Source organism: Macaca mulatta, chromosome 17 (assembly GCF_049350105.2).
Source record: "Macaca mulatta isolate MMU2019108-1 chromosome 17, T2T-MMU8v2.0, whole genome shotgun sequence".
NCBI classification, from domain to species: Eukaryota; Metazoa; Chordata; class Mammalia; order Primates; family Cercopithecidae; genus Macaca; species Macaca mulatta.
The window spans coordinates 31797312-31869013 of NC_133422.1; the positions used below are offsets into that span (position 1 = coordinate 31797312).

At 41.4% G+C, this 71702-nt stretch overlaps 2 protein-coding genes, 1 long non-coding RNA gene and 1 pseudogene across 4 annotated transcripts in view; 3 read left to right on the plus strand and 1 right to left on the minus strand.

Moving 5' to 3' along the window:
- LOC144336148 (uncharacterized) overlaps nt 1-1230 on the plus strand; it is a 2553-nt gene extending 1323 nt beyond the window's left edge. The window contains exons 2-3 of the long non-coding RNA XR_013407657.1: nt 917-1016; nt 1163-1230. This is a non-coding gene — a long non-coding RNA (uncharacterized LOC144336148). The remainder of the gene's footprint in view (nt 1-916; nt 1017-1162) is intronic.
- A 16593-nt stretch (nt 1231-17823) lies between these two features.
- On the plus strand, nt 17824-41569 carry LOC144329443 (phosphatidylinositol 3,4,5-trisphosphate 3-phosphatase TPTE2-like). Its single transcript, XM_077973978.1, has 9 exons — nt 17824-17883; nt 18696-18777; nt 18881-18969; nt 28955-29016; nt 31113-31193; nt 35150-35255; nt 37332-37423; nt 40725-40817; nt 41435-41569. The coding sequence occupies exons 2-9, from the start codon at nt 18746-18748 to the stop codon at nt 41567-41569; spliced, it is 690 nt and encodes a 229-aa protein (XP_077830104.1). The 5' UTR covers nt 17824-17883; nt 18696-18745.
- Nucleotides 41570-56181: 14612 nt separating this feature from the next.
- On the plus strand, nt 56182-59488 carry LOC144336184 (uncharacterized). Its single transcript, XM_077973979.1, has 3 exons — nt 56182-56228; nt 58390-59136; nt 59325-59488. Exons 1-2 carry the CDS (start codon nt 56182-56184, stop codon nt 59093-59095), a joined length of 753 nt encoding a protein of 250 aa, XP_077830105.1. The 3' UTR covers nt 59096-59136; nt 59325-59488.
- Nucleotides 59489-67175: 7687 nt separating this feature from the next.
- Nucleotides 67176-71702, minus strand: part of LOC144336296 (endogenous retrovirus group K member 113 Env polyprotein-like) — a 5703-nt pseudogene continuing 1176 nt past the window's right edge. Inside the window, exons 1-2 of the transcript XR_013407928.1 lie at nt 69120-71702; nt 67176-68118 (exon numbers count right to left, since the gene is read on the minus strand). The exon at nt 69120-71702 is cut by the window's right edge and continues 1176 nt beyond it. The product of XR_013407928.1 is annotated as an endogenous retrovirus group K member 113 Env polyprotein-like (transcript). The remainder of the gene's footprint in view (nt 68119-69119) is intronic.

A 71702-nucleotide genomic window follows, 5' to 3' on the forward strand; every position in this document is an offset into this window, starting at 1 on the left:
GGTGGCTTCCTAAGCTTGTTCATGGGTCAAATACCTGGTTTCTTTCTGTACCCCTAGCTTCCCTGGACTACAACTCAGGCACCAACTAAGCATGTTAAGTGATAGGCTTTTGGAGTTGTTTGAAAATCACCTCAGCCAGTGTGGTCCTCGGACTAGAAACCTCAGCATCACTTGAGAGCTTGCTAGAAATACAAGAAAAATACCTTAGGCCCCACCCCAGACCCACTGAATCAATATCTCTGGGACTCAGCAATCTGTAGCTTAACAGGTTTTTCCAGATGACTCTGATTTATGCATGCCCAAACCAGAGAAGCACTAGTCCAAACCATCAGTTCTCTGCTTTGATATTTCTCATGGTAGGAGAGACACCAGCTAGCACACTTGGGAAGTATCTCAATCTGTTGCCTGCCTGATGTGCATTAGTAGCTGTAGTGAACCTCTGTTACAGATGGGGGTAACAAAGGTGAACAAGAATCCTCAATTTGTTTTGATGTGGAAAAATTGAAAATGCTAGTTTCAAATCCCAAAGTTAAATTTACAAATTCTAAGACTCTATTGTTTCACTATTTCTCTAGACCAGAATTTTTCAATCTCAGCATTACTAACATTTTGGGCCAGATCATTATTGTCACAGGAGGGTGGTGAGCAGTTATATTCATTGCAGGATGTTTAGCAGAATTCCTGGCTTCTATTCATTAGATGGAAGTAGCACGTGCACGCGCGTGAACACACACACACATACACCAGTTGTGAAAACCAAAAGTGCCTCAAGACACTGTCAAATATCCCCCATGTAGGTGATTGAGGAGAGGAGGGAAAATTGTCCCTGGTTAACAACTGCCACTCTAAACTGAATTTATATTCATAAAATTCTCTGTTTCTGAAGCAAAAATTGATCTTTTAAATTTATTTTTAGATGGACACGTTTATTTCGACTTCTACGACTTATCATTCTGATAAGAGTTTTTCATCTGGCTCATCTAAAAAGACAACTTGGAAAGCTGATAAGAAGGCTGGTAAGTGGGTAAAACATGCTTATGATTCAGAAAAATATTTTGTGTTTCGGGACCCATTGGCAAGGGTTGATTTCTATACTGTATAATGTCCTTTATTTTTATGTTAGTTTATGTTTCACAAACTAATAATGGTTTTAAACTTTCAGGTTTCAGGAAACAAAAGGCGATACAAAAGGGATGGATTTGACCTAGACCTCACTTATATTACTGGTTTGTGACACTTAACTGTTGATTTACTTAGATTAACTTCACTTTTTCTTGTAATTATATTTTTATTTTGTTTTTGCCTTGTCTAAGCCACATTCATTCAAAGTATTCTTTATTCATGAGGCTATATGCTATGCCACTGTGATAGTGTGACATATTTGTGCTTTAACTCTGGCAAAGAAGATTTCCATGTCATCTCAATTCAGGACTACTCGATTGCAGCACAGGAACTTGAACGGATTTTCAGCTGACTCCAGCTGAGTTTCAATTTATTAAGTTCTAGTAGTTATGCTGAATCCCAAGGATCCCAGAGAGACTGCTTCTCTTCCTAGAACCCCAGAGAATGAGGTCCCAGCTTTGTAGATCTCAGGTTTTCTGAGTCAGAGGGCTACAAAGCACTTTGGGAGTTCCCACCATTACTGGTGCCCACAATTCTTGGATTTTCTTTGGTATTTAAGAAATAAATTCCAAGAACAGGGAGAACTTCAGACTGAGGCCAACATAAGTACATGGCATATGGTTTGAACCGGTGGAGACTTACGAACACTGTGCCAGCTTAGTGGTCATTATGTTGGATAATTTAACATGTTATCTTGATTATCCTGAGTATTAGCTCTTTTCTGTCAACCTCAATCTTAAAATTTATTTTTCTGTGAAAATGGAGTCTGATCATATAAAATTAATTTTTGTATGTTATTTTAAATCTATAATGATGTTTGTAATAGTGATGATTTTGACTTCCAGAACGTATTATTGCTATGTCGTTTCCATCTTCTGGAGGCCAGTCCTTCTATCGGAATCCAATTAAGGTAAGCGTGTTTATCTTAAAAATACTCATTTCTCAGTGAATGTAGACTGTGTAGTCAAAAGTTTAATATTGACCCAGAAATGTCAATATTCTTTCCAGAAGGTACTCTTTCAAGTAAAACAATCATCATGGATTGATACCAGTTACAATTGTACCAGTGGTTACAAACCACCCCCAAACTTACTGGCTTATACCAGCAACTATTTATTTGGCTTATGATCCTATGGTTTGTGAATTTGAGATGGGCTTAACTGTTCAATTCTGTGCTCACAGGGAGGATTGCCTCTCTCAACTGAGCTCATTCACGCATCTGTGGGCAGCTACTGAGTCATCTGAGCACTGGCTAGTCTAAAATGACTTGGCTGCCCTCAGCGGACAGAGCCACTGCATGCTCCATGCACCCCTCAAGGCCCATCCCATCTGGCACCCACTGCTGCCAACAGCCCCCTCCCCCTGACCAACAGAGATGCCATATGCTACATGCACTTCTAAGACCCTGAGGACTGGCCTGCCTGGTGCTCACCCTGCTGGTGGCACCACCCTACCACTAGCAAAGCCACTGCACCTAGCACGCATACCTCTAGGGCCTTAGAACTAATCCGACTGATGGCGCCCACCCCAAGAAAAGCCATACCACTGTCTCCACAAACACTCACCATCTAGGCCTCTGAGGCACTCAGAGACACCTCTAAATGCTGATTACAGCCAAAGAAGTCACATGAAGACTATATTACTGCAGCCACCTAGAACCAAAGTCAAATCACCCTACTCAGTGAACACTAGGAGACAACTATTGGAAACAATATTTCTCTATGAAAGCTCCGTAACATTGGAAAAGGCACCTGTTCCACCAGATGTGCAAAAATCAATTTAGGACCACAAGAAACATAAAAGCAAGGAAACATTACACCTCCAAAGAAACACAATAATTCCCCATTAACAGACCCTAAATGTTGAGTATATCAAATGACTAAGAAGCAATTTGAAATAATTATCTTAAGGAAACTTTATGAGGTACAAGAGAATACAGATAGACAAATTGATGAAATTAGAAAAACAATTTACGGTCTTATGAGAAATTCAAGAAAGATATAGATGTCATTAAAAACCAAACAGAGATCTTGGAGCTGAAGAATTTAGGGAATAAAATAAAAAATAAGAGACCAGATGCAGTGGATCACTCCTGTTATCCCAGCAATTTGGGAGGTCAAGGCAGGTGGATCACTTGAGGCCAGGAGTTCAAGACAAGAGTGATTAACATGGCAAAATCCCATCTCTAAAAAAATACAAAATTTAGTCAGGTGTGTTGGTGCATGCCTATAATCCCAGTTACTTGGGAGGCTGAGGCACAAGAATCGCTTGAACCCAGGAGGTGGAGGTTGCAGTGAGCTGAGATGATGCCACTGCACCGCAACCTGGTAGACAGGGACCCTGTCTCAAAAAAAAAGTTTTATATATATATATATATATATAAAATCAAGAACTTTAAAAACAGACATGGGAGAGATATGGCTGAAATCTAGGAAGCTCGAAGGTTCTCAAATAGAATCAACCCCAAAATGGTCTTCTCTGAGTTGTATAACAGTCAAACTTTCAAAAGTCAAAAAGATGGAATATTGGTCAGGTGCAGTGGCTCACACCTGTAACCTCAGGACTTTGGGAGGCTGAGGCGGGTGGATCACAAAGCCAGGAGTTCAAGATGAGCCTGGCCAACTTAAAGAAACCCCATCTCTACTAATAATACAAAAAAACTTAGCTAGGTGTAGTGGCATGCACGTGTAGTTCTAGCTACTTGGGAGGCTGAATCATGAGAAATGCTTAAACCCAGGAGATGGAGGTTGCAGTGAGCTGAGATCACACCATTGCACTCCAACCTGGGTAACAGAGTGAGACTGTCCAAAAAAAAAAGGAAATATTAAAAACAGCAAGAAAAAAGCATCAAGTCACATGTAAGGGAAACTCCTTTAGGTTAACATTGGATTTCCCAGTGGAAACTTTACAGGTCAGTAGATAATGGGATGATATAATCAATGTACTGAAAGGAAAAAAAACAAAAACAAACTATAAACTAAGAATACTATACCCAGCAGAGCTATCCTCTAGAAATGAGGGAGAAATAAAGTATTTCCTAGGCAAGCAAAACCTGAGAGAATTCATCACCACTAGACTGGCCTTACAAGGAATGCTTAAGGGAGGTTCTACAAATGGAAGCAAGAGGATGATTACCATCATGAGAAACACAAAACTATGAAACTCACTGGTAGAGCAGATACATAAGAAAGAGAAAGAAATCAAACTTTATCACTACAGAAAACCACCAACCCACAAAGATTAAAAAAAAAATAGGGGAAGAAAAGAACACAGGATAAAAAAACAACCAAAAAAAAAGAATAAAATGACAGGATAAACCCTCATCTATTAATAGTAACCTTGAAAGTAAACAGATCAAATTCCCAATTAAAAGATATAGAGTTGGTTGCCAAGATAAAACAAACAAACAAAAAACCCAACTGCATACTGCCTACAAGAAACTAACTTCAGCTGTAAAGGTATACGCAGACTGAAAGTGAAGGGACAGAAAAAGATATTCCAGGCAAACAGAAACCAAAAGTGAGCAGGAGTAGCCATACTCATATGAGATAAAACAGACTTTAAGTCAAACTGTATAAGGAGACAAAGATAGACATTTTATAATGATGAAAGGATCAACTTAGCAATAGGATATAATAAGTGCAAATATATATGTACCCAACACTAGAGCACTCACATAAACAAGGCAAATATTAGATCTAAAGGGAAAGACAGACTCCAATCCAGTAACAGTTGGGGTCTTCAACACCCCATAACACCTCACTCATAGCACTGGACAGATCATCTAGACAGAAAATCAACAAAGAAATGTCAGATTTCAACTTATAGAGAGGAATAAGTTTTGATATTCTATAGCACTGTAGGATGACTACAGTTAATAATAATTCATTGTCTATTTTTAAATAGAGAGGCTCTTGAGTGTTCCCAGCACAAAGAATGATAAATATTTGAGGTGATGGATATGCTGATTATCCTGATTTGATCATTACACATTGTACACAGGTATTGAGATATCACTCTCTACCTTATAAATATGAACAAGTATTATGTGTCAATTAAAATTTTTTTAAAAAATGAAAAAAGCAAATTTTTTTTTGAGACTTTTTTTTTGAGACGAAGTGTCGCTGTGTCACTCAGGCTGGAGTGCAGTGGCACGATCTCGGCTCCCTGCAAACTCTGCCTCTCGGGTTCATGCCATTCTCCTGCCTCAGCCTCCCAAGTAGCTGGGACTACAGGTGCCCCGCCCCCATGCCTGGCTAATTTTTTGTATTTTTAGTAGAGACGGGGTTTCACCGTGTTAGCTAGGATGGTCTCGATCTCCTGACCTTGTGATCTGCCCGCCTCGGCCTCCCACAGTGCTGGGATCATAGGCGTGAGCCACTGTGCCCGGCTGTAAAAAGCAGATTTTTGAAAAGAAAGAAAAGAAAATAACATGACTTGGCTGAATGGTCCCATGTGGTCTCTCATTCTCTAGTAGGCTACTTCAGGCCAGTTCACATGATGGCAGTGGCAAGAGTACCAGGAGCAGCAAGCAAAACAATGTAAATCCTCTTAAGGTCCAGACTCAAAATTAGTATAATATTACTTCTATCCCATTTTATTGGACAGTGCAAATTATACTGCCAGTCTGGATTCAGAGTACAAAATAGACTCCAACTCCTGGTGGAAGGAATTGTAAAGAATCACGGCTGTTTTTTGTTTTTATTGTTTTTTTTGTTTTTTTTTTCTTTGAGATGAAGTCTCACTCTGTGGTCCAGGCTGGGGTGCAGTGGTGCAATCTTGGCTCCCTGCAAGCTCCACCTCCCAGGTTCACGCCATTCTCCTACCTCAGCCTCCCGAGCAGCTGGGACTACAGGTGCCCGCCACCACACCCAGCTAATTTTTTTGTATTTTTTTTGTTTAGTAGTGATGGAGTTTCATCGTGTTGGCCAGGGTGGTCTCAATCTCCTGACCTTGTGATCTGCCCGCCTCGGCCTCCCAAAGTGCTGGGATTACAGGCTTGAGCCACCGCATCCGGCCGAGATCCTAAATTATAGTGGCAGCATACTGCTTTAGGCTCCGTGGATGACTAAATTAATTTCAAACATATAATGCTGTTTACTGTAAAATGCCAAGTGAAAGTCACTGTTTAACTTTATGTAATTTACAATACTTATTATACCTCAATAAAACTATAATTATCAAGGGCTGGTATCGGTTGCCAAGAGGTGGAAGGAGTACCTCTCTGCAGCGTGTTGGCTCAGGTGTGAACAGGACAAGGCCGCAAGTTCAGCAACTTTTCAGAAAATGGCCTGGATCCCCGGCCTGAATCATCATCCCATGACTGGAGAATGTGGACAGGTTATTTTATTAAGAAACTAATGATAAACCAAGGGCTATAGGAATTAAGAACAAGGACTAAAAGAGAAATGTTTAGAGTGATCCAGTATGGCCAATTAAAAGCAGCTGCATTCCCCAGCACTCACGAAGAGGAATGAAAAGGGGCAGGTGAATTCAGCACCTTCAACTGAGATATCCAGGTTCTCACATTGGGACTGAGTGGAAGAACAGCTCGCCCCATGGAGAATGAAGAAAAGTGGCGAGAGGGTGAGATGGCCCAGCCGAGAGCAGCATTGAGCCAAAGGAACCCCCACTCCCAGCCAAGGGAAGCAGTGAGTGATTGTCCAATCCTGCTCAGGAGACAGTGCTTCTCCTATTGATCTTTGCAACCCATGGATCAGGGGATCCCCTTGTAAGCCCATGCCACCAGAGCTTTGTGTCTGATACACAGAGCTGTGTGGAGTCTCAGCAGATCAGCTGCTCGGGCACACACAGAAACCCAGGCGTTTTACGTAATCTGGCCCCGAGATCCACAGCAAGTTGGGAAATCTGTCCATACATATTTTGGAAAGGGGCTGAATCCAGGGAGCCAAGCAGCGTCATTCTGCCAGCTCCACTTCCACGATATCTCACAAGTTAAGACCCAGTGGCTTGGAATCCTAATCAGCCAACAGCAGCAGGTTGGATTCCACCTCACATGGGTCTGAGTTCCCCAGGTGGTGGAGAGGGGCAGCCGGCATCACTGCAGTTCATAGACTCAGCCACTCCTGCCTGCCAGCTATGGAAAATACAGGTAGTCAGGAGGAGGAAGGGTTCCCTACAACGCAGCACACCTGCTCTACCAAAAAGCAGCCAGACTGCTTCTTTGGATGGATCCCTGATCCCATGTCTCCTGACTGGGTATGAACTCCCAACAGGGGTCTCCAGCCACTTCCTACAGGTGTATGTAGACTTGCTACAGGTCAGTATCCCCCTGGGATGGAGCTTCCAAAGGAAGGAGCTGGCTGCCATCTTTGCTATTTCACAGCGTTCATCAGCAATACCTCCAGGTACACAGGAGAAAGTTAGGTGACTGGGGCCTGGAATGGACCCCCAGCAAACTGCAGAAGCACTATGGTAGAGTGGCCTGTTAAAAGAAATCAAACACAGAGAAAACAACAACAACTGCTCAAAGAAATCAGAGAAGACACACAAAAAAATGGAAAAATATCCCATGCTCACGGATGGGAAGAATCAGCATCATGAAAATGGCCATACTGCCCAAAGTAATTTATAGATTCAATGCTATTCCCATTAAATTACTACTGAAATTCTTCACAGAATTAAAAAAAATATATTTTAAAATTCATATGGAACAACAGAACAATAAAAGAGCCCAATACCCAAGACAGTCCCAAGCAATAAGAACAAAGCAGGTGGCTCCCACTACCCAACTTCAAACTGTACTATACTATAGGGCTACAGTAACCAAAACAGCATGGTACTAGTACAAGAACAGATGTATAGACCAATGGAACAGAATAGAAAACTCAGAAATAAGACTTCACACCTACAACGATTTGATCTTTAACAAACTTGACAAAAACAAGCAATGGGAAAAGGACTCCCTATTTATTAAATGGTACTGGAGTACTGGCTAGCCATATGTAGAAAATTGAAGCTGGACTTTTCTTTACACCATATCCAAAAATTAACTCCAGATGGATTAAAAACTTAAATGTAAAACCCCAAAATATAAAAACCCTAGAAGAAAATCTAGGCCATACCATTCAGGACATGGGCATGGGCAAAGATTTCATGATGAAAATGCCAAAAGCAATTACAACAAGTGTAAAAATTGACAAATGGGATCTAATTAAACTAAAGAGCTACAGAATGGGAGAAAATTTGTACAATCTATCTGTCTGACAAAGGTCTGATATTCAGATTCTACAAGGAACTTAAACAAATTTACAAGAAGAAAACACACAACCCCATTAAAAAGTGGGCAAAGGATATGAACAGACACTTCTCAAAAGAAGACATACATGCAGTCAACAAAAATATGAAAAAAAAAAAAAAAAAGCTCAACATCACTGACCACTAAAGAAATGCAAACAAAACCACAATGAGATACCACCTCGTGCCAGTCAGAATGGCTACTGTTAAAAAGTCTAAAAACAACAGATGCTGGCAAGGTTACAAAGAAAAAGAAATGCTTTTACACGGTTGGTGGGTGTGTAAATTAGTTCAACCATTGTAGAAGAGAGTGTGGTGATTCCTCAAAGACATAGAGGCAGAAATAGTATTTGACCCAGCAATCCCATTATTGAGTATAGACCCAAAGGAATATAAATCACTGTCTTGTAAAGATACATACACGTGTATGTTCACTGCAACAGTATTCACAATAGCAAAGACATGGAATCAACTTAAATGCCCATCAATGATAGATCGGATAAAGAAAATGTGGTACATAAACACCATGGTATACTGTACAGTCATAAAAAGGAACAACATTACATCCTTTGCAGAGACATGGATGGAACTGGAAGCTGTTATCCTCACCAAACTACAACAGGAGCTGAAAACCAAACACTGCACGTTCTCACACGTAAATGGGAGCTGAATAATGAGATCACATGGACACATGGTGGGGAACAATGCACAGTGGGGCCTGTCAGGAAGGAGGGGATGGGAGAGGGAGAGCCTCAGGAAGAAGAGCTAATGGGTGCTGGGCTTAATATGTAGGGATGAGATGATCTGTGTAGCAAACCACCATGGCACATGTTTACCTATATAACAAACCTGCATATCCTGCACATGTACCCCTGAACCTAAAATACATAATCACATTTTTATTGAGGTACAGCAAATATGGTAAGTTGCACTAATCAAGTGTATATCTTGATGATATTATATATAAGTATATATGCATGTAACCAATGCCTCTGTCAATGTATTGGTCTATGACTGATCTCCGATTAATTGTTGTAAAGATAGAAAATACCAAGATTCATGTTTTTCATATAGCTGTCAATCCCTCCTGTACCATTTACTGTGAAGAGCATAATTTCCCCAATCAATTGCAGAGGTGTGTTCATTGCTAATCAAGTGAACATACATGTATAGGTTTGTTTCTCAGCTTTTTCTCCTTTTATTATGACGTGTCTATTTTTTTTTTTTTTTTTTTTTTTTGAGACGGAGTCTCGCTCTGTTGCCCAGGCTGGAGTGCAGTGGCCGGATCTCAGCTCACTGCAAGCTCCGCCTCCCGAGTTCACGCCATTCTCCTGCCTCAGCCTCCCGAGTAGCTGGGACTATAGGCGCCCGCCACCTCGCCCAGCTAGTTTTTTGTATTTTTTAGTAGAGACGGGGTTTCACCGTGTTAGCCAGGATGGTCTTGGTCTTGTAAGACTTGTCTATTCTTAAGTCCAGATCACAGTTTTAAATATTATGGCTTTATAGTGAGTTTTGAAAACTTGTGTATAAGTCCCCTAACTTTGTACTTCTTAGTTGAAAAACTATTTTGGCTCTTCTAGATTTTTAAAATTTCTGTGTACATTTTAGAATCATCTTGGCAATTTACACACACACACACACACACACACACACACACATAGTATTTTGACTTGGGCATTGACTACATTGCTTAATTTGGGGATAATTGACGTCTAAAAATATTGAGATTTCCAACTTATGAACATAATATATCTCTCTACTTATGTCTTCTTTGACTTCTTTTTGCAATGTTTGCAGTGTACAGGTTTTACACATTTTTTTTTTAAGATGGAGTCTTGCTCTGTTGCCCAGGCTGGAGTGCAGTGGCGTGATGTCCACTCACTGCAAGCTCCGCCTCCCGGGTTTGCACCATTCTCTTGCCTCAGCCTCCCAAGTAGCTGGGACCATAGGAGCCCGGCACCACACCTGGCTAATTGTTTTTTCTTTCTTTCTTTCTTTCTTTTTTGTATTTTAAGTAGAGACAGGGTTTCACGTGTTAGCCAGGATGGTCTTGATCTCCTGACCTCGTGATCTGCCTGCCTTGGCCTCCCAAAGTGCTGGGATTACAGGCATGAGCCACCGCGCCTGGCCTATACATCTTTTGTTAGTTTTACTTCCAGGCATTTGATAAGTTTTTTTTTTTTTTTTTTTTTTTTTTTTTTTTTGAGACGGGGTCTCGCTCTGTCACCCAGGCTGGAGTGCAGTGGCCGGATCTCAGCTCACTGCAAGCTCCGCCTCCCGGGTTTACGCCATTCTCCTGCCTCAGCCTCCTGAGTAGCTGGGACCACAGGTGCCCGCCACCTCGCCCAGCCAGTTTTTTGTATTTTTTAGTAGAGACGGGGTTTCACCGTGTTAGCCAGGATGGTCTCGATCTCCTGACCTCGTGATCCGCCCGTCTAGGCCTCCCAAAGTGCTGGGATTACAGGCAATAAGTTTTTATGCTGTTTTAAATGATATTTGAATATCTTCATTTTCTAATTATTTGCTATTGGTATATGGGAACACACTTAATTTTTGTATATTGACTTTTGTTTTTAAATTTTAAGTTCTGGGATACATGTGCTGAATGTGCAGGTTTGTTACATAGGTATACATGTGCCATGGTGGTTTGTGGCAGCTATCAACCCATCATCTAGGTTTTAAGTTCTGCATGCATTAGGTATTTGTCCTAATGCTCTCTTTCCCCTTTCCCTCGACCCCCGACAGACCCTTTTCCCCTCCCTGTGTCCATTCTCGTTATTCAGCTCCCACTTCTGAGTGAGAACAGAATCTGGTTTTCTGTTCCTGTGTTAGTTTGCTGAGGATGATGGTTTCTAGCTTCATCCATGTCCCTGCAAAGGGCATGAACTCATTCCTTTTTATGGCTGCACAGTATTCCATGGTGTGTCTGTGTGCCACATTTTCTTTATCCAGTCTATCATGGATGGGCATTTGGGTTGGTTCCAAGGCTTTGCTATTGTAAATAGTGCTACAATAAACATATGTGTACATGTGTCTTTATAGTAGAATGATTTATAATCCTTTGGGTATATACCCAGTAATGAGATTGCTGGGTCAAATGGTATTTCTGGTTCTAGATCCTTGAGGAATCGCCACAGTGTCTTCCACAATGGTTAAACTAATTTACACTCCAGCCAGCAGTGTAACACGATAGTGTTCCTATTTCTCCACATCCTCTCCAGCATCTGTTGTCTCCAGACTTTTTAATGGTCGCCATTCTAACTGGTGTGAGATGGTATCTCACTGTGGTTTTGATTTGCATTTCTCTAATGACCAGTGATGTTGAGCCTTTTTTGTATGTTTGTTGGCCGCATAAATGTCTTCTTTTGAGAAGTGTCTGTCCATGTCCTTCACTCACTTTTTGATGAGGTTGTTTGTTTTCTTCTTGTAAATTTAAGTTCTTTGTAGATTTTGGATATTAGCCCTTTGTCAGATGGGTAGATTGCAAAAATTTTCTCCCATTCTGTAGGTTGCCTGTTCACTCTGATGATAGTTTCTTTTACTGAGCAGAAGCTCTTTAGTTTAATTATATCCCATTTGTCAATTTTGGCTGTTGTTGCAGTTGCTTTTGATGTTTCAGTCATGAAGTCTTTGCCCATGCCTGTGTCCTTAATGGTATTGCCCAGGTTTTCTTCTAGGATTTTTATAGTTTTATGTTTTATGTTTAAGTCTTTAATCCTTCTTGAGTTAATTTTTGCATAAGGTGTAAGGAAGTGGTCCAGTTTCTGTTTTCTGCATATGGCTAGTTTTCCCAGCACCACTGATTAAATAGGGAATCCTTTCCCCATTGTTTGTTTTTGTCGGGTTTGTTGATGATCAGATGGTTGTAGATGTGTTATTTCTGAGGTCTCTGTTCTGTTCCATTGGTCTATATATCTGTTTTGGCACTAGTACCATGCTGTTTTGGTTACTGTAGCCTTTTAGTGTAGTTTGAAGTCAGGCAGTGTGATGCCTCCAGCTTTGTTCTTTTTGCTTAGGATTGTCTTGGCTATATGAGCTCTTTTTTGGTTCCATATGAAATTTAAAGTAGTTTTTTCTAGTTCTGTGACAAAAGTCAATGGTAGCTTGATGGGAATGGTATTGAATCTATGAATTACTTTGGGCAGTATGGCCATTTTCACAATATTGATTCTTCCTATCCATGAGCATGGAATGTTTTTCTATTTGTTTGTTTAAGACAGGACCTTGCTCTGCCACCACAGGCTGGAGTGCAGTGGCATCTGGGCTCATGCAATTCACCCACCTCAGTCTCCCACGTAGCTGGGACTAAAAGCAGGCACCACCACACTTGGCTAATTTTTTTAAAATTAATTTTAGTAGACAGGGAGTCTCACTGGTCTCACTGGCCCAGGCTGGTCTCGAACTCCTGGTTTCAAGCAATCCTCCCACCTCAGCCTCCCAAAGTGCTGGAATTACAGATGTGAGCCACCACACTTGGCCTTGTATATTAACTTTATATCTAGCATCCCTCATAAATTCACACATTCATTTTAATAATTAATGTGTAGAGTCCCTGGGATTTTATGTATACAATCATAAAGTTACTACTTTCTTCCCACTTTTTATACTTTTTTCTTTCTTTATTGAATTATCTAAGACTTTCACTGTAATATTGAATAGAAATGGTAAGAGGAGGCAGCTTTGCCTTATTCCCAAACTCAGGTGTAAGGAATTTTATACCTCGCTATTTGAAATGATGTTTGCTATAGGCATTTGTAGTCATTCTTTACCAGATTAAGACAATCCATTTTATTTCTAGTTTGCTAAAAGTTTTGAATCATGAATTGTTGAGTAGATTCTATATTTTTTCTGGATCTATCAGGGTAATCAAAATGTTTTTGTGTTTTTCCCTTAATGATATTTTCAAATGTTAAACCAACCTTTTTTATTTTTGGAATAAACTCCCTTTGGTCTTAATATACTGTCTTTTTTATATACCACTAGATTCTGTTTGCTAATATTTTATTTAGAACTTTTCATCTATGTGCATGAGTGATATGAAATTTTCTTTCCTTGAAATGTCTTTGTCTCCTGGTCTACAATTACCTTAGCTTTGGTGACTTGGATAACTCCTATCTGCTGAACTCATCTTCATCCTCCATCAGGATGAATATGATGGATATGTTTCAGGGTAATGGCAAAAGGAAAGAGCTAGAGTGGAATCTTACAAGTGCTTTTGCAGGCCTCTCCTTTGTGACATCCCATTGACCAAGTCAACTCACATAATAGAACCAAAATTTAGAGTGAAAGGGCACTACAAGGTGAAATGTGAAGGCTGGGATTCAGGAAAAGATGAAGAATTGGGACCACTGATGGAATCATTCTACCTTTTTCTCAGGCAGGAAAGCATTTTTATACATGCAGATAGTTTACAAGAAATAACTACTATATAGTCAGAAACACAAGGCTTCAGCAGTTGTATAAAAATGCATTTGTAAATACCCAAAGACCTTGAAGAGAAGGATCTGACCCACATCTCACCCAGGTTATGCTATTCCCAGCTAAGACATGATTCTACCACACCCTTGGCCAATTTTGAAAATTGTTTCAAACTATTTATTTGAGGTGGAATTACTTTTCCTCTCCCATAATGGGAACAGTCATGGAGTAACGTGACCAGGGTCCGTTGGATGGGTCATGCCACTTGAGGGCAGCCATCCCCAAATTCCATCTTTATGGGTAAAGCATCTTTTGATTGCTAATATTGATTTTTAAAGCCGGTTGAGCTAATAACTGTGAGTTAATTATGGCATGTCTAAATTGAGTCAATTTTCTTTTAGTAGTTTTGGTGGTGCCTAATATCAATTTGGCAACACTTAATATTAGCTGGGGTATTTTTAAAAGCCAAAAACTTCACTTAGCATATAAGTCAAAACAAAGACATTACTATTTCCTTGTGGGGTGATCGCTAGACTATTGGTTTCTATCTGTTATTAAACTGTTATCTCCTTAGGGCATTGACAAAGTACTAATAGCTCACTGATTTCTTTACCATTTTTAATGAGAGTATCCAAAAAGGAGGTAATAAATCATGTGTTTCAATAAATGCCACAAATCATGAGCCACCCAAAAAGTAAATCTACTGTCCATGTTAATATTTAGTCTTTCATTTTGCCAGAGCGCAGCCCCAAATCTAAGCTACTAGTTCAGCTACCTGGACAGGCCGAGAATTAGGCCATGGAGCACTTCAGTCATTGCATGTTCAATGACAACAGCATATCCTGCGCTTGGAATGCCTTTGTCATTTTTGAGAACCATCCACGGTGTATATTAAATCAAGGCTGACTAAAAGGTACATGATTCAAATCCGGGTATGCTTAGCTCCTGAGAGGATGCTAAACAGTCATGCGATTCCTCTTTATTCTTAAAAGAGAATAAATTTGCAGGGTTACATTTCAAACAATATTAAATATGCAAAGCAGACCTTACAATTTCATAAGTGGTAAATTTACTAGTGGAGAAATGTCAGATGCTGCCTTGAAGTGGCAGAAACTTTAGAGATGTGGGACCCATAGAGTTAGTGGACACACAAGCACTGTGGTGGAAGCATCAACAAGTTTGGCCACTGCTACCACTTCATGCAGGTACAGAGGGTGTACCTTTGCCTCCAAATCAAGGAATGTACTAAGATAGGCAGAGAGAAGAGTTGAGCAGATTTAGGAAAACCCCAAGGTGGAGATTGTTGCAAGAAGGCTTTCACAGAGTAGTATTTTCTACTGTTGCATCACAAGGAAGTTGCATCAGAAATTTTAAACTTAGTAAGCCCATGCAAAGGCTGAGATATGAGATATACAATTACCTACAGTCCTAAAATCTTCTTAGCCATCTTTTAATTTCTGTTCTTGGTAGAATTGAATGCTCTTTATTCTGGTTGAAAATAGAAACTATCCATCTGGTGACAGCTTGTGACCAAAAAAATGTAGATTCTTTGCAGAGTTCACCTTTTCTCTAGATTCTTTATGTCCCTTTTCACCTTTGAATAAGAGGTATTTGGAGCCTTCAGTAAACTACTTAGATCAGGAAACACAGCAGTAAATCATCAATATATTGAGTCTATATATATATAATATAATTATTAAAAGTATATATACACATATATAATTATAAAAACTATATACACACACATACACACATATATATGTATATATATATATGTAATTTAATTTTAGACATTGAGAAAACTAGGAAGGGGATTCAGAAAATCCCTAAAGTTTAACCCTCCAGGGATATTTGTCTTCCCACGAAAAAGCAAATATTGCCTGTTTTTCTTTTTCTTTTCTTTTTTTTTTTTTCTTTTTTGAGGTGGAATCTTGCTCTGTCACCCAAGCTAGAGCGCAGTGGTGCAGTCTCGGTTCACTGCAACCTCCGCCTCCCAGCTTCAAGAGATTCTCCTGCCTCAGCCTCCCAAGTAGCTGGGATTACAGGCACCCGCCACCGTGCCTGGCTAATTTTTGTATTTTTAGTAGAGACTGGGTTTCACCATCTTGGCCAGACTGGTCTTGAACTCCTGACCTCATGATCCACCAACCTCAGCCTCCCAAAGTGCTGGGATTACAGCTATGAGCCACCACACCCGGCCAGCTGTTTTTCTATATATGTATACTAAAGAAGACTGCACATAAATTACTGCATTGAGATATTTACTGGTTGAGAGAATGAAGAACAGGACAGTGTTCTAATGGTTGCATGGTATTTCATTAGTGCTATGATTAACCTCTAATGTGGGACATTTAAGTGTCACTATTATCAATAATACAGCAACAAATATCTTTGAGCATAAGGCTTTTTCTGTACAGATTGTTAGAAGTGAACTTACCTAGTTAAAGAGAATGAGTATTTTTAGGGTTCTTAATATATATTGCCAAATCCAAGAGCAATTGTATTATTGTATCAACAATAAATCAAAGTTTTTAATGTCATGTCTTATTTTGCCAGCATTGGATTTTCTCATTAAAAGAGAAAGGGCTAATTTCATGGGTGCAAAGGTCATGTCCTGTTGTTTTGACTTCGTTATTGGCGACACTGAATATTTATGTAGGCTGTTAATCAGTTTGATTTTCTCTTTTATGGATTGTTTATGTCCTTGGCCCATTTATCTATAAGGTGAGGGAGTAATATTTAAGTTGCTGTTAATGAATTATTAATTTATTATCCTAGATATAGTCCCCAACAGTCCATTTTTCTGAAAAAAATATTTTCCCCTATTGTTCATTATAGCATTTTTAAACAGAAATTTCAGAATTTTATGAAGCCAAACCCAAGGCTATTGATCTTCCGTTGATTCAACACTTTTAGTTCTTCCTCATCCAAAGAGTTGATTAAAATTCACTTAAGTTTCTCATAGATAGTTGTAGTTTTTAATACATAATTTCTAAACCTATATGGATTTTATGTAAGAAAATGCATGAATTCTGAAGTATGTGAAATGAAATGTTTTATCCTTCCCCTCTGCCACTATGCAGATTCAGGGTATTCATCTTTTTGACTTATTATTTCCTCCTAACATAGATAACCAATTTAATAAATGGATGACTTCGATGCCTTAATTTTATTTTTCCTCAATATTAAGCCAGTAAACATTGTTCTGAGGGTACCATACTAATCAGTTTTTGAAATTTTGTGTCATTTTTGTTGTAACATAGAGATATATACGTATGTGTGTGTATGTGTGTATGTTTCAGAAAGATATATTTCCTGAAAATATTGTTGGATTCATATAGTTATATTAACTATATTTCAAATAATAACTACTATTTGTTTTTCACTGGAAAGGTTATACATACACACACACACACACACACACACACACACTTACCGGTACGTATATATCTTCATTAAAAAACTAAGAGAACAGGTGAGCCAAAAAAGTCTCCATATAGTTACCAGTTATTTATAAATTGATATAATATGTTTGTCTTTTTCTATCATGCATACACACACACAATCGTACTGTAATACTTTTTGCATTTATTTGCTTACATAGTGCTTAGGTAGAATGTAATATTCAAATCACTATCTAAAAGACATACCTATTCAGAATTAAACTTAAATAAGAACCAATATGAATTAGATTTAAATAAAAATCACATTAACTGTGAATTAATGGTTTGGAACAAATTTACTTAAAGTTCGTTAACCATCTAATGTACTTTTCTGATAGCTTTAAACAGTATGTATTTACAATAGAGGCTACTCTGAGTAGTCAAACATATTTGTGGACTATTTGAAAAACCACAGTGGATTAGAACTTGAAATTGGCATACCCTTGTATTCCCTGAGTCTCCCCTAGAAGATGCTAGTGAGAGACAAAGTAATAGAAAGTAGTAACCATTTTAGGTTCCTCCTAGGAAATGGCTTATGTTGGTGCCATGCAAATATGTAAAATATGTGTTTCTCTGTTTTAGGAAGTTGTACAGTTTCTAGACAAGAAACATCCAAACCACTATCGAGTCTACAATCTATGCAGTATGTACATTACTCTGTATATTGCTACTGTAGATAGAAAACAGATTACTGAATGTAAGAAGATGATTTTGCTTTTTACATTGCATTTAATCATAAGTATTTGGTGCTGGTGCAGAAGGAATTTAAAAATCCCTATCTTGGACTGGCCCCATTTGGTAGAAAGAGTTAGCCCAGGAGCACAGAGTACCCTTATGAAGGAGGCAGCTCTGGCAGGACTAATGAGGCTGGAGTGGAGGCAAACCATTTTAGGGAAGATCTGTTCTGGCGATACTAGGTTTAGGAAAATCTGTCTGTTTTTCCTGCCAGATTGTGTTACGAGGACATAGACAATTTAACAAATGAGTCCCTGACCCATTAGCAGTGGGTTATGATGAGAGCAGGGCCGCAGACGGGAAAGAGCAAAAAAACTCTTTAGAAAATCGGTCGCAACCCAGCTTACCACTCTGTCTTAATTTTTTTCCTCTACCTGTATACTCAATAGACTGGGGGCAATCATTTTGGCCAGCTACATTTGCCTCTTGCGTGGTTTCTAACTACCCTGCAATAATATAATGAATAGTCTGCTAGAAAGTTAAAAATTACACCTATTAAACCAAAATAAGTTGAGTTTAGGTGACGTGAGATGGATAATCCACTACTATCCTTCTGTTTTTGAGACCCTTAAGTTTATTTTATTTAGAGCAGCAGGAGCAACTTGGAAAGCTCCTTTTGAAATGGATAGGGAATTTCTAATAAGATATTTTATATGATTCATAACTTCATTTACTGTGTTATTATATAGAGAGATATGACATACATGTTATTTATTTTAGGTGAAAGAGCTTATGATCCTAAGCACTTCCATAATAGGGTCAGTAGAATCATGATTGATGATCATAATGTCCCCACTCTATGGTAAGTTTTATGCTACGTTGACTATCAGAAGGGGGCTAAATATATTGGGCTTGATTTTTTGAAAATATTTTAATTCAACTAAAAATCCTAAACTTGAAATCAGGGAGATGGTAGCATTCTCCAAGGAAGTAGAGGAGTGGCTGGCTCAAGATCCTGAAAACATCATAGTGATTCACTGTAAAGGAGGCAAAGGTAATAACGTTTTCCTTTTTATTCCTCCCGTTCTAAAGACATGTAAATACATGTAAAGCACAAGAACAAGATACGTGTTGCTATTAAGTATTAGTAATTGTTAGCATTTAAAAATATTAGCTCTAAGACTGAAAGAAGGGAAGGAGAAAGGAAAGAGGAGAGGAACAAGAGTAGGAGATAGGGAGAGGATAAGGAAGGGAAAGAAAAAAGAACTAAGGAGGGTTGAGCATATTTTCCCTTGTTTTTCTACTATTTGGATATCTTTATTTTTCGTTTGCCAGTTTATAGCTCTCAAAATACAAAGTCTTTAATTTTGGAATGTCAGAGTACTTTTATTTAAGGCTGCTATTTTTATTTTTAAATTAACAAAAAGTATATTTATGGCATACAACATGATGTTTTGATATATGTAAACATTGTAAAATGGCTAAATCAACCTAATTAACATATGCATTACTCCACATACTTTTTACTTTTTTGTGGTGAGAACATTTAAATTGCACTCTCTCAGTAATTTTCAAGTCTATATTATTATTAACTGTGGTCACCATGTTGTACAATAAATTTCCTGAACTTGTTCTTCCTGTCTAACTGAAATTTTGCATCCTTTAACTGACATCTCCACAATCCCTCCTTTTTGTTCCCCCCCAGCCCCTGGTAACCACCATTCTACTCTCTGCTTCTATGAATTTGACTTTTTTAGAGTCCACAAATAAGTGAGACATCCAATATTTGTCTTTCTATGCCTGGCTCCTTTCGCTTAACATAACGGTCTCCAGTTTCATCCTTATTATCTCAAGTGATAGGATATCCTCTAAGGCTGAATAGTATGTTCTTATTTATATATAGCAGATATTCTTTATCCGTTCATCCAGACATTTAGATTGACTCCATAGCTTAGCTATTATGAATAAGGCTGCAGTGAACATGGGAGTGCAGATTTCATTTCCTTTGGATATATACCCAGAAGTGGAATCTCCAAATCACGTGGTAGTTCTATTTTTAGTTTTTTGAGGAATCCCCATGCTGTTTTCCGTAATAACTACTAATTTACACTCACACCAACAGTGTACAAGAGGGTTCTCTTTTCTCTACATCCTCACCAACTCTTCTTTTGTCTTTTTGTTAATCACCATCCTAACAGGTATGAGGATATCTCTTTGTGGTTTTAATTTGCTTTTCCTGATGATTAATGATGTTGAGCATTTTTCGTATACCTCTTGGCCATTCATATGTCTTCTTTTGAGAAATATCTTTTCAGGTTATTTGCCCATTTTTTAGGCAAGTAACTTGTTCTCTTGCTATTGTGTTGCTTGAGTTCCTTTTTTTTAAAAAAAAAATTACCCTGTTCTCGAATATATGCTTTGCAGGTATTTTTTCCCATTCTGTAGGTTGTCTCTTTATAATTGTTTCCTTTGCTGTGCAAAAGCTTTTCAGTTTGATACAATGTCATTTGTCTATTTTTTCTTTTTTTGCCTATGCTTTTCAGTCATATCCAAAAAATTTTGGCCCAGACCAATGTCAAGAAGCTTTTCCCCTATGTTTTCTTCTAGTAGTTTTCCAATTTCAAGTTTCACAGTTAAGTCTTTACTTTGAGTTGATTTTTGTATACTGGATGAGATAGGGTGCAATTTCATTCTTCCGCAAGTGGTTATCCAGTTTCCCCAGTTTTGTTTGTTGAAGAGACTGTCCTTTCCTCATCGTGGATTCTTGGCATCTTTGTCGAAGATCAGCTGAAAAATGGGTGGATTTATTCTGGGCTTTCTATTCTGTTCCATTGGTCAATATATCTGTTTTTATTTAAGGTTGTTCTTAAACTTGGTGAGAATCTTTTAGATTAAGGGAACAACACAGAGATGCTATTTCAAAAATTATACTGGACTTTTTCTAGTGTAATGATACAAAGAAGTTTATATTGGTGGGGTTAAAATGGGCAGAAAAGCCACTTGTAAAACCAAACAATTTAAGTTCAGTTAGATTTTCTCATTCAGGTTTAGGCTTTGAATAATCATGTAAGGATATTTCACAATTTTTGACAAACATGAAGAATTACATTCTTAGAGGGCTGTAAAACCATTTTTATATCAAATTCCAGGAAAACATAACACTGTAAACTGACTTATATAATTCAGTAAAATGAAGTTTTAGTCTTATTGAGAACTAGTTTCAAGCCCATTAGTTAATATACAGGTTCAGTGTTTAGCTCTACAGGTTGGAATATTCTGTATAAACTGGCAATTTACAATACCATAGTTAAATTAAGAAGATAGAGGTTGAATCATTTGAAGTTGCCAGTTTTTTAACCATCTTTTGGTTTAAAAATGGCCATTTCACATTGCTCAAACTAAAACGTTATTATCAAGCAGTAGCATCAGTTTTCTATTAACTAATGCTAATTCCTTGCTTGAAGGATTTGAAATTTGACTTTTTTCTAAAAACTTTTGCTGAGAAGGAGTTTGCATAATGTAAGTGTTCACTTAATATTTTATTGATTTTTTGGGGTTGTTTAGAGAATATCCAGCTGGTATGCACCAGAGAAGCCTCTTTTTTAAAATGTTCATTCGTATTAGTCTTGCTGTCTTCTGATTGGTTGCTGCCTGCAGGTTACCAGTAGTATCATGATAGTAGAAATATTTTATTATTGATTTATACGAGTTCTTTAAAGAATCTGAATGTCAATTTCTCTTAGTATTGCAAGTATATTCTCCCACTGTGTGTGTGTTTTTTTTTAATTTGATTGTGATTTATTTTGTCGTATAAAAGTTTGTAAATTTTTGTTTTGTTTTGAGACACGGTCTCGTTCTGTCACCCAGACTGGAGTAGAACGGCTCAATCTCGGCTCATTGCAGCCTCAATCACCCTGTACTCAAGTGATCCTCCCGCCTCAACTCCTCTGAGTAGGTGGGATTACAGACATGCGCCACCACACCTGGGTAATTTTTGTATTTTTTATATAGACAGGGTCTCCCTATATTGCCCAGACTGGTCTTAAACTCCTGGAGTTCAAATGTTCCACCCGCCTCAGCTTCCCAAAGTGCTGGGAAGAAGCACTTCTTTCCCAGGAAAGAAGTTTGTAATTTTGAATATAGTAAAATGTGTTAGTCTATGTGTGTGTATGTATTTCATGTTTTTCTGTCATGTTTAGGAAATTCACCCCTATACTGAGGTAGTAAAGATATTCTACATTTCTTCAAAAATCTTCAAGTTGCATTTTTAATATTTGGGTCTTTAATCTAATTGAAATTTGGGGGAAGTTTTTTTTTTCATATAGGTAGCCAATGGTCCTAACACCATCAATTGCATGCTATTTTGTTCTCCATTTATTTGTAATTCCTCTCAATCATATACCAAGTTTCTACAAATATTCAAAATTGTTTCTAAGTTCTCTATATCACACTTTTGTAACTATTGTAGCTTTATATTGTAGTTTGATAGAGGCAGAATTGTCTTGCTCTTCTTGGAACGTTATTCATACATTAAATTTTAAAATAATTTTGTCAAGTTCCATTATAAAACACGTTTAGGATTTTCATTGGAACTACATTGAATTTATAGATTAACTTGAGAGAACTGACAACTTTGTGATATTAAGTTATACATGTGATTGATTTTGTTCATTCTTTAATAATATTTTATATTTTCTTCATCATGTCTTTGCATATATTTTCAAAAATTCATTCCTACACAAATTGTGACTGCAAATGGAATCTCTTTTTTTTTCTTTTACATTTGGGTTGTTTCCAAATTTTACTATGATAAATAATGCTGCTTTTTTTTTTTTTGGACGGAGTCTCATTCTGTCACTCAGGGTGGAGTGCAGTGGTACGATCTCGCTGCACTGCAACCTCAGCCTCCCAGGTTCAAGCGATTCTTGTGCCTCAGCCTCTGGAGTAGCTGGGATTACAGGCACCTGCCACCATGCCTGGCTGCTTTGTATTTTTAGTGGAGACAGGCTTTCACCATGTTGGCCAGGCTGGTCTCAAACTCCAGACCTCAAGTGATCTGCCTACCACGGCCTCCCAAAGAGCTTACGGGGGTATTACAGGGGTAAGCCACGGCGCCTGGTCCAATGATGCTGCTTTTAAAAATACACATTTCTTGTTGCATATGTGGCTATATTTTTGTTGAGTATATACCTCAGACTGAAATAGTTCTGTCTTAGGGTAATTAATCTTGAACTTTATTTGATAATGTCACCTATTTCTAAAACAGTTGTACCAATTTTCACTCCACTGGTATTGTACACTCGAAGTGTTCCATATCTTCCCCAATACTTGCAATTCTGAGTATTTTTATTTTTAGCCGTTGGGTGTTTGTGTGATGGCATATTATGGTGGTGTTCATTTGTATTTCTGTAATTACTAATAAGATTGAGGAAGTTTTCTTAAGATTATTAAGTATTTGGATATCCTTTTTTGTAAAGTAACTATTAAATTTTCTTACCCATTTTTCTCCTGGATTATTTGTCTCTTTTCTCTTGATTTGCAGTTTTTTATGTATTCTGATTTCCATTCTGTTTTTGGTCATATATGTATTTCAAGAAACCTTTTCTGCTCTGTGATTTGCCTTTTCTCTCTCTTAGGAGTATCTTTTGGTTAACAGAAGTTCTTGGCTGTATTACCATCATAGGTATTATGCTTTCCTTTTATAAAGTTTGTGTTTTTGTGTCCTGATTAAGAAAATTTTCCTTGAGTTTAAAGACATTCTACTACTATATTTTCTTCTAGAAGGTTCATTCCTTTTAAAATTGATTTATAAGTATGGTGTGAGGAAGGGGTTAGGTTTCATCTTTTTCCATATATGGCTATCCAATTATTCCAGCACACTGGTTGAGAAGATTTTCATTACTTTACTACCCTGCAGAATATGAGTCTGTTTCTGACCTTTCTATTCTGTTCACTGATTTTTCATCTGTGTGCCAGTAGCACAATCATCTTACTGTAGCTTTCTAATAAGTCCTTATTTCCAGTCAAGTGAGTACAATCATCTTTTTCTTTTTCTTCAAAATTATTTGTGTATTTTAGGCCGTCTACACATTTCCATATAAATTTTGGAATCAACTAGTTAAATACACACACCTGATAGAAATGTTTTTGGAATTGCATTGAATCTATAGATTGGGGAGAATCGAATCTTTACAATATTGACTCATCCAATGAAAAGAGATATTCTCTCATTCAGTTAGGTCTCCTTCCATTTCTCTTTACAATGTTTTCTTATTTTCTGTGTAGAAAGCTTGCATATTTTTGATGAGATTTATTCCTACATATTTGATATGTTGTGGTTATTGAAATGATATCCCTTTAAAGTGTTTATTTTCTAAATGTTGATCTAAATGCAGTTCATTTTATTTATCAATCTTGTAATTCGCAACTTGACTAAACTCACTTTTTATTTTTTTGAGATAGGGTCTCATTCTGTCACCCAGGCTGGAGTGCAGTGACGCGATCATGGCTCACTGCAGCTTCAACCTCCGGGGGCTCAGGAAATCCTCCCACATCAGCCTCCCAAGTAGCTAGGACTGCAGGCAGGTGCCACCACGCCCAGCTAATTTTTTGATTTTTTTGTACAGACAGGGTTTTGCCATGTTGCCGAGTTTGTTCTCAAACTCTTGGGCTCAAGTGATCTGCCAGCCTCAGCCTCCGCCTCCCAAAATGCTAGGATTACAGGCCTGAGCCACAGTACCCAGCCTAAACTCACTTATTAGTTCTACTAAATTATCTATAGATTCTTTTGGATTTTATAGTACATGATTATATCATGTGAAAATAATAAATTGTATTTTTTCCTTTTCAGTCATGTTTTTCCCCTACCACTGGCTAGAACCTTCATTACAGTGTAGAATTAGAAGTGGCAATAGCAGCCATCAATGTACACTTCTATTCTCAAAGGAAAAGCTTTCAGCGTCTCTCCAATTGCTTTAGGAGCGTGTGTGTGTGTGTGTGTGTGTTAGCTACCATTTATCAGATTAAGAAATTCCTCAGGCCAGGCGCGGTGGCTCACGCCTGTAATCCCAGCACTTTGGGAGGCTGAGGTGGGCGGATCACGAGGTCAGGAGATCAAGACCATCCTGGCTAACACGGTGAAACTCCGTCTCTACTGAAAATACAAAAAATTAGCCGGGCGTGGTGGTGGGCGCCTGTGGTCCCAGCTACTCGGGAGGCTGAAGCAGGAGAATGGCGTGAACCCGGGAGGCGGAGCTTGCAGTGAGCCTAGATCGCGCCACTGCACTCCAGCCTGGGCGACAGAGCGAGACTCCATCTCAAAAAAAAAAGAAAAAGAAATTCCTCAGCCGGGTGCCATGGCTTATGCCTGTAATCCCAGCACTTTGGGAGGCCCAGTGGGGTCGATCACTTCCGACCAGCCTAGGCAACAGGATGAAACCCCGTCTCTAATCCCGTCTCTACGAAAAAATAAAAACAACCAGGTGTGGTGGTGCATGCCTGTAATACCGGCTACTCCAGAGGAGCTTGAACTCAGGAGGCAGAGGTTGCAGTCAGCCAAGATCGCACCACTGCGCTCCAGCCTAGGTGACCGAGTGAGACATTTGCTCAAAAAAAAAAAAAAAAAAAAAAAGAAAAAGAAAAGAAAAAACAATGTCTTTAGTTTGCTGAGAGGTTTTTTTTTTTTTTTTAATAAAGAATGGATGTTGAATTTTTCCAGATTTTTCTGAATCTTTGAGATGATAATTTTTCCCATTTATCTGATAAATAAATGTGGTTAATTACATGATTAAGTGGTAAACCAACATATTTCTGGAATAAATACAATTGAGTTTTGCTATACTATTTTATTAATTATTAAAATATTTTATTATTAAATTCCTGGATTCTATTTGTTAATATTTTGTTTAGGATTTTCAAATTCATGTCATCAGTGTGATTGGTTATAATTTTCCTTTCTCATAGTTTTTTCAAATCTTGGCTTCATGAAATGAGTTAGATTTCATTTTCTCAGTTTTTATTCCCTGGATGAATTTATGCATGCTAATTTTTTTTCTTCTTAAGTGTACAGTGAAATTCACCAGTGAAGCTACATTGGTCTAGAGTTTCCTCTGGGGAGAAGTTTTTAAATTATGGCTCAGTTTCATATATAGAATTTTTTTTTTTTTTTTTTTTTTTTTTTTTTTTTTTTGAGACAGAGTCTTGCTCAGTCGCCCAGGCTGGAGTGCAGTGGCGTGATCTCAGCTCACTGCAAGCTCCGCCTCCTGGGTTTACGCCATTCTCTGGCCTCAGCCTCCCAAGTAGCTGGGACTACAGGTGCCCGCCACCACGCCTGGCTAGTTTTTTGTATTTTTAGTAGGGACGGGGTTTCACCGTGTTAGCCAGGATGGTCTGGATCTGCTGACCTCGTGATCCGCCCGCCTCGGCCTCCCAAAATGCTGGGATTACAGGCATAAGCCACCGCGCCTGGCCTATAGAATTTTTTATAATTTTATTTCCTTAGCCCGTTTTCGTAGGTTATAGTTTTCCCAGCATTTGTCCATTTAATCTACGTTTGCGAATGTCTTGGCATCAAATTATTCACAATATCATTTTATCATTTTAATGTCTACAGAGGCATTCCCTTTTTATTCCTTGCGTTACTTTCTTGGTGCCTTCTCCCTTTTTTTCTTTTGATTAGTCTCACCAGGGAATTATCAATTTTACTAGTCTTTTAAAAGTAACAGATTTTTGGCCTTACTGATGGTCTCTATTATTTATTTTTTATTTCATCGATTAGTATTATATTAGTATTTTCTTCTGTATTCCTTGGGTTAATTTGTTCTTTTCCTGACTTCTTAAGATGAATAATTCTTAGAGTGTCGACCACTCTGTTTTCTATTTAGCATTTACGGCTACACATTTTCTTCTAAGAATTGCTTTAGCTTCATCCCACAAATTTTCATATGTAATATTTTCATTTTACTGGGTTCAAATTATTTTCCAGTTTTCACTGTGCTTGGTGTTTTGTTTTGACCCATGAGTTATGTGGAAGCATACTTCCTTATTTCCAAACATAGGAGACTTTTGTATTTATCTTTAAGTTTTTTATTTCTGAGGCCAGGCGCAGTGGCTCACATCTGTAATCCCAGCAATTTTGGGAGGCTGAAGAGGTGGTTTACCTGAGGTCAGGAGTTCGAGACCAGCCTGACCAACATGGAGAAACCTCGTCTCTACTAAAAATACAAAAATTTGTAGGTTTGGTCACTTCACATAATCTCATATTTCTCAAAGACTTTCTTCACTTTTTAAAAATATTTTTTCTTTATTTTTGTTTGACTGCATTAGTTCAAAAGACCAGTCTTCAATCTCTGAGATTATGTCCTCTACTTGGTCCAGTCTATTGATAAATCTTTCCATTGTATTTTGAAATCCTTAAGTGAGTTTTTTTATTTCCAGAAGTTCTGATTGATTTCTTTTTAAGATGTTTATCTCTTCCTTCATTTGCTGAATTGATTTAGAAGTTTCTTTTGGTGATTTCAACCTTGAATCTCATTGAGCTTCCTTGGAACCCATGCTTTGAATTCTTTATTGTCATTTCTGAGTTTTCATTTTGGTAGAAAGCATTGCCAGAGAGCTAGTGTGATCCTTTGGTGGTGTCACTACATGCAGGTTTTTCATGGTGTCAGAATTCTTGCACTGCTTCTTCTCATCTGGAGATGCTAGCACTTCTAATTTTTCTAATTGTTTTTATGTGGGTAGGATTTTTTCTTTTTCTTTTCTTTCCTGTATTATTATTATTATTATTATTTTTCTTCTTTCCCTTTCCTTCCTTCCTAGGTGATGTGACTGTAGAGCAATGCTAGGTAGGTCTTTCAGGATTGCTTCTGTATGCACTTCTATCAGCAGGTTTTATATTGGGTATGTGGTTTGACCTAGAAGCCAGTAGATGGCGCCAATGGGTAAGAGCTGGCTGTGGCCGGTGGTGCTGGCTATATACTTGATTCTTGTTTATTGGGAGGAACTCTCTGTTGCTGATTCCTAGAGAACACATTAATCTGAGCTCCCTCCTAAGCCCTAGCGGAACGGGGGTTAGGTCGGGTTGGGGGGGGAAGATGGGTGGAGCCAGATGGGGAAGGTTCCCCAGTGTTGTCCTGCTCTCAGCCCAGGTTTGGGAAAATGCCTGCAGCTTTTCCTTGTGTCTTTCCCTCACAAAGTCTCCAAGCCTCTCGTTAAATTAGCTCCAGGACTCGGGAGAAACAGTGCTCTTCCTGGGTCCGGGTTGCTTGGATCCCCAGTGGAAAGAGGGATGCTGTCTGCCTCTCGCACATACTGAGGCTTCATTCACTTTTGTCAGTCGAATGTTGTCACACAAGACCTGTTTGCCTGCATTGTCCTCCCAAGGATCTGGAGTGTCCTTCATAATTCCAGGGAGTTGTCGTTTCTTTCTTGAGTTAAAGCTTACAGAGTTGATCTTTATATACTATCTTGCTATTTCCAAATGCCCGAGGCATGCTAAAAGCCTGTAATCTGCCATCTTGGAAAAAAAGCATCCTTGCATTCTTAAGAGAAATGGCACTTGGTATTGATACATGGTGCTTCTACATTGCTGAATTCACTTTGAAAAAAAATATATATTTTTGTATCTACATTTATATGTGAGACTGGTGTAAAGTAATCATCTACTGTATTTATGCAGTTTTAGAACCAGCTATATTAGTGTTACTAAATGAGTTGGGAATTTTTCTTTTTTACTATTATCCAAAAGAATTTATATAAGACATGAATTATTGCTTTCGAATAGATTTTGTAAAAATCTCATCTTGTTCCTTCGTGGAGAGGTGGTGAGAAATATTTTTACCGTACATGTAATTTATTTTCCACCTGTGGGGCAGAGATTGCAATGAGCTGAGATCACGCCACTGCACTGCAGCCTGGGTGACACAGCGAGACACTGTCCCCCCAAAAAAAGAAAGAAAATCAACTTAAAATGAACCCGTTGAATATTTGAGTGTATTTTTACACCAAGCATGTCCCTTGAACTAACTTCTTTTCTTTTCTAGGAAGAACTGGAACTATGGTTTGTGCCTGCCTGATTGCCACTGAAATATTTTTAACTGCAGAGGTATGAAAGATGTTACCACAGACTTTGTCTTATGATGACTGAGTTTGCTAGTTCTGAAACATCAGGGGTAGGATGTTAAGATGATTATTTTAGTCATGGTGCTCAGTGAAATTGTAATTGGAGAAGTGGTTGTTAAAAAGTCTGTTTTTGATACTTCCTTGTTTAACATGCATTAGTTAGTAGCTGGCTTAAGAATCTCTTTGGGCCAGCAGTAGAGTGAGGTCAATGAGACGCAAAATTTAAGAGAATGTTAAAAATTGCAATAATTAAAATAAATGATTTTTAATGCAATATTTAAAAAATGAAAATTAATGCAAAAAAATTATGAGGTACACAATATCAACATTTTAAATAAAGACAAGACCTGATGGGGCAGGATTAAGGTGAGGGGAGTAAAACCATGTTACACAGATACGAAAAACATTCAGTAATCACAGTAGTTCCCTCACCTCACCTGGCCCTGCTCTTACTCCTGCCAGTACCATGACTTCTTCCTTCCTCATGAGAATAGTATCAAGCTGAATTAGATAAATCCTCCAAAGGGTCTTGACCATCCTCACAACGCTTAGGTAGATAAAAAGCAAGATTTCACAACTCAAAGCCTCTCCTGCATGTAACTATCTCTGCTTAGTCAACACATGTGGAATCTGTGACCTCTAGAAATTTCTGATAAGACAAGGTGGGCTGTTTCCACCTAAAGCAGTGTTCTCCGTCATTTTTCCTTCTGCCATTTTCTTGGTGAGATGCTACGATTTCCAGCAGCTCCACTCGAGTTGTTTGGCCTACAGTCTAGGGAAGAAGTGGTGGTTATGCACAATGACCAGCACTCTAATTCCACCACCTTTGGTTTTTCTAATTTGAGACACACAGATTTTGAAAACGTATGTTCTAGGATGGTGTTTTTCAAGCTATGGATCATGATTTATCAGTGAGTTGTAAAATAAAGTTGCTGGGTTGTGACTAACATCTCTTAAAAATAAAATGGAATTGGCTGGGCGCGGTGTCTCACACCTGTAATCCCAGCACTTTGGGAGGCCGAGGCAGATGGATCACCCAAGGTTGGGAGTTTGAGACTGGCCCGGCCAACATGGAGAAACCCTGTCTCTACTAAAAATACAAAATTATCTGGGCGTTGTGGCGCATGCCTGTAATCCCAGATACTCAGGAGGCTGAGGCAGAAGAATCACTTGAACCCAGGAGGCGGAGGTTATGGTGAGCTGAGATCGGGCCATAGCACTCCAGCCTGGGCAACAAGAGCGAAACTCTGTCTCAAAAAAAAAAAAAAAAAAAAAAAAAAAAAACTAAAACTAAAAATAAAATGGAATAGAGCAGAATAGAAAATATCAAAAGGTTTAAGTATTGGTGTGTGTGTGTGTGTGCACATTTCCTAGGTTTATTAATGTGGATTGCAACTTAAAAAATGAAAAGTTTGAAAGCCACTGATATGGAGCCCTAGACTGAGAACCAGAGACTTGTATTCCAGGTCTGTGCTGCCTCTAACTGGCTGCAGCATCTCCATGGCAGATTGTGTAGTTTTCTTTTGGTCTCGGTCTTCTCATTTGTAAGATGGAAAGAAGGGTTGGACCAGATGATTTCTAAGGTCTTTCCAGCTCTAAAATTTTATGTCTTTACGAAACCTTGAATGAGAGAAGTCTTTGACGTGACTTTGTTAATTTTGGTAACTTGGGTAGCCTTTACCAAAAGACCACTGCGGCTGGGTGCGTTGGCTCATGCCTGTAATCTCAGCACTTTGGGAGGCTAAGGCAGGTGGATCTCTTGAGTCAGAAGTTCGAGACCAGCCTGGCCAACATGGCAAAGCCCCCATCTCTACTAAAAATACAAAAAATTAGCCATTTGTGTGGTACACGCCTGTAGTCTCAGCTACTGAGGAGGCTGAGGCAGGATTGAACCCAAGAGGCAGAGGTTGCAGTGAGGTGAGATTCTGCCACTACACTCTAGTGTGGGTGACAGAGCAAGACTCCATGAAAAAAAAAAAAAATCACTGGCTTTAGGAAAGAAGGTGGTTTTAGAAAGACTAAGGGTACCTAATATAGAAAAGGAAAGAGTGCAGGTGAACCATGGTTCCTTTTTTGTAGGAAAGCTTGTACTATTTTGGAGAACGGCGAACAGATAAAACCAATGGCACTAAATATCAGGGAGTAGAGACTCCTTCTCAGGTAAGTTTTCTTTTTAAGAAGGGGAGCTTTTATAGGGGAGTGGGTTAAGATTGCCACCTGTTATTTGGTTTCATTTTAGACTCTTCTCCTTTGGTGATCGGGCAGCAGCATTTGGGCGCCCTGCGACAGGCCTTGGTCCCTCCCTGAGGCTGAGGGTCATGCTTCAGGTGCCACCCACACGTTGGGGGGTGCGGCTTTTCCTCAGAGCACCTGCTTTCTATTCTATACTGGTTATTGTTTATGGAGCTCAGGAGTTGATTATTTTCCCAAAGCAGGAAGGTCCAATACCTAAAGCTCCAGGACCCTGAAGTTTATCTAAAATCACTAGCCTTTGATTTCAATGTAAAAAAGATCTAAGTCTTCCACAAATCCTTACTAGGGCAATTCAACCCTTGCAGAACATCACAAAGACTGTTTTTGGATGACTCCCCTGTGTGCGTGTGCGTGTGCGTGTGCGTGTGCGTGTGCGTGCGTGTGTGTGTGTGTGTGTGTGTGTTGTGGGGGAGGTGTATTTTAAAAGAGAAAGAAAAGGGGAAATAAACTTTTCAAAAACCCTTTTATATACACCAGACAGTACTGCACTTTTACATATCTCACTGAAAACCCATAACACCTATATGAAACATACAGTTACTCTATTTTTTTAAAAAAATAATTTCGTTATGGAAAATTTTAATTATATACAAAAGTCCAGAGAATCATACAATATATCTCCGTATAGTCATCACTTCACTGCAACAACCACTTCAGCCTGCAATCAGCCACGTTTCATCCATACTTTTCCCACTCTACTCACACTCCCAACTCCACTTTCCACTCTTGCTTTCCCTACACCTGGATTATTGGGAAGGAAATTTCAGTTGTCAGGCATTTTATCCCACAAGTATTTTAATATTATATCTAAGTACTCTTAAAATAACAAAAAACCCGTAATACCTTTTATCATATCTAAAATATTACACCTTAAAAAATCCTTAATATCAAATTTCTAGTCCATGTTTGTTTCCAAAATTGTCTTAAAATCTTTGAAAATTTAGTTTGTTTCAGTCAGAATTCAAACAACATCCATACATTTCATTTGGCTGCTATGTCTCCTAAGTCTCTTTTACTTCATAGATTCTTGCCATTTTTTATTACTTGTAATTGGTTTACTGCAGAAACCAGAATGTTTAGCCTATAGCATTTACAACATTCTAGACTCTGCTGAACCATTCTAAGAGTTTTACATTCACTATCTCATTTAATATTCTCAGTAACTCCGTGAGTAGGCACTACTATGATTCTCATCTTATAAATTAGAAAATTGAGGTTCAGAGAAATTAACTAAATTAACTTTTGAACCAAGGACAGAAATCTAGATGTCAGACTCTGAAGCCCATGCTGTGCACAGCTTCTCATTTATATTGCCTTTTCTATACTGCCCCTCAAACTGAAGTGAGAGTGTGTTGGGAATTCTTAACTAGATTTGGATGTGGCTGTAAATGAGTTTTTCTTTAGGTGGTGGGAATTGAATAAGTGCTCTTGGCCCTGTTAGAAGAACCCTGTAACTACTGACCCTGTTTAGTTTGGGCAAAAGAACTCAGCCTGGCTGGGCGCGGTGGCTCAAGCCTGTAATCCCAGCACTTTGGGAGGCCGAGACGGGCGGATCACGAGGTCAGGAGATCGAGACCATCCTGGCTAACATGGTGAAACCTCATCTCTACTAAAAAATACAAAAAACTAGCCGGGCGAGGTGGCGGGCGCCTATAGTCCCAGCTACTCGGGAGGCTGAGGCAGGAGAATGGCATGACCCCGGGAGGCGGAGCTTGCAGTGAGCTGAGATCCGGCCACTGCACTCCAGCCTGGGCAACACAGCAAGACTCCGTCTCAAAAAAAAAAAAAAAAAAAAAAAGAACTCAGCCTTATCCACTGATACTTTTCTCCCACTCCCAAGCCAAAAACAAAACCAAACAAAGAACAGTCATAGACCCTAAGCTAAAAGGAATGTGTGGATTTTCTGAAGTGCAGCCCTAATCATGCCATTTCCATGCTCAAAATCCAGAATATGTCCCCACTGCCAATAGCAATAAACTAAATGTTTCAACCTGGCACTCAGGATCCAGTTTGACTTTTCCAACCTTTTCTTCCACTCTGTGCATGTACACATCCCACACTCTAACACATTTAGACTGTGTGCTGTTTCCCAGCCCATGGACACTTGATTCCCTCGTGCCATTGCTCATGCCCCTTTTCCTAGAGTCATTTTCCCTTCCCAGCCTCAAGTAGTTTCTTGCTTTTTCAGTTCTTAAAGCCCTTTGTGTTTCTCTTAGGGACTACATCACTTTGCATTATTCTCTAGCTATTTGAAGTGGTAACTTCTGTATCCTCTTTAAAGGCAAGACCCATGGCTTACCCATCTTTCCACCCTTTCCTCATAATATCTTCTTTGTTTGTAGTGAGTGCCTCCTATGGGTTGGTTGTATTAATTTCTACTACCAGTCCATGTTGTTTTAGTTGCAGGAGAAAGAAGCATGGGAGCAAAAGCAGCTTGAGGGCCCTGGCAGGTTACAGCCTTTAGGGAAAGGTGTAGAATCTGGTGGCAGGAGCCAAGGAGATGTTAGATGGAGCTCCCCCAACAACTCTCCCCACACATCTCCCCATCCGCACCTCTTCTGTAGTCATGTGTAGCGTCTCGAACTTTAGTCCAGAACTAGCACACCAAAGGCTGCAACTGAATCTCTTCTGATTCACTGACAGGGCAACACATGGTCTCAGCTGCATGTTTGAGAGCTGTGTTGGCAAGACCTCAGGACAGAGTGCCCTCTGTGTCTGGTGGTGATTCTCAGACACCATCACATTCTGATCCTGCATTGTGGGCCCTTCTACTGACTACATCTACTCCTAAGTTAAGAACTTTCATGAGCCTTCCTCATGACTGGCCCTTTCTAAAGGAAAGTATGGCAGTTTGTGACTTCTATGAACAGTTCTCAATGGGTATGGAAGAGTCCATGAACTTTTTTTTTTTTTTTTTTGGAGACAGAATCTCAGTCTGTCACCCCAACTGAAGTGCAGTGGTGCAATCTCAGCTCACTGCAACCTCGAACTCCTGGGTTCAAGCAATTCTCCTGCCTCATACTCCCGAGTAGCTGGGATTACAGGTGCCCACCACCACGCATGGCTACTTTTTGTAGTTTTAGTACAGACAGGGTTTCACCCTGTTGGCCAGGCTGGTCTCGAACCCCTGACCTCAAGTAATCTGCCCACCTTGGCCTCCCAAAGTGCTGGGATCACAGGTGTGAGCCACCAGCCTGGCCACCTTTTGAGTTCTGAACCAGTTGATTCAGTACCAAAGGTCTTCAACCCCTTGAAGATAGATTCAAGGACAGCCATTGTGAACAGCTTGCCCTAGGCAAAGGACAAGGCTAAGGGAATTCCAGGGCTTCCTTGTGAAAACAGAATTGGGGAAATGGAAAGCGAAGAAATTCTAGCTGTCAGGAACAAAAGAAGAATGACAGGAAACCTGCTTCTGAGGTATGGAGGTATTCCCCTTGAGTTTTCACATATACCATTCTCTCATGCCCAGGAACCTGCTCTTCACTACACCACAAACCTTCCTCTAACTCAGTCACAACTAAGCTTCTATCTGCACACTGCCAATGCTGTAACTGTTTTGTTGTTGGTTCTGATTAGTTGCCCTCTCAACCATAAGCAGCCTGTCAACAAGACCCGGCTCCATCCTTGTTACTTCCCCATCGCACTTAATTCAGTATTTTCCCCCCAAGGTAGATAGTGGTTGGTGAGGCAGCATCCCTCAAAATGTCTAGTAATATAATGGCATCCAGTAAATGTTTCCTTAATTATTTACTGCCCCTAACCTTTATGCAATTAAAAAAAAAAAAAGAAAGAAAAGAAAAAATAAGAATGCTGACTTTAAACTTTTCATCTCCACTTAAAGTAAGGCTTCTGTTGCTTTTCAGAATAGATATGTTGGATATTTTGCACAAGTGAAACATAGCTACAACTGGAATCTCCCTCCAAGAAAGACACTGTTTATAAAAAGATTCGTTATTTATTCGATTCATGGTAAGTGTTTATGTAAAATTGAAGAATTGGGCAGGAGGGCCAAGGTTCCCACTCTGGGAGGGTTTTGCTCATTGTTATATATACAGATGATCCTAACTCATACCTGTCTTTTTACATATCCTCATGCATAAATTCCTTCTTAATTGCCCATTGATTGCCAGCCCTTAGATGTTCTTCACTTTTTCTTTTCCAGCACCAATTTGGGGGACTTCATCACCCTCCCATCTCTCCTGTTCTCTTTGCTCCTCTGTTCGCAACCCAGAGTGGACTTTTCAGGGCAGAGTGAGCTTCTGATGAGGGAGGAGGAGGACCCCTGTGCCTTCAAGACTGGTTATTTCTCATAACCACCTCTAGTTCAGAGTTTGTCTTGGCGGAGGTGTCTCCATATCATATCATTTTCTCACCTTCTTTCAGAGGCATATTTTTTTCTCATCCCCCTGGGCTCTCTCTTTTCCCTTCTGTCCTCCATCTGTAACCCTCTCACTCCCAGCCACTCCCATACCTTGTGGCTCTCACTCCCAGCCACAGTGCTGGGGGTCAAGATAAGCCTCCTAAGAGGAGCACTTAGGTCCTCCCTGCCTGAATCTACATGGAAATGGAAAGGGTTGGGAGAAAGTGGGGCTCTATGGAGGTATCTTTCACCCCCCTAGCTGTTACCGAGTATTACCAGTTGTAAAAATCCATATAAACATCATGAGAGCTATTTGCCTGCTTCCAGAATGTAAGCAGAGAGATAAAGCTGGGATGCACTGTTGCCCAGGGAGGCAGGGAAATTGGTCAGATGTACACCTCTGGGACTTGAGAAAGAAAGTGCAGAGAGAAACTGGCCCCCATTTCCATGTCCATTTCTCCATCACCAACCTTGCTTCCCCTGCACAGCTTACACTCAGTAGAGGTGGGAAAGCAGGATGTGTCTGTGTGGAGGGGATGGGGTCTCACCACTCCCACTGCCAGAGAGGTAGCAGGGTGGCGATGCATCTGAACCCCTAAAGCAAACCTCTTATAACAGCCAGCATGTGGACCTGAGGTGGTGCCAGTGCTGGGCGTTACAGGTGCCATGGTGCCGGGCTGCTGGTGTCCACACAGACAGCCTAGTATTTTTAGCCTCCTGAGTTTTGTTCTACATTTCACTGATTTCTGGTGGACATCAATAGAAAGAAGTTCTGCACCTGGAATGGGAAAGAGGGAACTGAGGCAAGAAACTGTGATTTCTAATGACAAATGAATATCATGGTGTTAGTGAAAACAAAATTAAATGAAAAGAAGACAAACAGCATAGGAGATGATCAATCAAGAATAATTAATACACTCGTTTATTAGAATATTTAATTCTCTACTTTTAGTTTTGTGCATATTTAAATTAAAAATAATGTAGAGTTGAGAGGAAAGCAATAAAAAATTAATTGGAGCCTGAGAAACAGTCTTTGAGGAAATGCTAAGGAAGTGAGTAGGTCATTTGAATTGAAAAAAAAAAAAAGGGCAAAAGAGCCTTTGTCTGTAAATATATACAGCATACCATGGGAATTTGATATAACCTGTGTTTTTATAGAGATTGCATCAGGAACTAGACTTAAAGTAGGGCCAAAGTAATTTAGACCACAGTATTTCTTATTAAGAATCATTATGATTAGAAGTTTGAAGAAAGCAAGACATTAGCAAGAAAGGTGTCAAGTCACCTTCCCATATATATATATGAGACAGAGTCTTGCTCTAAGTCTCACTCTGTGGTCCAGGCTGGAGTGCAGTGGTGCGATCTCGACTCACTTCAACCTCCACCTCCCAGGTTCAAGCGATTCTCCTGCCTCAGCCTCCCAAGTAGCTGGGACTACAGGCATGCACCACCACACTGGGCTAATTTTTGTGTATTTTTAGTAGAGACAGAGTTTCACCATGTTGATCAGGCTGGTCTCGAACTCCTGACCTCAAATGATCCACCTGCCTAGCCTCCCAAAGTGTTAGGATTACAGGCATGAGCCACCGTGCCCAGCTAATTTTTTCTCTTTTTAATCCATGATGTTAATTGGCAAGACATTTTGATCTTCGCGCTAACCAGCCTAACTTTTTAATTTCATTTAGGTGTTGGAACAGGCGATGGATATGATCTAAAAGTCCAAATAGTAATGAAGAAAAAGATTGTCTTTTCCTGTACTTCCTTAAACAATTGTCGGGTAAGAGAAAACATGTGAACTGAAAAAATCTGATGTTTGTTTTAAGGCTGAATGTCAAACCAGCAATGTTGACCTCCCTAAACTATCACTTACCATAAAGAGATTCCATGATGCTTTCTGGTTACCGTTGTGGTGTCACTGGATTTGAATGCAAACCAGAGGTAAATTAACCTGTTTGTTCAAAACAGTTTTTTTAGGGTACTTTCCAGAATGTATTTCTGTTCAGTGTTGCTTTGCCTTTCACTTTTCCACAAATGCTGAGCATGTTCCCAGGAATGTATTAAGGATTTTAATTTACATATCTGGTCATTTTTAGCCATATTCTCTTCTTCTCGGTCATTTTATCTTTTATTATATAGCACTGATTCTAAAATGTTAGTGTGCATGAAAACCACTGAGAAGCTTGTAAAGATTTACATTCCTGGGTTGTACCCTAAAGTAAGATTCAGGAAATCTGGAATGGGGGCCAGGAATCTATAGACTTAGCAGTGTCCCAAGTGATTGTTCTAAGTCAGAGGTTCTGTGGGGTTGACCCTATGAGAAACAATGCAAGGAGGAATGAATTGGGGAGGAATCTCTTTATCCAAAGCAAAAGGGACCTGGTAGTCAATGTTTTGCTACAATGAAGAAATGCCTAAAACTACATACCTTTTCTGAAACAATAAAGCTTCCTTCATGGGTCTAATAACCATAAACTTTTAGAATTCCTACCCAGGCCTTTGTCTCAAATTCTTTTATTACTAATCCTATTCCCTCACTCTCTGCACTGCACCCACTTTTTTTGGCCTCTCCCAACTGAGGGCATTCACCCAGGCCTTATCCTTGGCTTCCTGTTCTTAGCAAATGCTTTATTCTTGGTTAAAGAATCACCCATTTCCCTTACTTAAACTATTATTTGTTCATTTACTGAAGAGATATTTATAGTCGCCCGCTGAGTTGTAGATGCAAGAGCTGCAACATGAACAGTTTGCACTCCAACTGAAATGCAGTAGCCAGTCTGAATTATCAAGGAGCTTTATCTGCTTCTGCAAATGGCACCAGCATTCTCCCACTCAGGCCTTGGGCTTTGATTCTCTTTGCCTTGGCTCCCTAAATCCAGTTAGGCATCAATCCCTGTTGATGATGCCTTTGAAATTTTTCTATGCTCGCCTTCCTTTCTGTTCTCACTGCCACTAACTGTCCGGAACCTCATTTGCTCATGCCTAGATTTCTACAATGGTCTCCTTGCCTTTCTTGCTCCTTATAGAATGCGATGTATGGAATCCTGAAATACGCGTACTGAAATGTTGCTCTCATTGTGAAAAGTATGTAGAGCAGAAGACACACTGCATGCCCATGGTCAGAGCCAGTTAACACCTTTGGCTCAACATCCTTACCTGTAAAATAAATATCACACCTCAAGTATTACGTGAATTAAATTAGATAATATGTATGAAGTTGCTTTGTGAACTATAAATCACTAAATAAATGTTATATGTGATAATTATCAGGCCTCTTTGTCACATAGGAAATACACCATGATATTCTTCAGCAGCTTCACTCTTATTTCCTTGGCTCTTGAGCTCTTAAGATATAATAGACCTAACATACCTGAGCTTATTTTTATCAGTAGCTTGACCAGCAGACTCCATTCCAAATAAACTGGGTCATCCCCTTTGGCTCTTGGAACACAACTCTAAGTTATTTAGTTAGTTAGTTGGTTATTTCTTTCCTTTCTTCCTTCCTTCCTTTCTTTTTCTTTCCTTGAGTCAGGGTCCCATTCTGTCCGAGGCTGTAGTGCAGTGGCGCGATCAAGGCTCCCTGGAGCCTCAACTTCCCGAGCTCAAGCAATCCCCCAATTTTTAAAAATTTTTTGTAGAAGCTGGATCTTGCTATGTTACCCAGGGTGGTCTCAAACTCTTGAGCTCAAGCAACCCTTCCATCTCAGCCTCACAGAGTGCTGGGATTATAGGCATGAGCCACACTGCCTGACCTTTTTTGTTGTTTTTCTAACTTCTACTTTGCGTTATTGCTGGTCTTTTTCCATCTGTATGAACTAGATTCTATTTTCAGAGCTCTTCTTCATTTATCTAAACCGTTTCATGCCCAATTCAATTTCTGCCTCCTCAATGAAATTTTCTGCACTTCCTGTTAACTAGCCCTCAATGGTGCATGAGAGCACACCCAGTCTTCATCATACAGATTGAGAGTTACATAGTATTCTACGATTGTTTCTTATGTGTACAGCTTCCTGAAGGGACCAAAAGAGTCTGCACCTTCTTTTGTGTTTTTCACAGGGCCTAGCATAGACCCTTCTCACTGTGGGTGCCATTATTTATATGAGAGTGAGTCAAAGAAATAGTGTATCTTCAAAGTCATTCATTCCAAAACGTGAACTATCTTTGGTCACTTCTCCATCTGCAGCCTGTAATGGTCAAGTCCAAAGATCCCACTGACAGACACAAGAGTTCTAATAGAACATGATGATCAGGGGGACCCCACACCCCCAAGTGTTACAGACCCCGTTGTTATTTTTTTTAATTTAGTAAATAAAAAGCCAGAGTTAAGCATTATTTTTTGAATGTTGAGGGTAGCTTTAAAATTGAGCTTCTTAACATATTCTCAAAAGAGGTCCTAATGTATGAAAATCAAATGACACACATTAAATAATAATATTTAACTGATTAATGTCTAATAGAAAATTCAATACTTCTGAAAAGTGAGACACTTTTGAAAAGTGCTTCATGATAACCCTCAAACATGTTGGCCTTTAAAAATCATAAACAACAGGCCAGGTGTGGTGGCTCACCTCTGTAATCCCAGCACTTTGGGAGGCCCAGGTGGGCAGATCACTTGAGGCCTGGAGTTTGGGACCAGCCTGGCCAATATAGCAAAACCCCATCTCTACTAAAAGTGCAAAAACTAGCTGGGTGTGGTGGCATGCGCCTATAGTCCCAGCTACTCAGGAGGATGAGGCATGAGAATCACTTGAACCTGGGAGACAGAGGTTGCAGTGAGCTGAGATCACACCACTGCACTCCAGCCTGGGTGACAGTAAGACCGTCTCAAAAAAAAAAAAAAAAAATATATATATATATATATATACACACACACACACACACACATACATACACTACACACATACATATAAACAACAGTGTTGCAACTAGAAAAGATCATTAATAATTATTTATACATGTAGTGATTGGTCTGTGAGACCAAAAGTACTTGATAAATATAGGAAGTCTGGATAAGTGAAAAGGAACTTCATTGTTATCATTAGCTAGGTTTATAGTTCCGAATTCCATGTGTTCATTCACAGGTATTTCATGACACTGAAACAGACAGGGTAATAATTGATGTGTTCAACTGTCCACCTCTGTACGATGATGTGAAAGTGCAAGTTTCCTCTTCGGTGAGTAATCAAGAAATGGCCTCTGCCATTGTTCTTGTCTGAACTTTTGAATGGTTTTATTTAAGGTTTCCTTTACTACGGTTCCCAACAAGGGAGATGATAAATGTCATCCCATAGAGGAAGGGGGAGAAAAACAATACATCAGATCTATAACAAATTTTTTAAAAGAACATATGTAATTTGAATAATTTTTGTTCATTTGTTTTTTCTAAATTGTACATTTTCTAAATGTTTCTAAATTTACATGTATTAATTCACAAATCCAAAAAATACAAAATAAATACAAAAAAAAAAAAATACAAGCCAAGATGCTAAAAAATCAAAGGTATGTTTTACTGCATAGCAGTGGTTACATTTTGTTTTGTATCATTTTTAATATTAAAAATTGAGACAGAGTCTCACTCTGTCACCCAGGCTGGAGTGCAGTGGCGTGACCATAGCTAACTGTGGCTTCACCTCCTGGGCTCAAGCAATCCTCCCACCTCACCCTCCTGAGTAGCTGGGAGCACTGACTGGAAAGACAGTTAGGTTTGGGTGACTCAGTTGGGTGAAACACAGAGAAGGCAGCACAATACAACACATGAAATAACCAAAGCAGTTTTTTGTTAATTCTAAAGAGAAGAGGGCAGCACACCTCACAGGGCGAACTCCAAGGGGCAGCCATGCAGGAGACCTGTGCTCAACTGATGGGTGGGGAGCAAGAGCGAGAAAGAGGGAGGGACCTGAGAGTGGAAGCCTTTATTGGGAAGTAAGGTGTTACCTGAGCAGGTTTCCTGCGGGGAGGTCTAATCGGTGGGTTTAATGCAAGCAGTCATGAGTTCCATGGAGTCATGCTGTGACTGAGAGGTGGTCACTGATATATCCACACGGTCCATGCAGAGTATGGGGGTCTGTGGGGTGGTTATATCTAGCTGTCCGCAATGAAGTAGTCACCAGCAGAAGGTTGTATAAGGCAGATATTGGGATCAGTCACATTGAGAAACCGGGAGGAGGTGAACTGGAAACTGTCAAGGGTGACTGAGCCCTGCTTCTGATATCAGAAAGTGCAATTTATATTTAAAAGGGATGCTGAGGCAACAAAAAAAATTGTAAGAATTCACTACAAAATACTTGGGTATATATAAGCATCGGTCCTTAGTGGATTCTGTTTCGCACTATCTAAACCAGATTCAAATATCAGCATTTAAATATCTATCATGGAAAATACAGTATTCCCTGAAAATTTTGATAGAAACAGCAAAAGAAAGCAATAGCATTTTCTTAAGCCTCCTCCTTTGTGTCTTGAGTGTATTGTTATAGGATGCAGAATGCTACATATTGAATGGTTTTAATTATTTGATAAATATATAAAGGAATACAGGAAGAAACTTTAATTTCTTTGGAATGATCAGTTCTTGGCATCAATTTTACTTTAAAAAAATTTTTTTTCTTTTTAGGATTTTCCTAAATACTATCACAACTACCCTTTTTTCTTCTGGTTTAACACATCTTTAATACAAAATAACAGGTATGGATATAATATCAACCCAAAGAAACAACCTAATAATCTTCAATGTCTGTGTATAAGGTGTAATGGCAAGTGTTTTGCTGGTTGTCATAAGCTTAATTTATAGAAAACAAAAAATCCTTGAGCCACCATTGTTCATTGCCTTACTCATTTTACGATGGTTATTTTAAAAATACAGTTGTTCTTGAGACCACCTGTTGCAGTGCCCTCAAGGTCCATGTCATAGGACTGTGTTATGAGTTCAAGAGTATTATAATCAGATCTTAAGTGTGGTAGTAAATTCCTCCCACAGAAGTTCAATATGAATCTGCTCAGTACCTTCAACATGTCAGGTCCTCAGTAGGTGCCAATTTACCAATGACGAACCACCACCAAATTTTGTGCTAAAGTAAGGGAGGACCTAGGGAGGCTTCAGCTAGCTGAAAAGCTGACTGACACACTTACATCTAGGAGAAGTTACAAGACACAATAAGTATTAAGAAATACAGCTAAAAAATCATCAATTGATAGTCTCCCATTTAAACATGGCTTTCTAATAACTGAATTGGGAAAACTTTCTTAAAAACTATTAATTGGAGGCTGGGCATGGTGGCTTATGCCTGTAATCCTAGCACTTTGGGAAGCTGAGGCGGGCGGATCACCTGAGATTGGGAGTTTGAGACCAGCCTGGCCAACATGGTAAAACCATGTTGGCTACTAAAAATAACAAAAATTAGCCAGGTGTGGTGGCGCATGCCTGTAATCCCAGCTACTCGGGAGGCTGAGGCTGTAGAATCACTTGAACCCAGGAGGCAGAGATTGCAGTGAGCCAAGATCGTATCACTGCACTCCAGCTTGGGTGACAAAGTGAGACTCTGTCTAAAGAAAGAAAAGAAAAGAAAAAACTATTAATTGGATTTGGAGATTATTGTTCCCAGAAAACCTTCTGCCATATTTGGAAACTTACTTCTCAGTCTAGAAGTTCTCTACTTTAAGTAGTATTTTTTCTGTGGTGGTGAAAAATTGAGATTTTTTTGTATCAACCATACTTTTCAATACAAAAAGAGAAAATATTTTTAAAATGCTTCAGGTCAGAGTTGAGGAAGTGGCTATGATTGCACGTGGCATGAATTGGTAGTTATTGTTACAACCAGTCCTAGTCTTTTCTTCAACTCTGAGCTGGATTTAATAACTCCTTAAGTCCAGTAAGGCAACGGTAAATTAAACCGCTGTTCTACACACTTGTATTGCATACACATTTAATAGATTTTGATAGAGTGAACTTTGGACTGGATGGAAAGTTTTTACAAATTTGTTTCTTGGATGCATACAAACAATAAGCTTTGACTCCTAACGTGAGCAAAGTCCCTCAAATGTGAGAGCTGGGTGGAGCTTCATTTGTTGCTGCTCCTCAAAAGTGATTCTGGTTTTCCTTTGAAACACCATGTTCATTTTGGAGAAGTAATAAGTTAGATCACCTTTATTCTCACTTTTATATAAATTTCTAAAGATTTCTGTAATATTTCAATTTATTTACTATTGGTAAAGCTTTTTGTTCGTTATGAGATTGTTGGTTAGCCAAAAATGCCAACTTCTGTCCTTTAGAAAACTAGGCATAAATAGGTTAACTAATTTATGCTTAGTGTTCTATTATTGGAATGCTAAGCATGTAGGATTTATTTATATCCTACTGCTCAAGGTCGTTGCCAAGGGCTGATTGCAAAAATTCAAAAAATTGCAACCTCAGGCATAAATTAAAATAGATACAGTACTTTATTATTGGGTTTTGATATATGTCTAATCAGACTGATTTCTGTCACATATAGAAATTTAGATAGTTTATTAAACATAGATGTCATTAATTCCATAAAAAGCAACGTTAAAAGAATCAGTAGCACGTGTTACTGATGTGTTGCTGAAGATTAAGGTATTTTTAAGTCTCACTGAAAAGGTGGAAGGAGCCAACTGAGACACAGAAAAGGGGCTGAGGTTCTATTCATGGTGAGGAAGTCTTTTTTTTGTTTGTTTCTTCAAGCTCTAACAAGGGTGCCTACTGCATGGCTTTTCAGTTAGCCCCAAAATAAAATGTAATAATTTGTTTTCTATTCTTAGGCTTTATCTACAAAGAAATGAATTGGATAATCTTCATAAACAAAAAACATGGAAAATGTATCAACCACAATATGCAGTAGAGACGTATTTTGATGAGAAATGACTTAGTTATTTTGTAACTGGTAGCTGATTAAGTATAGTTCCCCACACCCCTTCTGGGAAAGAATTATTGTTCTTTCCAACCCTGCCACATAGTTATATGTTCTAAATCTTCCTTGCTGGTACATCTATATTGATATTTGTGTACACATGTTCTTTATAAATCTATTAAATATATACAGATAAAATGTCAGGGTTTTTTCTTTTTTGAAGGCATATATTTCACAGTTTCCATCTTGTATTTACATATATTTGGAACACAGTACTTAGGAACAGTAGGCATTATTTTGAAGAACTTTGAAATAGAACTTTCATACCAAAATAATCAAGAGATATTTAAAAATTATGATCCCCCAACACCCACTTACTTATACATTTTTGGTCAAGTATTTATTCCCTGCTTTGTTTCACATTTGTAATTTCAGATTTATTAGAAAGCTAATTTATATTTTTTCTTCTACTTGATTTACAAACTATCTGTTAACAGATTGGCAGCAAAGACTAAGTTTTAAACCCAGAAGAGAGAAATATTTCACACAACTCCCAACACACACTATTCGCTTGTTCTAAGCACTAAGTGGGTAGCTTACTTAACACTTTAATTACACACAGACATGGGGGTTGGGGTAAGAAGATGGTAGTAAATATGAAGGATAAGTAACCTTCAGTAACTTCTGCTTTTGTATAAACTTGTAAGTGAAGTCAAAAGAAATATTTGTTCTTAGAGTAATTTAGGTGTATTGTTTTGAAATCCGCTACTCCTGCTCACAACCAATGTCACCTAAGCCCTGGGAGAACTCTGAAGGGACGTAATCTTTTCATCATAAACAGTGGTTAGCCCTGTGTCCACAGGGAATCATTATTATTTCCTCATTGGTGATGACTGGTACTTTTTTATTAAAAACTTTTTTTTTTTTTGAGACAGTCTAACTCTGTCACCCAGGCTGGAGGGCAGGGGCACAATCTCGGCTCACTGCAACCTCCACCTCCTGGGTTCAAGCGATTCTCCTATCTCAGTCTCCTGAGTAGCTAGGATTACAGGTGCGTGCCACCATGTCCGGCTAATTAAACGAAATTTTTTATTTGTATTTGTATTTTTTTGAGACGGGTTCTCACTCTGGTTGCTGAGACTAGAGTGCAGTAGTAGGATCTTGGCCCACTGCAGCCTCAACCTCCTGGGCTCAGGTGATTCTCTCACCTCAGCCTCCCCAGTAACTGAGACTATAGGTGCATGCCACCATGCTCGGCTAATTTTTGTATTTTTAATAGAGGCAGGGTTTCACCATGTTGGCCAGGCTGGTCTTGAACTCCTGACTTCCAGTGATCCACCCATCTCAGCCTCCCAAAGTGCTGGAATTACAGGCATGTGCCACCGTGTCTGGCCACTTTTATACCGTTAGCAAAATGCAGAGTAGTGGAGGAGGTTGTCTGAACCAGATCTGAGGAGTTGAAGGGTCAGAAATGTCTTTTTTTTTTTTTTTTTTTTTTTTTTAAACAGAGTCTTTCTCTGTTGCCTAGGCTAGACTGAAGTGTTGCAATCTCGGCTCACTGCAACCTCCCTCTCCAGATATAGGTGATTCTCCTGCCTCAGCTTCCCGAGTAGCTGGGATTACAGCTGCCTGCCACCACGCCAAGCTAATTTTTGTATTTTTAGTAGAGACAGGGTTTCACCGTGTTGGCCATGCTAATCTCAGACTCCTGACCTCAGGTGATCCACTCGTCTTGGCCTCCCAAAGTGCTGGAATTACAGGTGTGAACCACTGTGCCCAGCATGGTGAAATAATTTCAATACAAATTCTAAACAGAAGAAAATGATTGAACTGAAACCCCCTACGACATCCCCAGAACCTACACTAGGGTTACTGTCATGATAACTGCCAGTGGTTAGTGTTTACCATCTCCCCCTGGACCCGAGAGGAGTTCTTAAAGCTTCATCAAAATGCAAAAGAAGGCTTATGAAAAATTTTTTTTTTTTTTTTTTTTTGAGACGGAGTCTCACGCTATTGCCCAGGCTGGAGTGCAGTGGCGTGATCTCGGCTCACTGCAAGCTCCGCCTCCTGGGTTCACGCCATTCTCCTGCCTCGGCCTCCTGAGTAGCTAGGACTACAGGCGCCCGCCACCGCGCCCGGCTAATTTTTTGTATTTTTAGTAGAGACGCGGTTTCACTGTGGTCTCGATCTCCTGACCTTGTGATCCGCCCGCCTCGGCCTCCCAAAGTGCTGGGATTACAGGCTTGAGCCACCGCGCCCGGCTGAAAAATTTTTAAGAAATGCATATGGCTATCCAGTTTTCCCAATGCTGTTTATTAAATAGGGAATCTTTTCCCCATTGCTTTTTTGTGTCAGGTTTGTAAAAGATCAGATGGTTGTAGATACGTGGTATTATTTCTGAGGACCCTGTTCTGTTCCATTGGTCTATGTATCTGTTTTGGTACCAGTATCATGCTGTTTTGTTTGCTGTAGCTTTGTAGTATACTTTGAAGTCTGGTAGTGTGATGCCTCCAGCTTTGTACTTCTTCCCTAGGATTTCTTGTCTCTGTGGGCTCTTTTTAGGTTCCATATGAAGTTTAAAGTTGTTTTTTCCAATTCTGTGAAGAAAGTCAATGGTAGCTTGATGGGGATAGCATTGAGTCTATAAATTACTTTGGGCAGTATGGCCATTTTCACGATATTGATTCTTCCTATCCATGAGCATGCAATGTTTTTCCATTTGTGTCCTCTCTTATTTCCTTGAGCAGTTGTTTGTAGTTCTGCTTGAAGAGGTCCTTCACATCCCTTGTGAGTTGTATTCCTAGGTATTTTATTCTCTTAGTAGTAATTGTGAATGGGAGTTCACTCATGATTTGACTCTCTGTTTGTCTATTATTGGCGTATAGGAATGCTTGTGATTTTTGCATATTGATTTTGTATCTTGAGACTTTGCTGAAGTTGCTTATCAGCTTAAGGAGATTTTGGGCTGAGACGATGGGGTTTTCTAAATATACAATCATGTCATCTGCAGAGACAATTTGACTTCCTCTCTTCCTATTGGAATACGCTTTATTTCTTTTCTTTTCTTTTCTTTTTCTTTTTTTGTGACGGAATCTCGCTCTGCCGCCCAGCCTGGAGTGCAGTGGTGCGATCTTGGCTCACTGCAAGCTCTGCCTCCCGCATTCACGCCATTCTTCTGCCTCAGCCTGCCCAGTAGCTGGGACTACAGGCGCCAGCCACCATGCCCAGCTAATTTTTTTTTTTTTTGTATTTTTAGTAGAGACGGGGTTTCACCGTGTTAACCAGGATGATCTCGATCTCCTGACCTCGTGATCTACCCACCTCGGCTTCCCAAAGTGCTGGGATTACAGGTGTGAGCCACCGCACCCAGCCAGAATACCCTTTATTTCTTTCTCTTGCCTGATTGCCCTGGCCAGAATTTCCAATGCTATGTTGAATAGGAGTGGTGAGAGAGGGCATCCTTGTCTTGTGCAGGTTTTCAAAGTGAATGCTTCCAGTTTTTGCCCATTCACTATGATACTGGCTGTGGGTCTGTCATAAATAGCTCTTATTATTTTCAGATACGTTTCATTGATACCTAGGTTATTGAGAGTTTTTAACATGAAGGGGTGTTGAATTTTGTCAAAGGCTTTTTCTGCATCTATTGAGAAAATCATGTAGTTTTTGTCATTGGTTCTGTTTATGTGATGGATTACGTTTATTGATTTGCGTATGTTGTGCCAGCCTTGCATCCCAGGGATGAAACCGACTTGATCGTGGTGGATAAGCTTTTTGATACGCTGGTGGATTCGGTTTGCCAGTATTTTATTGAGAATCTTTGCATCCATGTTCTTCAGGGATATCGGCCTGAAATTTCCTTTTTTCTGTTGTGTGTCTGCCAGGTTTTGGTATCAGAATGATGCTGGCCTCATAAAATGAAGTAGGGAGGATTTCCTCTTTTTCTATCGTTTGGAATAGTTTCAGAAGGAATGGTACCAGCTTCTCTTTGTACCTCTGGTAGAATTTGCCTGTGAATCCATCTGGTCCTGGACTTTTTTTGGTTGGTAGGCTATTAGTTACTGCCTCAATTTCAGAACTTGTTATTGGTTTATTCAGGAAGTCGACTTCTTCCTGGTTTAGACTGTGGAGGCTCTATATGTCCAGGAATTTATCCATTTCTTCTAGATTTTCTAGTTCATTTGCATAGAGGTGTTTATAGTATTCTTTGATGGTAGTCTGTATTTCTGTGGGATCAGTGGTGATATCCCCTTTGTCATTTTTTAATTGCATCTATTTGACTCTTCTCTCTTTTCTTCTTTATGGGTCTGGCTAGCGGTCTATCTACTTTGTTGATCTTTTCAAAATACCAGCTCCTGGATTTATTGATTTTTTGAAGCGACTTTCGTGTCTCTATCTCCTTCAGTTCTGCTATGATCTTAGTTATTTCTCGTCTTCTGCTAGATTTTGAATTTGTTTGCTGTTGCTTCTCTAGTTCTTTTAATTTTGATATTAGGGTGTCAATCTTAAATCTTTCCTGCTTTCTCTTGTGGGCATTTAGTGCCATAAATTTCCCTCTACACACTGCTTTAAATGTGTCCCAGAGATTCTGGTGTGTTGTGTCTTTGTTCTCATTGGTTTCAAAGAACATCTTTATTTCTGCCGTCATTTCGTTATTTACCCAATAGTCATTCAGGAGCAAGTTGTTCAGTTTCCATCTAGTTGTGCGGTTTTGAGTCAGTTTCTTAATCCTAAATTCTAATCTGATTGCACTGTGATCTGAGAGACTGTTATGATTTCCGTTATTTTGCATTTGCTGAGGAGTGTTTTACTTCCAGTTATGTGGCCAATTTTAGAATAACTGCGATGAGGTGCTGAAAAGAATGTATATTCTGTTGACTTGGGGTGGAGAGTTCTATAGATGTCTATTAGGTCTGCTTGGTCCAGAATTGAGTTCAAGTCCTGAATATCCTTGTTAATTTTCTGTCTCGTTGATCTGTCTAATATTGACAGTGGGGTGTTAAAGTCTCCCACTATTATTGTGTCAGAGTCTAAGTCTCTTTGTAGGTCTCTAAGAACTTGCTTTATGAATCTGGGTGCTCCTGTATTGGGTGCATATATATTTAGGACAGTTAGCTCTTCTTGCTGCATTGATCCCTTTACCCCTTCCTTACACCTTATACAAATAATCAACTCAAGATGGATCAAAGACTGAAACATAAGACCTAGGACCATACAAATTCTAGAAAAAAACCAGGGCAATACCATTCAGGACATAGGCATGGGCAAAGACTTCATGTCTAAAACACCAAAAGCAATGGCAACGAAAGCAAAAATTGACAAATGGGATCTAATTAAACTAAAGAGCTTCTGCTCAGCAAAAGAAACTATCATCAGAGTGAACAGGCAACCTACAGAATGGGAGAAAATGTTTGCAATCTATCCATCAGACACAGGGCTAGAATCTACAAAGAACTTTACAAGAAAATTTATAAGGAAAAAACAAAACCCCATCAAAAAGTGGGCAAAGGATATGAATAGACACTTCTCAAAGGAAGACTTTTACGCAGCCAACAGACATGAAAAAATGCTCATCATCACTGGTCATTAGAGAAATGCAAATCAAAACCACAATGAGATACCATCTCACGCCAGTTAGTATGGTGACCATTAAAAAGTCAGGAAACAAGAGATGCTGGAGAGGATGTGAAGAAATAAGGATGCTTTTACACTGTTGGTGGGAGTGTAAATTAGTTCAACCATTGTGGAAGGCAGTGTGGCAATTCCTCAAGGATCTAGAACTAGAAATACCATTTGACCCAGCAATCTCTTTACTGGGTATATACCCAAAGGATTATAAATCATTTTACTATAAAGACACATGCACAATGGCACTATTCACAATACTAAACACTTGGAACCAACCCAAATGTCCATCAGTAATAGACTGGATAAAGAAAATGTGGCACATATATACTATGGAATACTATGCAGCCATTAAAAAGGATGAATTTATGTCCTTTGCAGGGACATGGATGAAGCTGGAAACCGTCATTCTCAGCAAACTGTCACAAGATCAGAAAACCAAACACCACATGTTCTCACTCATAGGTGGGAGTTGAACAATGAGAACACGTGGACATATGTAGAGGAACATCACACACCAGGGCCTGTTAGGGGGTGAGGGACTGGGGAGGGATAACATTAGGAAAAATATGTAATGTAAATGACAGGTTGAGGGGTGCAGCAAACCACCATGGCATGTGTACACCTGTATAACAAAAGTTCACGTTCTGCACATGTACCCCAGAACTTAAAGTATAATTTTGAAAAGTGCAGCTTCCTGACTTTGACATTATACATAGTTATTCCATCTAAAGTCTGAAAAGTGGAGTTGGGGGAGGGGCCATTACGAACAATTCTCAATTATTTCTTGGCAGATAAACCAACTGTTTCAAAGAGTCTGAAAACTGCTTGATCTCTTTTTTAAGCAACAAGCAATACAATCTCTGTGATCCCATCATTACTGTTCATTTCTTCCAGGAGAGGAATAACACACTTCTGCCTTTAATTGTCAAATTATCCCCATTTCTGAATTAGAGTGAAATATAATTTAATATGATTTTATGATGATAAATTTAGAGTCATTTTCTCCCAGGTACTGCTGGGCTACGATAAAATGAGATCTGAATTACATCAAAATAATTTAATTGGCCGGGCGCGGTGGCTCAAGCCTGTAATCCCAGCACTTTGGGAGGCCGAGACGGGCGGATCATGAGGTCAGGAGATCGAGACCACCCTGGCTAACACAGTGAAACCCCGTCTCTACTAAAAATACAAAAACTTAGCCGGGCGAGGTGGCAGGCGCCTGTAGTCCCAGCTACTCGGGAGGCTGAGGCAGGAGAATGGCGTAAACCCGGGAGGCGGAGCTTGCAGTGAGCTGAGATCCGGCCACTGCACTCCAGCCTGGGTGACAGAGCGAGATTCCGTCTCAAAAAAAAAAAAAAATAATAATAATAATAATAATAATTTAATTATTCCAAGAGAAGGGGTGACTGTCGGAATTTTTTAAGTGGGTGCGTAATTTAGATAACCTAGATGCAGATAACCTGAATAAAGCATTTAACTCAGCACATTAATATTTTAACGTGATCATCCTGAACAGTTTGGGCATCACAATACACATTTGCTGTATATCTGGGAGAGTTACATTTCCAACTGGGAGGATGTGGGAGGCTAATGAATATACAAATGCTAGCAACAACTCTCTCCCATCCTCTGTGAGGGTAAGCTGCCTTCCCATGTAATTTACCACTGACGACATCATCGTGGTACTCACTGTGCCCTATAGTGAGTGAAGACTGTTCTGAACGCCAGTACCAACCACAGAGCCTGACACCTAGTAGGTTCTCAGAGATCTATCAAGTCCATAAAGCCATGAATAAATGACAGAGATTATATTTCTGCACTTGCCTAGAATAAGATCAGACTTCTGATCTTTACAAGACACATAAAAACGTTCTTTAGGCGGTGTGGTGGCCAGCCAAGCCTCTTACTCCACAGGAGGGGCACTCACACTATGTCATACCTAACACTTTACCAAGGGTGGTGGTTTGGATTTTCAGTCCTTGACATAGAGTCGGTAAATCATGAGAAATAGAGGAAATCATCAGGGCAGGGACAGTGTCTCAGGGAAGGGACAGCTCTGAAGAAGAGGGCAGAGAGGTGAGAAGAGAAAAGCAGACTCACGTCACAGAACCAGGCCCACCCAAGCAGAGGTGAGACCTCACACCCCTCTGAAGGCCATCCGTACAGGTTCAGTTCAACAGGGCAGGGAAGCATATCATTTTCAAGAAACTCCAATCAAAAAAGGTTTGGGGTTGTTTTTAATTTTGGCATTTGAGGGGAAAAACTTCAATGATCTGAAATGCCACATTCCCCAACTATGCCAAACAAGGTACACTGCAACAGTAGTCAAAGTAGTGACTGCATTGTTTTAGAGTTGTTGAATGACTAACTCTTAGTTAGTGGTACCAAGTTTCCTTTTAAGACTAACTTTTGGGATCCATGTTGCCTCATTTCAATAATTATCTAATTACCTAAATAACTTCTTCAAATTCTCCTTCATCCTAGCTCTCTAGAGCTCTAGATCTCTTACAGCCACTGCAGATAGGAAAATAAGAACTTCCCAGCACTTGAGAATAGATGAGCTGGCTGAAAACCTGTGTGGTGAGGGAAACTTCATTTAAAAGGAAAAGGAGAGACACACAGAACAACGCATTTAGGCTCCATCCACATCACCTCGGGCTGCAGCTGGCTCTGTGCTTCCAGTCAATCACTTCCATGGGTGGCCTCTGCCACAAAACACTACGACAGTCTTCTCCTATCAATGGTGGACAGAAAAATCCCAAAGCGCAGCAAGTTCAACGTCCAGAGAGCCAGGGTGGCAAATGCTCCAAACTAACCCTCACATCTGGGCACACTGCAGACCCATTAGGGAGCACTAACGCAGAGACAGCAACAACATCAGACAAGGGACCCAGGGACCACGGTCCTGCCCTGTCTTCACACCATCTAGCTGTGTAAGCTTGAACAAATCTACTGCCCCTCTCTGGGCCTCTCTTCTACAAGATCTTGTAAGTGGGAGTCCTACTTTCCATTTGCATTCCACGGGCCTCACAATAGAATTGAGGTTTCTGTGTCACTAATGGGCACCTCCTCTGCCCAGCCCCTTCTCGCGTCTTGTTCCTCCTCCCCATCCCACCCCGCCAGCAAAGGGGTTAGTTGTCCTCAGGAGTTGGACTACCCGTGGCAGCTCTACCTAGGTGAGGGGCGTGCCTGTGTCGCCAGCACAGGGACAAATACCTGTCCAACGGTGATGGGAACAGTTAAGCGTCAGTATGTATAAGGGCCCAATGCATGTTCAAAACATGCCCACTGGCAAATGCCTTACATATCAGGCTCCCAACCATACAGTTGCAATTTCTATCTTTCAAACTAACTATAAATTATAAAGATGGCACCCAAATACCTGTATGCCCATAAGTAGGAAAAGGTAAACTTTTTTAATTCTATCACAATAAATTCTAGATCTTTGATAGACTGACTGAAGGATGTAAAATGTCAAAAGGTGAGACGCTCTCATGTGGCTAAACATCCTCCTATTGCAGAGACAGAACTGAGCCCAACAGCATTCACCTGCTGGTGAGAGGCGCCCGGGGCAGGCAGATGGTTGCACCATTCTCAGCGTCAGCCTCCTCCCCAGTGCAGCGTGGGGGAGAAGATGGTGCACGGTGCCTGGGAGGCTGCGGCCTAAAGGCACACAGTGGGCAAGAGACTACTAGGCAGACCCCCGCCAGCCTTCCGTTCTCCTGCTTTGGGGCCAGGACTCTCCTTGTGAGCTCTGTCCTGGGAGAAGTGCCCTTCCCAGTGCTCCTTATCAGTGTTTGTGAGGCATTCTCTCCAGTCCTCCTCATTAGCATACCTTGGCCAACCTTTGGCTCATAGAAAAACTCTTTGCTCTTCTCTGAACAACAATTTCTTTTCCACAGTTGAGCAAATGACTGCATGAGAGGTGACCACACTCATGACCATACTCATGTTGGTGGTGGTGGGTAGGGGATGTCCTGGATAAGGAGAGCATTGGGCAACGCCCCCTCTGGCCTCCCCAGTCCAGGGAGCTGCAACCACTATGGGAATCTTGTGGGAGGCCAGAGTAGTCCAGGGTTTCCCTTTGGGCAATCAGCATTCCAACCGTGCCTCCTGGTCCCAAGACAACAAGACTCTGGAGAACTAAACTACCACCATGCACTTCCCATTCTGCCATGTGCCTCAGCCGAGGGTCCTGCTCTTCCTGCATATTCAGGCTGATCTTTCTAAGGAGTAGCTTGCACGGTGCTAGCACTGCCCCCCTTATCCCAGGCAGCACCTTCCTGTGCCAAGGGAACTTCAGCCTGCCCTTGTGCTCAGGCCCCTAGGCTCAGGTTAGCTGACATTCCCAGCAAATCCTACAACTTCTCCTTTCCTTTCATGGATCTAAGACACAGTCCATTATCAGTCTCATTTTTAAAGACATTTCTAAGAGTGTCCTCCTTTCTTTCCCAACACTAGTAAGGACAGTAAGTGGTGTTTCCTGGGAGGGACCGTGTGGTGTTACTTTTGCACTACTACAAGGATTCTGAAGACTGCCAGGCTTGAAGTGAAGAACCATATTACCTGCCTATCCCAGCCAGGTGACAGTGGAAAAGGGGCTTCATCTCTGAGCTGTTTTCCAGCGGTACTGGGCACATTCCACCCCTCACCCTGACTCACAAGGTGTTGACAATAATGGACACTGCTCTGTCTTCTGCCATGCTTTGAACAACACTACACCATCCATCAGACGGATTCATCCCAAAGGTAAAGCACATTGCTTCTGGAAGGAGAAAGGTAGTATCTTTTTTTTTTTTTTTTTTTTTTTCTCAGATTAAGTCTTGCTCTGTTGCCCAGGCTGGACTGCAATGGCGCAGTCTCGGCTCACTGCAACCTCTGTCTCCCGAGTTCAAGCGATTCTCCTGCCTCAGTCTCCTAAGTAGCTGGGATTACAGGTGCCCGCCACATGCCTCACTAACTTTTAGTATTTTTCAGTAGAAACGGAGTTTCACCATGTTGGCCAGACTGGTTTTGAACTCCTGACTGCAAGTGATCCACCTGCCTCAGACTCCCAAAGTGCTGGGATTACAGGCGTGAGCCACCGCGCCCGGATGAAAGGTAGTATTTTCATGCTCCTTTCATTTGATCTCATTTAGAAGGTGCTTGAGGAATAGAGAGGACTGGGTTTTCTCTGGGATTATAGTTAGGCATCACTTAGTGACCGGGACGTGTTCTGAAAAATGTGTCGTTACACAGTTTTGCCATTGTGATATCACAGAGCATACACACACGACCCTAGATGGCACAGCCTACTCCCCACCTGGGCTGCACGGTATGGCCCATTGCTCCGAGGCCACACTCCTGTGCAGCATGGTACTGTGCTGAATACTGGAGGCAACTGTAACACAGTGGTAAGTATTTATGTATCTAAACATATCTAAACACAGAAAAGGTGTAGTAAAAATACGGTGGTATAATCTCATGGGACCATGACCACATACATCGTCCATCACCGACAGAAACATGGTGAGGTAGCGCATGACTGTACCTGCAGCCCCCGCCGTGAGGTCAATGGCAGCCTGGATGGCAGCACTGGACTTCATGTTTGCCCGCTCTTCTGCTGGTCTCGTGGAAGACAGCTCTCTGGACCTTACGACAGGCACCACATATCCCTGGGGGAGGCAAGAGTTCACCATTATTAGTCCAGGTCTCTGCAGCCTCCTGTTCTCTAGGCCTGCAGCCAAATTACTGAACCCAAACTTCTGGGATCCATGAACTGGGCTCCACATTGCTCCAAAGGAAAGGGGCTCCAGGTATCAGTGCAGCTTAGCAATTGACGGCCCCCTAGAAAGCTCACAGATCAAAAAGCTTCCCTGCATATCAATGCTATGGTCACCAGCAGCACTTCAACCAACTTTCTGAAAACTGTAAAAATGAACACCAAACAAGCAAGCCAACCACAGTTGTACCAACCACAGCAGACTCTTTTTTTAGAGGCCTAAGTTGAGCTATCAATTGAATAGGCTCAGTTCTAAATGCAGACAGCAGCCCGTGCTGGGTGCCTAAGGGGATGTCACAAGACAGTAGGTCTGGAGAGGAACACTCAGGCAGCCAAGGGTGAGAGCTGCACCCTGGAATCACACACGCCTTGGTGTGAATGCCTGCTCTACCTGTGGCCCCTTTGGCCTCTACACCTGCGAGTCCTCATCTGTACAAGGCAAATAATAACAATATTACAAAACAAAGGCATTCACACACAGCCACATGAAACTGATGGGATGCTCCACTGTGCACAAGCGATAGAACAAGGCCCGGCACAGAGCACCAAACATCTTCCTATCACCACAATCCACTAGCCCTTCAACTGTCAACGTGCACAGGAGTCGCCTGGGGGCCTTGCTAAATAAAATGCAGCTTCTGATTCAATAGCCTCGGCTGGGACCAGAGATTTGGCCTGTCTTGATGAGCTCCCGAGTGAGGTGGACAATGCCAGTCCACAGACTCACACTCTGAAGTACAACACCTGGGTCTTTGTGTCCAAATTTGCTTTATAACCTGAAGCAACCTACCCCCATTTTTTTTTTTTTTTTTTTTGAGACGGAGTCTGGCTCTGTCGCCCAGGGTAGAGTGCAGCGGCCATGATCTTGGCTCACTGCAAACGCCACCTCCCGGGTTCAAGTGATTCTTCTGCCTCAGCATCCCAAGTAGCTGAGATTACAGGTGCATGCCACTGCACCAGGCTAATTTTTCTATTTATAGTAGAGACGGAGTTTCACCCTGTTGGCCAGGCTGGTCTTGAACTCCTGACCTTCAGTGATCCGCCCACCTCAGCCTCCCAAAGTGCTGAGATTGCAAGTGTGAGCCACCTTGCCCAGCCTGGAGCACGTATTAAGTATTCTAATTATCAGGCCTTTCTTCTGGAAATCTTGATTCAGTATGTTTGGGTTGGAGCCTTGGGCATTTGGGAAAACTGGAATTTATTCCTCTCCCTTCAGACAAAAGTCAACTACTGCTGAGGCATGGGCTTCATAAATGTTGACTGAAAGATCCAATTCAACAACCAGTCCTGTATACTTTTCAAACTGTGTAAGTAACATTATGTGAATAATAAGGAACAATTTATTCTTCATCGCACTGAGGAGCCATGTGACCCAGTCGTGCTGGATCAGAGATGAACACCAAGTGACTTCCTAACACCAATGTCATCCTGAACATCAACAGAAAACATTGGCCACTGAGAAGATTTTTTAACCATTTGAAGCATTTTGCCAATGACTGGACTTCAAGAATCTTCCTTAATTTACAAAAAAAAATTTTAAACCAGTGGCAACAAAGGCACAGTACTTAACAAAGCAACTAAGTTAGAAGTGCAAGACACTGATTTATATGTTGTTGATAGACATGAAGAGACAGGACCATTTACTAGGCTGAAAAGGTGATGGCCTTCTGGTATATTCCTAAAAAAGTATATCAGCGTCCTAATCCTTTTCCAGAAGGCAAACTAAGGCCAGAGCAAGACAAAGTCTCCTAGACCACACAATTAGTCAGTGACAGAGGAGCCAGTTCAGTCCTGTCCTTCAGGTCTGTGCCTACAAACCAATACTTTATCCGAGTATTCCAACCTGGGCAGAAACATCACAAAACACCCAGCCCTGCATTTTAGGGGGGGAAGAAAAGGAGACAAAAAGGAGGAAGAAAAAAAAATGAAGGCAACTGAGAAGACAGGGCATGTCCAGTGTGGCCTCCCAGATAAACCTCAACGCGTTGCTTGCTTTTGGCGCAGCCACTTCCTTTGTAACTTGGAAGGAAAGAAAGTCACATCACATTGTATTCTATCTGCCCAAGTGAATTGAACCCCGTTAGGTGAGCCAAACTTAAACACATTAAATTCTACAAATAACCACTTGTAGAATTATTAAGATAGAAAACAATGGTGGGCACTAACAGATTCACTCAGGATTGGGTAGTTAACAGGTTAATTCAGATTATGTGTAGCTCTAGCTGGGAGAAGACACAGGGCTTGGAGGAAGCAAGACTGTTCAGCATGAATTAGAACTGATGTATGAGCTTGCTGTAGCACTCGGAATAGAAAAACTCTTTTCAGCCCCTTTGATCCCTCTCAGACTACACCAGGGTTCAACTGAGGAACAACAGCGCTGACCACCATCCTTCTCGATCCTTGCGGAAATAAACTTTTTGGATGGGGGAGTCAGATGAGGTTGCATTTTCCACCAGGGAACACGAACTGCTGCGGGAAGATCCCAGCTTCTGGCTAAAGCTGGGGCGGTAGGAGCTGCCGGCCAGCTCGCCATCCAGTCCCCAGAGCCCGGGCTATAGGGCGCCGGGATGCGACCAGTTTTACCGCCAAGGAGCCGGGCCAGGCGCGCCTCCTCCCCGGCCTCGCAAGGAACAGGTTAGGGAGAGACTTCCAACTTTCTCTGGCCGGCCCTGAACGCTCACCGCGTCTGCCCAGCCGCCCACTGTCTGGCAGCCTGCAAGTCTCCGTTCAGAAGCGGCTCCGTGCTGCCCAGCGCTGGTGCCCTGGCGGCTCGGAACCCCGCGGCCAAATGACACGACCTGGGGGCAAAGGAGGACAACAGTTCCCACCAGGTAGGCACTGCGGGAAGGAGGCCGACGACCCCGAGATTCCCCGGCGACCCCGGCGGGCCATCCCCGGGCGGCGCGCGGGTCCCGCGGCACGTGAGTGGCGGCTCTTGCCGCTTCCCTGGACGCCCGGGAAGGTCACACCGCCCAGGCGCCGAGGCCCGCCCCGCGCCCAGCTCTTTCCGCTCTCTCTGCTCTCTCTGGTCTCTCTCTCCCCCCTCTCCGCCCGCGGCGCTCCCCAGCTGCGGAGAAGCGGAAGTGGGCGCCCGGCCGCGGCGCGCCCAGCCTACCTGCCGACCCGGGAGAAGGAGGAGGCCTGCGTCTCCGGGTGCTTTCCTGCCTCTGAGCTCCCCGAGACCCTCTCTGAGGCCGGACCCTAGTTAGTCCGCTGGACTAGGGATGAGGACTGGGGACTGGGAAGGTCAGTGATTGGGAGAACTTAAATTTTTAGTTAATTTGATCTTGTTGGGCGACTAATACCTTAATTATAACTTATATTTGAGTAAAAAATTATACTCGGGATTCAAGGTCGTAAGTTAAAATTAAAATTAAGTATGAAAATACTGGAATTGTAAAGATGGAAAGTTTATTACCATTTTTTTTTTCCAGCCATTTCCCAATCCCCTTCTCCAAAGGAAATCCATCTGATGCCATTTCTGTAAGTGCCCTGATGAAAACCATAACACTGTCAGCTCTGATCTTGTAGTCCCCAAGGAATTATAGGTTCTATCTGTGGTTCTCTGGCATTTTATTAAACAAGTGAAAGTATTCAAGGAAGCTGTTGTTTGCCCAGAGTAATTATCTTTTATTTTCCCTTGCTTTCCTTGCGTTTTTCTTTCCTTCTTTTCTTTCTTTCTTTTCTTTCTTTCTTTCTCTCTTTCTTTCTTTCTTTTTTGACACAGTCTCACTCTGTCGCCCGGGCTGGGGTGCAGTGGCACCATCTCCGCTCACTGCAAGCTCCACCTTCACGCCATTGTCCTGCCTCAGCCTCCCGAGTAGCTGGGACTACAGGCGCCTGCCACCACGCCCGGCTAATTTTTTGTATTTTTAGTAGAGGCAGGGTTTCACCGTGTTAGCCAGGATGGCCTCGATCTCCTGAACTTGTGATCCGCGTGCCTCGGCCTCCTGAAGTGCTGGGATTACAGGCGTGAGCCACCGCGCCCGGCCACACCCTGCTAATTTTTTATATTTTTGGTAGAGACAGGGTTTCACCATGTTGGCCAGAGTGGTCTCGAATTCCTGACCTCAAGTGATCCTCCTGCCTGGGCCTCCCAAAGTGCTGGGATTACAGGCGTGAGCCACAGCGCCCGGCCTGCCCAGAGTAATTTTCTTTAATGCCCTAAGACAAAGGGTCAGAAGGGTCTTGTTCTACTTGAGACAGCCCCTCAACATAACACGCAGCCACCACCTTTCCATTGCTTTGGTTCAGCCTTTGTGTATTGATTTTCATTTTCAATACAATTTTCTTCCTTAAACAGGGCGTGGTGACACATGCCTATAGTCCTAACTACTTGGGAGGCCAAGGCAGGAGGATTGCTTGAGGCCAGGAATTTGAGGCCATAGTGAGCTGATGGCACTGTTGCACTCCAGCCTGGGTGACAGAGAGCGATCTTGTCTCTTAAACACACACACACACACACACACACACACACGAGATGTAACTTTCTTTTACAGCTTTCAGCCTTGCTTGGATGTGCTGTTGGATTATTACCTATGTAATTTAAGTGATTTGATTGGTAATAGTGCTTAACATGAACGCACACCTGAATAGACCTCCCAGGCTGTAGCAGATGCCATAATGGGATCAGAGTGCCTGGTAAATGGGCACTCATCAGAATCAGCACTTTAGAGCTCAGGCTTCTGGACCATAATTGAGTTCCAGAAACAAGCCATGGAGCTGGGATGACTTATCCAAAGTGACAGGGAACGTAACTAATTGGAAGCAGATCCAGGAGCCAAAACTACAATTACAGCAGCCTAGAGGGGTTGGCAATATCACCTGGTCCAGTGGCTTTTGCAGCTTAAGAAAATGAAACTCAAAAGAACTCTGATTAAGGAAGGACAGACTTGGCTGGGTGTGGTGGCTCATGCGTGTAATCCCAACACTGGGAGGCCGAGGCAGGAGGATCACTTGAGCCTGGGAGGTCGACACTGCAGTGTGCAGTGTTCACACCATTGCACTCCAGCCTGAATGACTGACCAAGACCCTGTCTCAAAAAAATAAATAAATAAATAAAGGATAGACCCTGTTACAGATTAGAAAGAGTCCTAGACTTGGGGCCAGGATGTTTGTGTAAATGTCCCTGTGTGACCTTTAGTAAGTCACTTAACCTTTCGTAAACCCCAGCTACAGCATGACTGCATTACCGGCTCCTCTGAACCCCCTGTGCTCAGCCTGTTAGAAGAATCCACTGTGCAGGGCACTTGGTACTTTCCCCCAGCCATTGGGCCCCAGCCTAGTGCTTTGTCTTGTCTTCCTTGAGCCCCTTCCTCTCCTGTCCTCACAAGGGCTGTTCCAGACTGTCATCACTGCCGAGCCTTCCACGTTTCTCCTCTCTATGCCTCCCCTGGGCAACCGTCAGCCTCAATTTGTTCTATAAGAAACAATCTGAATTTTGCCCAGATTTTTAATCCCTAATCTACAAAGTTACCTCTTTTTTTGCACAAACTCTCATCCATTTGTCCACTGTCCAACTTACTCGCTGTGTCCCCTTGCCTAGCCCAATGGCTAGGAAGAATGAGGATGAGGGAGAAATCAAGGCTTAGAGAGGCCACGTCACTCCCCAAACTTACACAGGTGCGACAAAAAGAGCAGGGACTCAATAAAGTTCTGTCCGACTCAGAAGGTCAGGCGCTCAGCCGCTACACTGTGCGATGCTCCCTCACAGAGATTCTTATTAAAAGCAAGAGAGCTGCAGGAACTGGAAGTTCTTTCTTCCGGGATAGATCTCCTTCCACAGTATTTTATAAAATCACCTCGGCAGCTTAAAATCCCCCACAACAGTGCTCTTTCTGCTGTCTTTATTTTAGGAAGAGAGAAATGAAGATATTGATGTTAAAATGCTTCCTGTCTCTCAGATGCTCAGAGAACTGATTGCAAAATCACCTGGTTGGCACTGAATCAAGAAAGTGTCCTTGCAAACTTTGTTCTGAGTGTAATTTCCTAGGGATCTTATGGCCTCTTGAGGACAGCATTTTAGGGACATGGATCACTGCTCTCCATAGAGGTAGCTCAACTCAATAGTATTTTACATGTAGGCTCCAACCAGCAAACACGTCAACACACTGACCTCTCTGCTCCAGGTGACTGGTTGCTACACTGGGGATTGCACAAGTCAGACTTCAATGCAGCTGGCCTTGTGATGGGTGGCAGGTGTGATGTGGGTCAGAGGTGAGAGGACAGACAGAATGGCTGCATGGAAAAGCGAGCATTTGCTATTTACAGAATTTCATAATGCACTGGTTAATGACACTAAAAGGAGAAATAATTGCACAAAATGTATCCCTGGTCCTGACACCACATGGGGCGTGTTTTAACAAAGTGAGTTAATTGGGTTTGCAAATAGATCAAGAGCATAAAACATCTCTGACTCAAATGTATTTTTAGTTAATAAGAAAGAAGAAGGGCCCGGCATGGTGGCTCACACCTATAATCCCAGCACTTTGGGAGGCCCAGGCTGGTGGATCACCTGAGTTCAGGAGTTCAAGACCAATCTGGCCAACATGGTGAAACCCTGTCTCTACTAAAAATACAAAAAAAATTAGCCAGGCATGTTGGCAGGTGCCTGTAATCCCAGCTCCATGGGACACTGAGGCAGGAGAATTGCTTGAACCCGGGAGGCCAAGGTTATAGTGAGCTGAGATCGCACCATTGCACTCCAGCCTGGGCAACAAGAGCGAAACTCCATCTGGAAAAAACAAACAAACGAACAAAAACACATAAGAAAGAAGAAAACTTCCTTTTGATTATGCAATTTTAGTTCCCATTAAATGTTCTTGGCTACTGATTAGAAATTTTAATTCTAGAATTTTAAAATTCTAGAAGTAGGAGGTTCCAGAGCCGGTTAATTTAACAGCTCAAGAGTATCTGGGGCAGCTTCTCTGTAAGTCTTTTAGCCTTTCCCTCATGACTACAAGATGGCTGCCACAGCTCTGCCTATCACATCTGCACATGCAACATCCAAAGGCAGGAAGGAAGCACACTCACATACCTTCCTGTCATCAGAGAAAACAATCTTTCCCGCAGCCCTCTGTCAGGCTTCCCCTTGTGTTTCATTGGCCTAGAAATGGGTCTCATACTCCTCCCAAAAATCAACACTCAGAGGAGACTGGTGTTAGCATGATCGCTTGAGAATAGGGTCAGCAACGTTCTTCTGAAGAGGACCAGCCAGTAAAGATTTCAGGCTTTGCAGGGCATGGGGTCCCTGTCACATCTAGTCAGCTCTGCTGTTGTAGAGCCAAAGCAGTTAGAAACGCCAGAAACAAATACATGTGCCTGTGTTCCAGTGTCACTGTGGACACTGAAATTTGAATTTCATATATTTTTGTTCCTTTTCCAGTGAATTAAAGGTGTAAAAAGCATTTTGTATGGTATGAGGCCATACAAACACAGGCGCAGGCCAGATTTGGCTAGCAGGCTGTAGTTTGTCAACCCCTGGTTTGGAGAAATGAGGACTCATCTCCTTGTGGCTGTGGGAAGGGACCACCTTCCCTGCGACCTGACCACACCTGAAAAAAAGAAGGGTGAGGGAAGTGTCATTAGGCAACTGAGAATGTCCCCTACAGCACATTAAGGAGATGGAAAAATGTGGAGGGTTATGATAATTTTTAAAAAGCAGAATACACCTCAATATGGGCAGGATGATCCCAACCAATTCTGCTTGTTGAAGTCTCTGCCATCCACCGAGATCTATGTTAGACGCAGCCGCCCCATAGCACCTGTTTCTGATTCCTGGTTCTCAGAAGCCAAATTGGAGCATTCCTTCCTATCCATGACAAACTTCCCTTTAGCACCTCTCCTGTGCTGGATGTTGTCAGCCCAAACTGCTGGAAATGCAGAAGTGAAAGAGCCAATAGCTAACCTCAAAGAAATCATTGTCCAAGCAGAGGAGGAAGAAACAAGCAACTATAATTCAGGGGGGTATGCGGCAAGAGGCGTGTGGGTAGGGGGGCATCCTCGGAGGGAATGAATAATGGATGGAATAGAAGGTTTCAGGGGAGGCCCACAGGAGACCTCCATGCCAACGGAAATGGCATCTGGCCCTTTGTTAAGAGGATGAATGTAGGTTGGTGTATCACCTACTCCAGGGGCCAGGAGAGTTGCAACTAAGCCAGGCTCTTAGTTGTAATCAACAGAAGCACACAAGAGATTGATTAAAAGGATTAAAAGGTTATAGAGTGACTCTTCTGCTTGCTGGATGGGGAGGTGGAATGCCGTGAATAGCTTCCTGCAACAAGTCCCTATACCCACCGCAGACCTGGCCTGCAGTGGAAACCACTGCTGCTGCCCCTCTGGAGCTCTGGATGTGATGGTTTGTGATGCTGCCCCTCCTTGTACCAGGGCCACAGCCCGGTAACTTTTCCTCCTCCAAAGCCTGGCGCTTGCCTTACCAGCTTTGCCTGATACATCACTTCCACACCGCGCCACTGCCTTGGATTGTTCATCTCTAAGTTGGTATCTCGTGTAGATGCAGCTGATGGAGGGAGGCTGGGTCATGTGCCCGTACCCTGCTCTGCATAGAAGCCCGGCTGAGGGGGATCTCTGGCGTCTGCCTTGGAGAGGCAGGACTCACTCATGTGTTAGGAAGTTCCCAGAACATAGCCGGGGTTTCCAAACAATGCGAGGCAGCCAAAAAGCATGATACGTGTCCACTCTGCACAGACTGAGCATCGCAGTCAGAGGAAACATGCAAAGGCACAGAGGTGTGAACCGGCAGAGCACGTTTGGGGAACTGGAAGCATTTTGGTTCTGCAGAAGACAGCAGTGAGTGCTGGGAGAGTGGCTTGGAGTAGCAGGCAGGAGCCCCTGCTAAACTCATGGTCCTTGTGGCTCCAACCTCAAGGGAAAATACTTTTTTGTTGTTGTTGAGACAGTCTTGCTGTGTCACCCAGGCCTGAGTGCAGTGGCATGATCACAGCTCACTGCAGCCTCAATCTCCTGGGCCCAGGCGATCCTCTCACCTCCGTGTCCTGAATGGCTGGGACTACAGGCATGCGCCAGCACCCCCAGCTAATTTTTGTGTTTTTCTGTAGAGACGGGTTTTTGCCATGTTGCCCAGGCTGCTCTTGAACTCCTAGTCTCAAGCAAGCCTTTGGCTTTGGCCTCCCAAAGCACTGGGATTACAGTTGTGAGCTATCAAGCCCAGCAAGGGCAAGTACTTGCATCTTACTCAGTGTTCTCTGCTGAGGCCCGGGAACCATGACTAACTCCTTGCTGGGCCCAAGGCCCTGCCCCTGGTGAGTTTTAGTCAGTATCTATCTGAAGGAATCATCTTTGTAAACTGTTGGATTGCATCATTTTTGTAAAATAGCAAGTGTATGCAGCTTCTCTCTCTCTCTCTTCTTCTCTCTTGTGTGTACACTTGCACGATGTACTATTTTATAATTACATTAATAATGGTTCCCCCAGTAAAAATAATCTGAATGTAGCCCCTTTGTGTCTAAAAATTTGTATGGCACCTATCACTAGATACTTAGCCATTTATAAACATCTTTTAAAAATTCTTTCATTAAATTAGTTATTTTGGCAAACACAGGCAGATATAACCATTGAAAGGACACACAAATAAAGGCCCAGCAGAGTTGAGATGCCATTGCCTTAGAGATTAGCATGCAGGCTCTGGGTCAGACACCTGAGGGGGAAATCCTGGCCTCTCTGCTTTCAGCAGGATGATTCGGAAAGGTCTCTTGGGGTGGGAATGAGAGGAAAGATCTTGTTCTGCCAGTTGATGCTCCAAGTACCCCTGCTCCATGTCGCTGCTTCTCAGCTTCATGCGATTGTACCTTTGAGGATTTCCATGGGCCACATTCTAACCTTTTTTATTTTTTTTAAGACACAAAGTCTTGCTCTGTCATCCAGGCTGGAGTGCTGTGGCGTGACCATAGTTCACTGCAGCCTCGAGCTCCCAGACTCAAATGATCCTCCCACCTCAGCCTCCTAAGTAGCTGAGACTACAGGCCTGTGCCACCATGCCTGACTAATTTTTCATTGTTTTGTTTGAGTGTTCGTTTGTAGAGAAGGGGGTCTCACTATATTGACTGGGCTGTTCTCAAATTCCTAGCCTCAAAGAATCCTCCCATCTCAGCCTCCCAAAGTGCTGGGATTACAGGTGTGAGCCACTGTGCCCAGCCCTAACCCTCTTATTTACAATGGGATTGTTTTCCTCACTGGGTCTTAATTTGTAAAACAAGGCCAATTCCCAAGTGCTCCATCATTCATAGTATTCAGTCAATCTCTGTTCCAATTAAGCATCGGAAATTTGGAGATGAAAAGCCACACCTCATTTCGTTCATGGAGAATCACAGAGCCAGGCCGAGGGGGCTGGGAGCAGTAGGGCATGGGCACAGAACCCAGCCCAGAGGACCAGGAAAGGGTCTGGAGCTTGGGGCAAGAGCTGAGCCTGGAAGTAGGAGCAGGAGTTAGGCAGGGAAGAAGAAGGGAACATACCATAGGATTGCAAGGAGGCAGGGGAAGGCATGGCCATGTCTGGGAGCTGCAGGGGCTCCGGTCAGGGTAGGAGGAGAGGTAACAGGAAGGAGACTAGCAAATGAGGCAGGGCTGATCTTGAGGGGTCTCACAGGCCCTGCTAAGAGAGTGCAGGGTTTCTTTAGAGGATGGTAGAGGGAGCTGTTGAGTAATACAGACTTCCTGATGTGCACGTGGCTGTGTGGAGGAGGCTGACAGCATGGACTCTGGGTCGACTGTCCAGTCCTCAAAAGCTGGCTCTCCCACCTGATGACTTTGTGATGGTGAGAAGTTCCTGTAAGCCTCAAATTTCTCATCTTAAAAGTGAAAAATGGAAATTGAGTGAAGATGAGACAATACATATAAAGCACTATTACAGTGTCTAATACTGGTCAATAAATGCTAACTACTGTTGTTATTGATCATTTGAATAATAATGAGGTATATAGCTTGTCTCATTTTATAGACTTGTGATGATGGAATGAATGAACTTTGTGAAGGGGTGGCCTGCCCCTCCACACCTGTGGGCGTGGAACGAGAGACTTGAGAAAAGAAAGAGACACAGAGACAAAGTATAGAGAAAGGAAAGTGGGCCCAGGGAACCGGCGCTCAGCATACAGAGGACCCACACCAGCACCAGTCTCTGAGTTCCCTCAGTATTTATTGATCGTTATCTTTACCATCTTGGAAAAGGGGAAGTGGCAGGACAATAGGGTCATAGTAGGGAGAAGGTCAGCAGAAAGACATATGAATAAAGATCTCTGTGACATGAATTAGTTTAAGGAAAAGTGCTGTGCTTTAATGTGCATATATGCAAACATCTCCATAAACATTTTCAGTGCATAAAGAACAGCATTGCCACTAGCATGTCCCACCTCCAGCCCTAAGGCGGTTTTCTCCTATCTCAGTAAATAGAACATACAATTGGGTTTTACACCGAGATGTTCCAGACAGATGGGCAGGAGACAGATGCCTTTGTCTATCTCAACTGCCAAGAGGCCTTCTTTCCTCTTTCACTAATCCTCCTCAGCACAGACCCTTTACGGGTGTCGGGCTGGGGGGTGCTGGGCTGGGGGATGTCAGGCTGAGGGTGTCGGGCTGGGGGACGATCAGGTCTTTCCTTTCCCATGAGGCCATATTTCAGACTCTCACAGGGGGAGAAACCTTGGATAATACCTGGCTTTCCTAGGCAGAGGTCCCTGCCACTTTCCGCAGTGTTTGTGTCCCTGGGTACTTGAGATTAGAGAATGGTGATGACTTTTAACAAGCATGCTGCCTTCAGACACTTGTTTAACAAAGCACATCCTGCACAGCCCCAAATCCATTAAATCTTAAGTAGATACAGCACATGTCTCTGCAAGCACAGGGTTGGGGGTAGGGTTACAGATTAACAGCATTTCAAGGAAGAAGAATTTTTCTTAGTAAAGAACAAAATGGAGTCTCTTATGTCTACTACTTTCTACATAGACACATTAACAGTCTGATCTCTCTTTCTTTTCCCCACATTTCCCCCTTTTCAACAAATCCGCCATCGTCATCATGGCTCGTTCTTGATGGTCACTGTCTCTTCGGAACTGCTGGGAATACCTGCAGACTAACAACAGACAGAACAGGCACACAAGGATTAATATGAAATTTACAATAGTAGTATTTCCAATGGTCTTAACCCAAGTGACAAGGGTTAAGATTTGTGAGGCCATCAGCAACTCCTGCAGTTGCCTCCATTTCTGGTACTGACACAGAGATCACATACTTCACAAGGTAATAAAATATCACAAAGCAAGTGAAGGCAGGGCGAGATCACAGGACCACAGGATGGGGCAAAATTAAAATTGCTAATGAAGTTTTGGCACACATTGTCATTGATAACATCTTATCAGCAAACAGGGTTTGAGAGCAGACAACCTGTCTGACCAAAATTTATTAGGTGGGAATTTCCTTGTCCTGATAAGCCTAGGAGGGCTATAGACCTACCCTCAGGGCGCATTCTCTTTCTCAGGGATGTTCCTTGCTGAGAAAAAGAATTCAGCAATATTTCTCCTATTTGCCAAAGAAAGAAGAGAAATATGGCTCTGTTGCCTCCGGCTCACTGGCAGTCAGTTCAAGGTTGCCTCCCTTGTTCCCTGAGCATCACTGTTATCCTGTTCTTTTTTCAAGATGCCCAGATTTCATATTGTTCAAACACACATGCTCAATTTGTGCAGTTAACGCAATCATCACAGGGTCCTGAGGTGGCATATATCCTCCTCAGCTTACGAAGATGACGGGATTAAGAGATTAAAGACAGGCATAGGAAATCACAGGGTATTGATTATGGAAGTGGTAAGTGTCCATGAAATCTTCACAATTCATGTTCAGAGATTGCAGTAAAGACAGGTGTAAGAAATTATAAAGGTATTAATTTGGGGAGCTAATAACTATTCATGAAATCTTCACAATTTGTGTTCTTCTGCCACGACTTCAGTCGGTCCCTCCGTTTGGGGTCCCTGACTTCCCGCAACATCTCTCTCTTTCTTTTTATATAAATGTGCCATGGCGATGAAGGCTTGTTCATTCTCTCAATTTTGACACAGGATTCTTTGACTGTTCTGGCACACTAAAAACAAGCTGATTAAACAGAGAAACATAATTCCAAAATTTACTACAGTAGAGCCCCCAATAGACTTAATCCAAGTCTTGGGGTTTAATCCATACAGATTTTCTGCCACCTGATCTAACACCTCAGCTCCAGGCACAATGGATAAGTGAGCTTGAGAGGCTTCAAAAATTTGTTCTGTAAATGGCGTCTAACCATGTCCCAGTGATGTTCAGACTCATTATAAACTCAGGGTGTAATTCAAAAATCTGACATATTCCAGTCACACTGTAACTGGAAACAATGTTCCAAGCTCATGAGCCTATCTCCAATCCAAATGACAGTTTGTCTAAGATCATTAATTTGATTTGCCAATTTTTGATCATTACCAGATTGTGAATTCCACAATCTTGTAGAATTCTTTTGCCAATTGTTAACAAAGCTTACTGTCTGAACAGAAGAGTGCAATGCAACTCCTGCCACAGTGGCAGTAGCTGTGTCTGCAATTAATCCCATAATCACTGCAATTAAAGTAAAAATGAATCTTTTGGATCTATTTAAAACACCTTTTAATACTTCAGTCAAAATATGGACGGATGGCGAGGCCTCCCACGGTCAGTCCATGGATACAGGGATCCACATGCCTTCTCTTGCTCTTACCAGCAGAATACGGTGCTGCCAATTAAAAGTCGAATCAATGCAAGTAAACAATCTGCAATTTTCAGTTTATAGTTTGGGAGTCTGGTTTACTAACTATATTTCCTATAACTAACATATAAAGGGGCTTTACACAACTTTGTAAAGGAACTGTTAGACGGGAATTTACGTTGATAGAATAAAATGGCTTACGATGTCTTGTTTCTATACTTTGATTTCCAGACCAAATTCTAAGGTGGTATGAAGCCACAGTAAGCCTCCATAATTCTGGATGTTCAGGACCAGAAACAGGACTTATTATTTTTGGTCTCAGAGTAGCGATTCCTTTTTCTCCCCATTCCCAAGGGTAGAAAGACTGTAAGTTTTTGTGCTTATGTTCATCTAAACTTTCTGTTAAGTCACTATCAACAACTGCACTCACTTGTGCACTGGGACACGATTGAGTTTGTCCTGTGCAATTGTGGTAGAATTGACCTCGAGGGGCCCAATCTGTAACAGTTCCAAATGTATTGTTTTGTAATATCACTGCACTATTGGCCACACATTCTTCCCAAACTAAAACTTCTCTGTCTTTTGATTCTTTGGAAATTTCCTTAGGGCAATGTTTCCCTTTTGGCCTAAATTTTAATGATCTTCAATAGGAAAAGTCTTGTAAATAGTTTACCTGGGGTTTGAGTGACATTCCGCTTACCATGTGATAAGTGAATCACTGGTGGGACTGACAGTAGGTACTTCTACCAACCAATTTTGGATTGCAGGCATTAAACATCCCAGTGCTCTCCCTAGGCAAATAGGAGGATAACGATACCCAGTGGAAATATTTATCATCATTCCTTCTTCTTCCGGTTTGGCAGGGCAACGATCATCTGTGGGACCAGGTACCCATACACTATTGTTAACATATACTTCAACAGGATTATCCATCCATGTGACTGGCCGAATTAAGGGCAGGAAAGGCACATAGGCCCAGTAAGTATAATTAGCTGCAGCTGCGCCTGCAGGCATGGGGAGACTTACCACGATTGATACAATCATTAAAGCTGTAAGCAGCATATTCTCTGGGGTTTGTGTCACCTTTGTGTTCTCTAGGCTTTTTTCAGCTAACGGGGTCAGCTGCTTTAATTGTGCCCAGGTTGGCAGCTCTGCCTTCTTGGTGGGTGGCGACTTCATCTGTTCTTCTGATATCACCACTTGTTCATCTTGCGAGTCAATGGTGCTTAATTGCGGTGTTTCCGTCTCCGTGGAGGCGCTTTTCTTTGCGTCTCCGATGGGTTCATTGTAGAACTTTGAATGTCTAGTGGGTTCTATAGGAAGCCGATTTTCTCCTGGTGAAACACAAGCAAAACCTCTCCCCCAGGTTATCACCTTCCCTATTTCCCATGTCTTATTTTTGTTGTCTTTCCACTAACTCAGTTTTCCTTCATGTGGGCTGTTGTTTTTACCAGTAAGATGTTCTGCAGAAGTAGTAGTCTGATTTCTATAAATGTTTAGAAAATTCAAAGTATAGAGTGCTACATTAAGTTGCATCTGAGGAGTGGTACACTTGTTACTGTCTCCCCCTTCTTTTTGTTTAATTAACCAAGTTTTGAGAGTTCTATTAGTTCTTTCAACTATGGCCTGTCCTTGGGAATTATAGGGAATTCCTGTTGTATGTGTAATTTTCCACTGATTTAAGAATTTTTGGAAAGCTTTACTACAATATCCTGGTCTATTGTCAGTTTTAATTTTTTCTGGAACTCCTATGACAGCAAAACAAGATAATAAATGTTTTTTTAACATGGGAAGTACTTTCTCCTGTCTGGCAGGTTGCCCATATGAAATGTGAGTATCAACTGTTACATGAACATATGATAATCTTCCAAATGAAGGTACATGTGTAACATCCATTTGCCATAATGCATTAGGGCACAGACCTCTGGGATTAACTCCTGCCTCTTGAGTGGGCAGGTGTAGGGCTTGACACTGGGTGCAGTGTTGTACAATATCTTTTGCCTGTTTCCATGTGACATCAAATTTGTTTTTTAATCCTGCTGCATTTGCATGAGTCAAAGCATGAAGTTCTTGTGCTTTT

What these genes read in the sequence shown, in the direction of transcription:
- LOC144329443 (XM_077973978.1), top strand. Translation starts at nt 18,746, where the DNA reads ATGATTGATGATCATAATGTCCCCACTCTATG. An exon ending in CTTCCTTAAACAATTGTCGG is followed by an intron (nt 37,424 to 40,724) that starts GTAAGAGAAAAC and finishes GTTCATTCACAG; the next exon opens with GTATTTCATGACACTGAAAC. An exon ending in AAGTGCAAGTTTCCTCTTCG is followed by an intron (nt 40,818 to 41,434) that starts GTGAGTAATCAA and finishes TTAATTCTAAAG; the next exon opens with AGAAGAGGGCAGCACACCTC.
- LOC144336184 (XM_077973979.1), top strand. Translation starts at nt 56,182, where the DNA reads ATGTCACAAGACAGTAGGTCTGGAGAGGAACACTCAGGCAGCCAAGG. An exon ending in GAACACTCAGGCAGCCAAGG is followed by an intron (nt 56,229 to 58,389) that starts GTGAGAGCTGCA and finishes TTCTGGCTAAAG; the next exon opens with CTGGGGCGGTAGGAGCTGCC.